Source organism: Cryptomeria japonica, chromosome 10 (assembly GCF_030272615.1).
Source record: "Cryptomeria japonica chromosome 10, Sugi_1.0, whole genome shotgun sequence".
NCBI classification, from domain to species: Eukaryota; Viridiplantae; Streptophyta; class Pinopsida; order Cupressales; family Cupressaceae; genus Cryptomeria; species Cryptomeria japonica.
This window is the reverse complement of record NC_081414.1, coordinates 449,954,289-450,026,377: the sequence shown is the minus strand read 5'-3', so window position 1 is coordinate 450,026,377 and position 72,089 is coordinate 449,954,289.

Here is a 72,089-nt window from a genome sequence, read left to right as displayed (position 1 = left end):
ATCATAAAATTTGAGGTATCTCCCCCACTTGTTCTAAAAGATCCTCCATTTATAGATGAGGATTAAATTTGAAATTGAAAGGGCATACCCTTTCATTAAAACTAAAACTAACAAAAACTCACTAAAAACTAACTTACTAAAAATTGTTTTTACAATATTAACATATTATAAAAACATAAAAAACATGACTTTGGGCTCCAACCTAGACATCAGGTCTGGTCTCCTAGCATCTTGTCGCACTTTTGGATATGCTCCAAGTACTTCTTTGACTTATATGTGTCTACATCATGGATGATATCCCTGATAATGACTTCCAGCGTGACAAATTTTTCCATCTATTTCACAGTCTCTTTCAATTCAATTCCATCAATTTGGGCAATATCCAAGGCAACATTGAGAAGACTACGACATTCTGAGATCCATACATCTTTATCCTTTATCTCACCCTTCTGATCAATTAACTCTGGGAAACCATGTTGAACAATGTGTTTGCATTCATCATATTCAAATTGTAATTATTCATCAAATTTATTGTGTTTAGCCAACAACCTCTTTATTTTTTCAATTTCTTTTGTTTCCTCTTTGGCCATTGTTTTATCATGCAACCTTGTTCCCAATCTGTTTGAATTTTTGTTGTGTGAAACTGCATTGTCCACATTCTTTTGAAATACTATCAAGAATTCTTTCAGAAAGCCTTGTAAAACCTCAAATCTTTTAGTTAGTAATACACCAGCAGTATCTGCCCTCACACTTTGCATATGTTTTAATATCCTTTTATTTTCTTGTTGCAACTCCTTGCATTTTTTCTTCCATTGAGAGCTATCCGGAGTAAGAACCATTGGCACCTGTTGCCCACTTCTCCTTAGCGTTTCTTTATACAATGCCTTGTACTAGTTCCTCTCCCTCACTACTCTGACCATCTGTGCTTTATTGAATTTTTAAATATCCACTCTGATATCAGCAAAAACAATTGGATCAATTTCACCAACTTTTAGTTTCATCATATGGCCAAAGGCCTTGTCAACATCAATGATCTTTGGTCTCTTGTTGGGAGGGTAGAAATCCCATAACAACAAAGATTCCTCATCCTAATCAAATCTTGAACAAATAAATACATCATTTACACCTTGTATATCCAATTTGAATTCCTTGTTTTCTGAATGCAATAAACTGTCAAAGATAAAAGAAGCACTGAGGTCCCATCTGGGAAACAAAATCACCCTAGCCTCTGTAAGCAGTTTCCTCCCCTTTTGAGGGGTCATTATAGTTATCTCTACATCAATTTCCTCTTTTAATTTCTTTAACAACTCAACCTCATTATCAGGCATGTTGGGAATAGAGTCCCTCAATTTCTTCCCTTTAAAATTGTACAAGAATGATTTAAATTCTTTGGAATGAATAAAAACATCATTAGCAACAAAAGCAGAAAAATCCTCTAACCGAGAGTCGGCATGAACTTCTAATGCTGTCTCTATTTGGCCCTACATGTCTGGCTCTTCTTCCTTCTTTGGCACTTGCCATCTAGAGACAACTGCATTCTCATTAGATTCACTTTGTGCTGCCTCCTCGGTTTCAATTTCCTAGAGTCTCCATCTCTTTTCTGCCAGTTCATTATTCAATTGATCAATTACATCTTTGGCCTTTGCATCCTCCATGTTCCTGAAGATATCTTCAACCTCAATACTGACATGCAGATAACCTCCCAAGTTCTGCCTCTTCTTGCAAGAGTGAATGCATCCTTCAAGATCATAGTTTTTCTTGGCATAATGCTTAAACAAATTGTATTTTTCTATCATCTTCTTATCAATTATTTCATAAGCTTTGGTTGACACTATGGTGAAATCACCAAAACTCAGTGTCCCAGGCAGGAAGGCTTGCTTATGCATATCTGCAAAATGCTTAGCATTTGACACACTCAACCGCCTCATAATCTCTAGATAATCTATTCTATCTGGTACTAGTTTTGGCAGCATGTAGGGGCTCCCCTCAAATCCATATACTCTAAAACATGTAAAATCCATATTCACAAACCAATCCCCCCAGTTATGATCAACAATATGTCTTTCATCATAATCCCTCGGTCTTAGGAGCCTCTTGATCTTGTCAAAGATAGACCCTTCACATGAAATCCCATACATTTGGTACAATGGCATCACAATAAGTTCTTCAAACTTAATATAGTTGGACCTCATATATCGATAATCCCAAAGAGATGTCCACAATTGGATGGGCTGCTCCTCACCTTCCCTGTTCTTGGTATTTAATTTTAGGCCCTCGGGCTAAAAACCTTTTACATATCATAAAATAAAACTAGATGCATCAATAATGAATAAAATTTGAAATTGGGATGAGTATCATCCCTAAGGTTTAAAAAACCTTCGTGTAACCTCTCCACCAGATATGTTGCATAGTCAAAAGGCCTAGGTTGATGCATTTGTATATTAGAGGCTAACACCAGCGACCCAGTGCTTTCTAGATCAGGCATTTCCACCCCTCCTACTTGCCCACATGACATATATGTGTACTATAAGTTGTGTCTAAATAAATCAATGTTGAATGGTGGCCCGTATTCCTATGTTAATTTTCCTACCTGCCTCTTATGAATGGAAAATTTCTAGCCGGTATATGTAGTGTCCATTTTGAGGCATTCTTCCTCCAACTCCCCAAAGGACAAGGGCTTATCAGGACTGGGGTCTAAATTGAAAACCTCATTTATGGTACCCACATAAAATCTAATAAATGCTTCCCCATTTGGGAGTTTAATGCACCTCTTCACTGAATTATAACTCCTTACCAAAACCTCTAGCAATCTTATGTTTACAAAAACATTGGGGACTATTAGCTTACCTAAATTTGTCATCCAAGGATTGCAGAGTGGAATCTCCTTGCTCCTCCTCAAATAGTGGAACATAAACAGTTCATGTCCCATTACCTCAGTCCAAACATCTCTGACCTCTTTGTACTTGTCTTCTAATTGGTCTCTCCCCGACAGGTGCTGCTTCGACCTTCTGGATTTTGGGTCGGGTGCCTGCATTTAGTCTATCATGTCTTGGTTTAACCTCCTAACTAGAGGAACCTCTTTATTTTTTCCTTTCTTCACCTTAGACTCAGGGCTCTTGGTCACCCTCTTCTTTCGTGTTGAAATCGAAGCTTCCATTTCTGCAATTACAATCCTCTGCTCTGTTTTTCAAAGGCGCAATGTGTTCTATCAGTGTATTCTTATCTCACCAATGCAATATTTAGACAAGGCAATTTCTAGTTCCACCGTATTCTTTTAAAATAATTAAATTCTCATAAATTTTGCCTCATGTGAACCATAGATGCATCTACTGCAAGTATTAAATAGAATATTTTTAAAAATTTCAGTTTTGAATTCTGATATGACAACGGCTCCTCGACATATGTCTCCCTGATGATTATTTCTCTTTTGGTGCTCTTTGAACAACCCTTTATCTGCTTTGACATCGTACTTTCTCTTATTGGGATACCCTAAGCTGATGACTCCTTTTCCTCCTCATCGATATATCTCAAACCGATATTCTCATCGAGCATAAGGTGAGCTCATTTAGCGTTATTGTGATAGGCATTGTTTCCCCGATGGGCTTCACCATCAGAATAGCTCTTCCCGATAGTGTCTTCGCTCCACTCAATCAGTCTGCTCCTTCATCGAGTATTAGGGTAATTTGAAATGAAACATACCGATAAACAAATTCTTCCCAATAGAGTATGTTCCATCCGTATATGTTTCACTGATGATTTCTTTGGGCGTCGGGTGGCTCAAAGTAACACATACTATCGCTTTGGTTATACCGATGGACTCTTCTCTTCACCACTGTTATCAATATAAGTCTTACTGATAGCCTCATCGGCTATCAGTAAGATAATTTTCCACTACTATCACTAGTGTTTACTATATCGATGGGTCATATCAGTATAGTTTTTGCCGATGCATCAATTCTCCTCAACTTTGCTCCTTGATCGGTATAACTTTTGTCGATGAGTACAACTCCGGCTTGCTACACTCTCTCATCGGTATATGGTATCCTAATGTAAAGTTGGTCTTTGTTAGTTTAAGTGCCCTCATTGATATAACTTATACCGATAATGTGAAATTTCAATCATTTTCAACTCCTTCTTTAAGATACAAAAATTGATAATGGATTTAATACAATCTGAACAAAAACTTTGTTCTGCATGGGAGCTTTACCCTTTCTAATAATTACTTGTGCACTTTGATCAATCCCAAGAACCTTTTTGTCAGGCCTCCTCACCTCAAAAGGAAACCAAAGTGCTTCATCTTGTCTCAATGCCACCCTCAATATACCCACCTGATGGTTGAATCTATGGAGATAAGTCACAAATGGATAGAGATTGTCACTACAAGATTGCACCCACACATAAAACCTAGTAGTAACTATTCTTATGGAAAAAGTGCTCAATATATAAAAGGAATTTATAAAAAAATAGCATTTTGAAGAGCATAACTAATTTGAAATATTATGTGCTAACATGTTGCACTATCTAAAAAGGATAATCTTTACAAGGATGCAATGTAGAATAGTTCTCAATCAAGAGATCGTGAACTTGCATAGGAATTGCTAGTGTATTTTGTGGAACATGTATACAATTGGTAAAATATACAGTTGGTTGTTCTCTCTCACATGATAAAGTATATTTTGAATTTTCATTTTTGATTGGAGCATTCAAATGGGGCTTGATTTTTGCATTTAGAATAGCAGGGCAAGAAAGAATGCTTTGCTTCATGCTTGTTCATATTATATGACTTGATCAGACCAAATGTGGCTTTGGAACTTGCCTGGATGAATAATATGATTGACTTTGTGTTTCCATACCTACTTCAGGTTCTTGATATACTCTAATGATTCTGTCAATATTTTAAGTTTCTCTTTAATAAACATTTTAAATCTGATGCCCAAAATTAAATAGCTAATATTCAAAAAAAATCTTTTTCAAAGTTCATTTGAGAATACATGAAAAAAGTTGATGAGCTTGTTAAGGACAAGTTAGAGGTTGTCGAAGAAGAGAAATCCAAGGAGAAAGAAGAGAAAGATCTTGTTGCTTAACAGGTATACATTTTGCTTAACTGAGCCTCAAGGAGAACTTGTTCTACTCTACTGACGGTTTTTAAAAATTATAATAAATATGTGCCTATTTTGTTTACAGAAAATGTATGCTCAACTTCTTCCCCTTGCTTTGCCAGCACCTCCAATGACTGGCATGGGAGTGGGTATGGGAGGTTTCTTTCAACCAGGTATGGGTGGAATGAGAATGCCTCCCATGCCAGCCTATGGTATGCCAACTATGGGTGGCTATTGATGGGATTGAAGAACTTAATGTGGGACACAATTCTTCAATCATACATGGTTTTTTAAGCTTGGTCTTCGAGTGGAAAGATTAGGTTGTCAAATTGTATTTATTGTCATTTGGCTAGTTGATAGAAAATAATTCTGATGCCCACCCAATTTATACAGATGCCCAAACCGTTGCACTTACAAAATCCTCATTGGTGCAGATGCCCTGGTTATCGTTGGACGTCATCAAAATTCTGAGGGACCCCCTTGAAACATCTAACAAGGATGTTGTATATCCGACGACATTCTTGCCAGATCAGCAGGCATGTTCACCGTCGAAACATTACCCGGATGTCATCAAAATTTTGATGACATATAGAGTTTTACCGATGGCTAAGCGCAGTCATGGTTGTCGTCGGAAGAGTCTTCGATGGAGTCAAAATTCCTATGTTCTTGAGCACCTTCATAATGTCTGACTACAAGTTTTCAACGGTGTTGCTTGTCGACAGTCCGACAAATTGTAGTCAAAATTTTGATGAACTGTCGTTGGAATTGAGACCCAAATGTACTATTGAAATGATGATTTGGGAGTATTATAAGTTTCATAATCATGCTCATAGCTTCAAAATCAAAACTTGCATTTTCAAGCTTGTTGTACCTTCAAACACACATTTTGATGCTTCAAAACTTGCATTTAAGAAGCACAAGCTTCAAAATGATTATTTGGGAGCATGATAAGTTTCATCATTGCGCTTACATGCTAGTGGCTTCGGAATCAAAACATGCATTTTCAAACTTGTTGTGCCTCCAAAAACTGATTTTAATGCTTCAAAACGTGCATTTAGGAAGCAAAACCTTTCAAATGTTATTTTGGTAGTACGATAAGATTCATAATCACGCTTTCATGTTCGTGGATTCGGAATCATAACTTGCATTTTCAATCTTGTTGTGCCTCAAAACACCCATTTTGATACTTCAAAAATTTCATTTAGACAATGATGATTTGGGAGTACGATAAGTTTAATAATCGTGCTTTCATGCTCTTGGCTTCAAAATCAAAACTTGCATTTTCAAGCTTGTTGTATCTCCAAACACACATTTTGATGCTTTTAAAACTTGTGTTTAGGAAGCATAAGCTTCAAAATGATTATTTGGGAGTACGATAAGTTTCACAATCGCACTTTCATGCTCGTGGCTTTAAAATCCAAATGTTGTTCTATGAAACACCCATTTTGATGCTTCTAAACTTGTATTTAGGAAACACAAGCTTCAAAATGATGATTTGCGAGTACGATAAGTTTAATAACCGCACTTTCATGCTCATGGCTTCAAAATCATAACTTACATTTTTAAGCTTATTGTGCCTCCAAACACACATTTTCATACTTCAAAACTTGCGTTTAGGAAGCACAAGCTTCAAAATGATGATTTTTGAGTACGATAAGTTTCACAATCACGTTTTCATGCTCGTGACCCCTCAATTAGAATTTACATTTTCAAGCTTATTGTGCCTCCAAACACCCATTTTGATACTTCAAAACTTGTGTTTAGGAAGCACATGTTTCAAAATGATGATTTGGGAGTACGATAAGCTTCACAACGATGCTTTCATGGTCGTGGATTCAAAATCAGAACTTGAATTTTCAAGCTTCTTGTCCCTCCAAACACCCTTTTTGATGCTTCAAAATGTGCTTTTAGCAAGCATAAATTTCAAAATGATGATTTGGGAGTATGATAAGTTTCATAATCATGCTTTCATGATCATGGCTTCAAAATCAAAACTTGCATTTTCAATCTTGATGTGCCTCCCAAAATCATTTTTTATGCTTCAAATCATGTGTTTAAGAAGCACAATCTTCAAAATGATGATTTGATGCTTCAAAAGATGTTTACGATAACTATCATAATCGTGCTTTCATGCTCGTGGCTTCGGAATAAAAACTAGCATTTTCAAGCTTGTTGCCCCTCTAAACACCCATGTTGATGCTTTCGCGTTCGTAACTTCGGAATTAGAACTTTCACATTCATAACTTCTGAAGTACAATAAGTTTCGTAATTGAGATTTCACGTTCGTGGATTCAGAATTAGAACTTGCATTTTCAAGCTTGTTGTGCTTCCAAACACATATTTTGATTTTTCAAAACTTATGTTTAGGAAGCACAAGCTTCAAATTGATGATTTGGGAGTAGGATAAGTTTCATAATTGCTCTTTCATGCTCGTGGCTCTGAAATCAGAACTTGCATTTTCAAGCTTGTTGTGCCTCCACATACCCATTTTGATGCTTCAAAACATAAGTTTAGGAAGAAAATTTTCAAAATGATGATTTGTGAGTACGATAAGTTTCATAATCATGCTTTCATGCCCATGGCTTCAGAATCATAACTTGCATTTTCAAGCTTGTTGTACCTCCAAACACACATTTTGATGCTTCAAAACTTGCGTTTAGGAAGTACAAGCTTCAAAATGATGATTTGGGAGTATGATAAGTTTCATCATCGCGCTTACATGCTAGTGGCTTCGGAATCTGAACATGCATTTTCAAGCTTCTTGTGCCTCCGAACACCCATTTTTATGCTTCAAAATGTTGATTTGGTAGTACAATAAATTTCATAATCATGCTTTCATGCTCGTGGCTTCAGAATCATAACTTGTATTTTCAAGCTTGTTGTGCCTCCAAACATCCATTTTGACAGTTCAAAACTTGCATTTAGGAAGCACAAGCTTAAAAATGATGATTTGGGAGTACGATAAGTTTCATAATCGTGCTTTCATGCTCGTGGCTTCAGAAACAGAACTTGCATTTTCAAGCTTGTTGTATCTCCAAACACACATTTTGATGCTTCAAAACTTGCGTTTAGGAAACACAAACTTCAAAATGATGATTTGCGAGTACGATAAGTTTAATAACCACGCTTTCATGCTCGTGGCCTCTCAATTAGAACTTACATTTTCAAGCATGTTGTGCCTCCAAACACCCATTTTGATACTTCAAAACTTGTGTTTAGGAAGCACATGTTTCAAAATGATGATTTGGAAGTATGATAAGTTTCACAACGGTGCTTTCATGCTCGTGGCTTCAGAATAAAAACTTGCATTTTCAAGCTACTTGTGCCTTGAAACACCCTTTGTGTAGCTTCAAAACATGCTTTTAGGATGCATAAATTTCAAAATGATGATTTTGGAGTATGATAAACATAATCGTGCTTTCATGGTTGTGGCTTCAGAATCAAAACTTGCATTTTCAATCTTGTTGTGCCTCCAAACATCCTTTTTGATGCTTCAAAACATGTGTTTAGGAAGCACAAACTTCAAAATGATGATTTGGGAGTACGATAACTTTCATAATCACGCTTTCATGCTCGTGGCTTTGGAATAAAAACTTGCATTTTCAAGCTTGTGGTCCCTCCAAACACCCATGTTGATGCTTTAAAACATACATTTAGGAAGAACAACCTTGAAAATGATGATTTGGGAGTAAGATAAGTTTCTTAATCATGCTCGTGGCTTCTTTATCAAAACTTGCATTTTCAAGCTTGTTGTACCTCCAAACACACATTTTGATGCTTCAAAACTTGCGTTCAGGAAGCACAAACTTCAAAATCATGATTTAGGAGTATGATAAGTTTCATAAATGCACTTTCATACTCATGGCTTTTGAATCAGAACTTGCATTTTCAAGTTTGTTGTGCCTCCAAAAACCCATTTTCATACTTCAAAACTTGTGTTTAGGAACCACAAGCTTCAAAATGATGATTTGGAAGTATGATAAGTTTCATAATAATGATTTCATGCTTGTGGCTTCAGATTCAGAACTTGTATTTTCAAGCTTGTTGTGCCTCCAAACAACCATTTTGATTCTTCAAAATTTTCGTTTAGGAAGCATAAGCTTCAAAATGATGATTTGGGAGTACGATAAGTTTCATAATCGCACTTTCATGCTGATGGCTTCGGAATCAGAACTTGCATTTTCAAGCTTGTTGTGCCTCCAAACACCCATTTTGATGTTTCAAAAGTTGTGTATAGTTAGCACAAGCTTCATAATGATAATTTGGGAGTATGATAAGTTTCATAGTTGTGGTTTCGAAATTAAAAGTTGCCTTTTCAATCTTGTTTTACCTCCAAACACCCATTTTGACACCTCAAAACTTTATTTTAGGAAGCACAAGCTTCAAAATAATGATTTGGGAGTACGACAAGTTTCATAATCGCATTTTCATGGTCGTGGCTTCAAAATCAGAACTTGCATTTTCAAGCTTGTTCTACCTCCAAACACCCATTTTAATGCTTCAAAACTTGTCTTTAGTTAGCACAAGCTTCAAAATGATGATTTGGGAGTACGATAAGTTTCATAATGTTGATTTCATACTCGTGGCTTCGAAATCAAAACAAGCTTCAAAATGATGATTTTGGAGTATGATTACTTTCATAATTGTGCTTACATGTTTGTGGCTTCATAATAAGAACATGCATTTTCAAGCTTTTTGTGCCTCTAAACACCCATCTAGATGCTTCAAAACTTACGTTTAGGAAGCACAAGCTTCAAAATGATGACTTGGGAGTACGATAAGTTTCATAATCGCACTTACATGCTCATGGCTTTGGAATCAGAACTTTCATTTTCAAGCTTGTTGTACCCTCCAAACACATATGTTAATGCTTAAAAACTTGCATTTAGGAAGGGCAAGCTTCAAAATCATGATTTGGGAGTACGATAAGTTTCATCGCTGAGCTTTCACGCTCGTGGCTTCGGAATTAGAACTTGCATTTTCAAGCTTGATGTGCTTCCAAACACACATTTTGATATTTCAAAACTTATGTTTAGGAAGCACAAGCTTCATATTTGATGGTTTGGGAGTAGGATAAGTTTCATAATCGTGCTTTCATGATCATGGCTTCGAAATCAAAAGTTACATTTTCAATCTTTTTGTGCCTCCAAACACCCTTTTTGGTGCTTCAAAACATGCATTTAGAAAGCACAAACTTCAAAATGATGATTTGGGATTACGTTAAATTTCATAATTGTGCTTTCATGCTCATGGCTTCGGAATAAAAACTTCAATTTTCAAGCTTCTTGTCCCTCCAAACGCCTATTTTGATGCTTCAAAACATGCGTTTAGGAAGGGCAAGCTTGAAAATAATGATTTGGGAGTACGATAAATTTTATAACTGCGCTTTCATGTGGCTTCGAAATCAAAACTTTCATTTTCAAGCTTTTTGTGCATCCAAACACATATTTTGATGCTTCAAAACTTGTGGTTAGGAAGCACCAACTTCAAAATGATCATTTGGGACTATGTTAAGTTTCATAATTGTGCTTTTATGCTTGTGGCTCTGAAATCAGAACTTGCATTTTCAAGCTTGTTGTGCCTCCACATACCCATTTTGATGCTTCAAAACATAAGTTTAGGAAGAAAAACTTCAAAATGATGATTTGCCAGTACGATAAGTTTTATAAACATGCTTTCATGCTCATGGATTCAGAATCAGAACTTGCATTCTCAAGCTTGTTGTGCCTCCACATACCCATTTTGATGCTTCAAAACATAAGTTTAGGAAGAAAAACTTCAAAATGATGATTTGTGAGTACGATAAGTTTCATAATCATCATTTCGTGCTCATGGCTTCAAAATCAGAACTTTCATTTTCAAGCTTGTTGCACCTCCAAATGCACATTTTGGTGCTTCAAAACTTGTGTTTAGGAAGCACCAATTTCAAAATGATCATTTGGGATTATGATAAGTTTCATAATCGTGCTTTCATGCTCGTGGCTCCGAAATTGCATTTTCAAGCTTGTTGTGCCTCCAAATACCCATTTTGATGCTTCAAAACATGTTTAGGAAGAAAAACTTCAAACTGATGATTTGCGAGTACGATAAGTTTCATAATCATTGTTTCGTGCTCATGGCTTATGAATCAAAACTTGCATTTTCAAGTTCGTTGTGTCTCCAAACATACATTTTGATGCTTAAAAACATATGTTTAGGAAGCACTGGGTTCAATATGATCATTTGGGATGATGATAAGTTTCATAATCACACTTTAATGCTCGTGGCTCTGAAATTGCATTTTCAAGCTTGTTGTGTATCCACATACCCATTTTGATGCTTCAAAACATAAGTTTAGGAAGAAAAAATTCAAAATGATGGTTTGCGAGTACAATAAGTTTCATAATCATGCTTTCATGCTCATGGCTTCACAATCAGAACTTGCATTTTCAAGCTTGTTGTACCTCCAAACACACATTTTGATGCTTAAAAACTTGCATTTAGGAAGCACAAGATTCCAAAGGATGATTTGGGAGTATGATAAGTTTCATCATCGGGCTTACATGCTAGTGGCTTCATAATCATAACATGCATTTTCAAGCTTGTTTTGCCTCCAAACACCCATTTTGACACTTTAAAACTTTTGTTTAGGAAGCACAAGCTTCAAAATGATGATTTGGGAGTACGATAAGTTTCATAATCATGCGTTCATGCTCGTGGCTTCAGAATCAAAACTTGCATTTTCAAGCTTGTTATATCTCCAAACACACATTTTGATTCTTTTAAAACTTGCGTTTAGGAACCACAAGCTTCAAAATGATGATTTGGGAGTACGATAAGTTTCACAATCACAATTTCATGCTGGTGGCTTCAAAATCCAAACGTGCATTTTCAAACTTCTTGTTCCATAAAACACCCATTTTGATGCTTCAAAATGATGTTTTGCGAGTATGATAAGTTTAATAACCACACTTTCATGCTCATTGGCTTCGAAATCATAACTTGCATTTTCAAGCTTCTTGTCCCTCCAAACACCCATTTTGATACTTCAAAACATGTGTTTAGGAAGGGCAAGCTTGAAAATGATGATTTGGGAGTACGATAAGTTTTATAACTGTGCTTTCATGTGGCCTCGAAATCAAATCTTGCATTTTCAAGCTTTTTGTGTGTCCAAACACACATTTTTATGTGTCAAAACTTGTGTCCAATTTCAAAATGATCATTTGGGATTATCATAAATTTCATAATCGCGCTTTCATACCTGGGCTCTGAAATCAGAACTTGTATTTTCAAGCTTATTGTGCCTCCACATACCCAATTTGATGCTTCAAAACATAAGTTTAGGAAGAAACACTTTAAAATGATGATTTGCAAGTATGATAAGTTTTATAATCATGCTTTAATGCTTATGGCTTCAGAATCAGAACTTGCATTTTCAAGCTTGTTGTGCCTCCAAACACACATTTTGATGCTTCAAAACTTGCGTTTAGGAAGCACAAGCTTCAAAATGATGATTTTGGAGTATGATAACTTTCCTCATCGTACTTACATGCTAGTGGCTTCAGAATTAGGACATTACATTCATTTTCAATCTTGTTGTGCCTCCAAACACCCATCTTTATGCTTCAAACTAGGTATTTAGGAAGCACAAGCTTCAAAATATTAATTTGGTAGTACGATAAGTTTCATAATCATGCTTTCATCTTCATGGTTTTGAAATCATAACTTGCATTTTCAAGATTGTTGTGCCTCCAAACACCCATTTTGACACTTCAAAACTTTCGTTTAGGAAGCACAAGATTCAAAATGATGATTTGGGAGTATGATAAGTTTCATAATTGTGCTTTCATGCTCGTTCATGGCATTGGAATCAAAACTTGCATTTTCAAGTTTGTTGTATCTCCAAACAGAGATTTTGATGCTTTTACAACTTGCATTTAGGAAGCATAAGCTTCAAAATAATGATTTGGGAGTACGATAAGTTTCACAATCACACTTTCATGCTCATGGCTTCAAAATCCAAACGTGCATTTTCAAACTTGTTGTTCCATGAAACACTCATTTTGATGCTTCAAAACTTGCATTTAGGAAGAGCAAGCTTCAAAATGATGATTTGCGAGTACGATAAGATTAATAACCACACTTTTATGCTCATGGCTTCGAAATCATAACTTGCATTTTCAGGCTTATTGTACCTCCAAACACACATTTTCATACTTCAAAACTTGCGTTTAGGAAGCATAAGCTTCAAAATGATGATTTGGGAGTATGGTAAGTTTCATAATCATGCTTTCATGCTCATCTCCCCTCAATTAGAACTTACCTTTTCAGGTTTGTTGTGCCACCAAACACCCATTTTGATAATTCAAAACTTTTGTTTAGGAAGCACATGTTTCAAAATGATGATTTGGGAGTACAATAAGTTTCGCAATGATGCTTTCATGCTCATGGCTTCGGAATCAGAACTTGCATTTTCAAGCTTCTTGTGCCTGCAAATACCCTTTTTGATGCTTCAAAACATGCTTTTAGGAAGCATAAATTTCAAAATGATGATTTGGGAGTATGATAAGTTTCATAATCGCACTTTCATGGTTATGGCTTCAGAATCAAAACTTGCATTTTCAATCTTGTTGTGCCTCCAAACACCCTTTGTTGCATGTGCTAGCTTGCTTCTTACTCCTGTTGCGTCCCTTGGATATGGTTCACTATATGGATCAGAGATAGTATCATACATTCATTATATTACCATTATGTTATATGTATATAAATCGTAGTAATATCAGGCATGCTCACTAGGCGGATGATGTAAACAATGATGTAATTATGATGTTATTTAAGTGAAATGATCTTGTAGGATTTACAATATATATTTGTAATGTTGATAATATGTAGTATGAATTAAGTATATGCTAATTATTTATCATTTTAAGAATCGTAGGAACATTTGGAGCTGGGTCCTAAAATGAACCTAGACTTAAAGGTTAAATGAATGCAATTAGTTTATTATCATACTGTAATAAAGTGAAAATAAATCTTTTTGTTTATGTTATCTTCTCTCATTAATGTTCATCTCTTAATGAATAGTCAAATTGATAATTATGATTAGATATAGATTCCTTAATGTTTTGTGAGTTGTTAAGTAACATCGTTAAGGAACCTTAGACGATAGTTTAGTATTATTTCTTCTGCTTGTGCATATGAGTTCATAATATTATTTTTTATAGATATTTATATTAAATTAAGAATTAAGATGTTTAAAAAATATATATTTCACCTCTTAGTTGAGTAAGTTTGGTTAGATCCTTTGGGGTTCCTTGGCAAGGCAATACAGGAACACCTCAATTTATGCATTAAAATGGACATAGATATGTAGGGTGTATATTGGGAGATTGACTTATTCATCTCTCATAGTCATATTGTATTCTCTTCCAAATGGGTCAGATTGTAAATTTATGACATCTAGGAACCCTTAGTATTCCCTTGTATTAGATTAGAGTGAGTTAGCTAGTGTTGATGGTGTTTTTGTGTTTAGTCTTCTACATGTGCATTGTTGTGCATGCCATCAAGTTGATTTGTTCTAGAGGTTTGGGTGTTAGATCGTAGTTATGTTAATATCATGGAACTTAATTACTTCTAAAAAAATTCATGTCCTCTAGGGTTCCTTGGCGGGGCATTACACAAACCATGCTATGTGGGAGGGGATGTGAGACTCATTTTAGATTAATTATTTTTTGGGTTATATTTATTATCGTTCATGTATGCTTAGACCCAAGCCTCATCAAGTGAAGAGGGTGGGGAGTTTTGAGGCAGAGGGTTTTATGGTGAAAGGTTAGCTAATTTACAAAAGATCATCTATTAGAATTTCATCAATAAAGAAAAATTATAAATGTAAGTAAATATCCATATTAAAAATATAAAAATAGATAAAATTAAACTTAAAAAATATGATCTAAATGTAAGTAAATGTCTATCCATATTTGAAACTTACAAATTACAAATTTTAGAAAACTACTACATTTTAGCAATTTGTCTTACAAAATTGCAATCAATTTTAATTATCCCCTATCCCATACAACTAGAAAATAAGTAATGCTTGATCTTACATACAAAAATGAACTCGTTAGTTATGCACATGATAGAATAAAATATCACAAATTTTCATTAAAGTTTATAGGCAATACATATATAATGTAGAAATTAAATAGATGCATCACATATATAACCAATGAAATTCAAAAATATCTCATACCTATTTAAAATTTCCTACAATAATAGACTAGATCAAAAGATATGACCAAAAGGATGTACAAGTGGGTAAAATAATTAAATCCATAGCCAAGAAGACCCTCAATGTAAAAAAAATTCATATTTTGACTTAGTTTGCACATGTGTGTTCTTTGCTTATTTGGCTTATTCTTTCTTAAATTCCACCCATATAGTTTCAATCACATTTAGTCTCTACTAGCGAGTTCATAATCATAAATAATCTAACATGTGGAAAATAATATAAACCATTGTTATATCAAGTAGGGATAGATAAAGGTTATAATTTTTTTTGAATGATTTTGATACCTATTCCAAACATGATGGTATAATTGTGCATCTTTATAGTACATGTATTTTTTGTTTTGATTGATAAATGTTTCATTATATTGATAAGAAAAAAATGTTTCCATCATATGATTTGAGTCTAAGAAACAAGTTTCACAAAGTCACCTCCTATCTATACAACTAGCCTTATACTTCTTATTTTGCACATTATGCATTACAAAATTTATAGTACTTATCAAATGGGAGCACTATTCTTGCTCCACTATGTTTTTCCCATGAATCTCGACATCCTTCAATTCCACTGGGCCACCCGCACCTACACTCTATATCTGCACCATCAAGAATGAGCTATCTAGCAAAAGATGACACAACTTCAAGCTAAATGGACCGATAGGTATGCCACGCTTCCTTTTAGGAGTGTTCTACTCTACATGCTCCTAGACTTTGGCTCTCAGCATCCACTTTGCGACTTCTTCTTTAAACATTTTTTTTCCTAGGGCTTGAGAAAGTCTTTTATTCTTTGCAACCCAATTTGGTATGAATCCCTTCTCACTTGTTTCCATTTGCACTCCATAAAAGAAAAGGATGGAGGGGATGGATAAACTCACCCACATGTAACCAATTTAACCTCGAGCATACAAAATATTCCCCCTTTTGAGCCATTCCAATTAAGCTCGCCAAACCCCAACACTAGTCCTCCACATAGTTGTGCATGAGACAAAATACTATTTCATTGGGCTCAAATTCTAAACACCTAGCCAAAAATTAGGAAGCGATATCAATATTTTTTTATATTGATACTCTTCCTTTAGGTATTCCTCCCTTAAGAAAATTTTCACCCTGCATATGAAGGTCAACTTACATATTTTGAAGACATGGGTAAGGCATTCATCAATGATCCTTCCCCAAAAAGCCACCATGGGATTGATGATTTGCAAGGAGAAGTTTGCTTTCATCATGTCACCTGCCTTTCACACCAACTTCATACAACTACTATGAAAATGCCAAATTGTGCTATGTTTGGTGCCTCTTCTCATAAACAACACTTAGTCATCCACCTCAGTAATAAATCTACACCAACCTGTCAATTGCCAAGTTATTAATGTTGTTGGAAATTCGCATACCAACACTTCATTCTATGCATATGATGTAGCCATTGTTAAATAGTAACCTGTCATTTCCCATGTAAGAAAACTCATTCCTCACAAACTTCTAGCAAGAGGATCTTGTTCATTAGTCTTGTGAATCTTAATCAACAAGATTGCCCTTTCTCACACTTCTAGCTCATCCAGTCCGTACTTGCAACAATCCATCAATCAACCTACAATTCCCTCCCAAGGTCATTTGCATGGTTCAAGTGTCATTTTGAATCCCAAGTAGTAACAATGTCACCATACTTTATGAGCAATATATGCCAATTCCAAACTCAAGCCATCAATTTTATTTAATGCCTATAAGTCCATTTGCATTAGCCTCATTAATCATAACAAATAAAATATTTGAACCAATTTGAATTATATTTTCATGGCTTTGACCTCCACCCACTTACCTGCCCCATCAGACCACTTGGTTTCACCAATTGTGTTAGAGCTAATGTTGGAAAACTTATCAGCTTCAGTATTACACTCCCAAAGAACATGTAAAATCTTAAACTTATTGAAGCCAAGTAATAGTTTCTTAATACTTTGAATGATCTTATCTAATTTCCAATTATCTACTCGCCCTTTCAAAATTGCTCTAACCATAATCTATGAATCCCCTTCAAGATGGAGGTTATTCACATTCATTTTTTTTGCCATACCAATAGCAAGGAGAGTTCCATATGAATTTGCTTTGCTATTAGAGCCCCATCCCAATCTTTGACTGCAACATGCTATGATACTTCCATTGTGGTCTTTTGCCACACAACCTGTACCTGAAGGACCTAGGTTCCCTTTTTTTGCAACATAAAAAATTCACCTTAATCCAATCACATTTAGGTGGTGTCCATTTTGACTCCCTTACTTCATTATTCCAAGGATTAACCCTTTTCTCCTACCCTAATCTACCCAACGGCTATCCTCCCGCCCTCTTGTAACCACTACCCCTACCTGCTGTAGCGAGGTTGATCCCTTCCATGACCCAATTTCACCCACCCATTTTTTACCTTGGCACGCTAGTAGGATACATGTGACTTATATAGAACACTAGTCACTCCTTGTTGTAGACATTGATAACTGGGAGAGTCAAACTGCAACATTGGTTTTACCCCCTTCTCTAACAAAACTTAAAACCAATAGTGGTGAGAAAGCCTTTGGTTGGGGGGCTTAAAATAATGTATGTCAATGTGCTCGATGGAGGGAAAGTCGAACCCACTCCTGGATGGGTTGATTGAGAGGTATCTCGTGTTCCTTCGGAGTTGAGATAGGGCAACATCACAATGTAGTAGAAATGAGCATTGTGGCCTAATACTGTATGAGCTGATATTTCTGGTACATGTTACATTTTAGCTTCTTATTTAATTTATTTTTCATTTTTCACATTGCTAGTAATCAACATCATTAAATCAAATTCCTTCTCTAAGAACAAGGGTATAACATTTCTAGCCACAAATCTCTAATTTGTGATTTGACAAGATAACAAGTTTCATAGTTCCTATTTATTATAATGCTAGAATCATTACTACTCTCAACTTGACAAATTAAGAGGAAATTAAAGTAGTTATAAGTGTAGAAGCCATCACTATTTTATCCTTTTGGGGATGATAAATTTCTTTTTTTAATGCCTACCTTTTATAAATCAGTTTAATCAAGATGATCCTTGATAAAAAGTTTATCCTAAAAATTAATATGTTTAAATCTAAGGTTTTCTTCTTAATATGTGAACTTTCTATGTTGCGAAGTTTTAAGAGATTTTTTATTGTATTCCCTTTTTTTTTGAAACAAATAAAGTAATTTTTTGAGCAATATTATTTATTAAATTCGAGCTAAGATTACATTTTGAAAGAGAAAGCAAACTTTTTTTAGAATCCAAATTTTCAAATTAGTTTTGTTTGTGACCCTAATTTATTTTCACAAATTGATACATTCCTATAATTTACATTGAATAGGGAATATAAAGTTTGCTAGCTATTTTAATTATCTTTTTATTTTTCTTGTCCATGAGAAATCTAGTACTAGGAAATAAATAAATAATGTTTTTCCTTCTCTGTGGTTGGTGTTTACACAGGCATAAAGTACTTTTTTGAGCAATATTATTTATTAAATTTGAGCTAAGATTACATTTTGAAAGAGCAAGCAAACTTGTTTTAGAATCCAAATTTTCAAATTAGTTTTGTTTGTGACCCTAATTTATTTTCACAAATTGATACATTCCTATAATTTACATTGAATAGGGAATATAAAGTTTGCTAGCTATTTTAATTATCTTTTTATTTTTCTTGTCCATGAGGAATCTAGTACTAGGCAATAAATAAATAATGTTTTTCCTTCTCTGTGGTTGGTGTTTACACAGGCATAAGTTTCTAAAGAATAAAATTAGTGTTCTTATATTTTGAATTAGCCTTCATTTAATTCAATGCATTAATCTTTAATAATGTTCGTTTTGTGCTTCTTGTGCTAAACAAGTCAAGGCTTCCTCACTACATCTCTTATTAGTTCCTACCACAAGCAGCATACTAATGCATTCATTGCATATAAGTTTTTTAATTAGTTCAACCAATCATTGTATAGAGTTTAATATTTTGAATAACAATTATATAGTCTATAATTACTTTTTTCATTTAAATATTTAAAAAATGTCATTTATCTTTTCCTCTATTGGTTCATGTTGGGAATAGTCATTGCAAAAATCAGAGTATTATTTTTTAAAATTTTGTCAATTCAATTAATGACTTGAATGACATATATAATATTTTATATATTATCATAAAAGTACATTGTGGACTCTAACATTGTATTTTCTCCTTGAATGAAATTTGTGATGTCATTCATATCCATCCAATTAAATACATAATTTTTAAAAAAAATTGGATACTATGTAATGTATAAAATACCTACCTACTTTATGTATTGTCTATGCATTAACTATCATATTTTTCTTACAATTGATCATATTTAATGTTTTGATTGTTTTTAAATACTTTGTTATTTTTTAGGTATCTATTATTTGTATAATATACATACATTATTATTGTATAAAAAATAAATAAATACAAATATTTTAAATCTATGTATAATAACTCTAATTAGTAACAACTTTTTACTAATTATACTTAATTTACTTTGATAATTATTTTACGTCGAAGATATTTCATATAAGTAATCAACAAGCTATTTATTGAAATACATGGTTGTGAATTGTAAAGAAGAGTCCAAGATGCTACAAATAATCTTGGCCATCTTTTTTTATTAATTTTAACATACTATGTAATGTGAATACTTACATGCAATTCTGAACCTAATAAGATATGTGGCTAATATAGAGCATCGAAAAAGAGCAATTATCTAGATGACTAATGATGTACATGAATGTTCTATGTTTCCACTAATCTAACTACAATAATAAACTACTCTAACTAACAATAACTACTATAACACTTATAGGTAGGAACTTGAAGCAATGTGTCTCTTGTTGTTTGATTTTAAAATTTATTATACTTTGTTTCCTCTTGTCACAAACTAAATAACTGAAGAGTTTTGTTTGTCATGGATGGAAATACTTTTAAATCACAAAGAAAAAAAAAAAAGTCATGAAATCAACCATTAATGGTCTAAACAAAATACACAATAAGTTTTTCTATTGTCTTCATGCTCATAAACTTCTACAAAAACACAAAAATAGAACAAAGATGCAATTCAGCCTTTGGCTATGTATTTCTACCCTTCTCTTCTCTATTGTATCATAGAAACTAAAAAATTCCCTAAAATTAACTCCCTAATTACATATCACTCCTACCTCAAAGTTTTTCACTCTTTTTATTATCAATTTTGAAAATAGAAAGATATAACAACTGTTAGTAAAATATTTTCGGGTTGGTATATGTATGATGTAAGATCTCTTTGTTGATCATGGAGATTAATGGGATTAAGGTTATGGGATGGTAATGACATTATTGAGCTTAACCGGAATTGTACTCAGGCATAGGAGATGATATCTTTGTAGTTCACTCTTCTTTTCAGATTGTAGTCTGGATTTATTTTGTACTCAGTGAGGTACCTTTTGTGATGAGTAGTGCGCTCTAGGTTGTTGGTCTTCCTGCATGTGCAAACCCCTCATTTTGTAATCACATACTTACTGCAGAAGTCTTATCTGATTGTGGGTAGGCTTCCCACCATATTTTTTCCCTTTGTCGGGTAGATGATAACTATTATGTGATTTATGTTTATGTTTAATTGCTATATTAGTTATTCTGGTATTTGGTTTATGTTTTTTGGTATTGATTTAATGTGTTCCAGTATTAAGGATTTGAATGCTTACAGTTCTATAATCTATTGACAACTGATTCACCCCCCCCCCCCCCCCTCTCAGTTGTCCTCTATGTGAACAAGTGAATTCATATTTCAGTGAGAAGTGTTGAGCAGAGAGTGTTGCAAAGTAGACAAATGTGCTTAACTGGAACTATCATTAGGCATTAGGAGATGTTATTATTTCAGTTCATGTAATCCAGATTGTTGTCCCATCTTTGTAAGGCAGTGAGCCTTCCTCAGGGTTGTAGCCCTCCATTTTTTTGAGCAGTAAGCTATAGGCAGTGTTCCTAAATGCGTGTGCATTCCCCATTATAATATTTTCACATACTGTAGGGTGTCATTTTAATGTGGGTAGGTTCCCACCGTAGTTTTTCCTGTAACTAGGTTTTACATGTCAAAATCTTGGTGTTATGTGTGTTGTTGTTATTGATTTTATCTTTGTTCTTGTTGTAATTGATCAGATATGAAGTTGTGATTAAATTGTTATATCCAATGAAAACTGATTCACCCCCCTCTCATTTTTCCTTCATTATTGTTGCCAACTCAATTTTGATGCTTTGAAACTAGGGTTTTTGAGGCACAAGCTCCAAAATGAGGTTCTAAGAGAACAATGAGTGTCAAAATCATGTTTTGATGCTACTGGCTCTGGAATCAAGATTTGCATCTTGAAACCTTGTTTTGCCTCCAAACACTGATTTTGATGCTCTGAAACTCGGGCTTTCGAGTGACAAGCTCCAAAGAAAGGTTCTAAGAGTAGGATGTGTGTCAAAATCAAATTTTGAAACTACCAACTCCGGAATTAGGACTTGCATCTTGAAACCTTGTTGTGCCTCCAAACATCGATTTTGATGCTCCAAAACTGGGGCTTTTGAGACATTTTCTAAAACAAGGTTCTAAGAGCACAATGTGCATCAAAATTGAATTTTGACAATACTCTCTCTAGAATCGGGAATTGCATCTTGAAACCTTCTTGTGCCTCAAAACATTAATTTTGATGCTTTGAAACTAGGGCTTTTGAGGCACAAGATTCAAAATGAGGTTCTAAGAACACGATGTGCGCCAAAATCACATTTTGACGCTATTGACTCTAGAATGGGGACTTGAATCTTGAAACCTTTTTGTGCCTCCAAACACTGATTTTGAGGTTCCAAAATTGGGTCTTTTGAGGCACAAGCTCCCAAATGAGATTCTAAGAGAATGATGTGTGTCAAAATCAAATTTTGATGCTACAGGCTCTGGAATAGGGACTTGCTTCTTGAAACCTTATTGTGCCACTAATTTTGATGTTTCAAAATCAGGGCTTTTGAGGCACAAGCTCCGCAAACAAGGTTTTAAGAGTACGATGTGCATCAAAATCATGTTTTGACGCTACCAGCTCCGAAATCGCGACTTGCATCTTGAAAACTTGTGCCTCCAAACACCAATTTTGATGCTCTGAAACTAGGTCTTTTGAGACACAAGCTCCTAAACAAGGTTTTAAAAGCATAATGTGCTTCAAAATTGCATTTTGATACTACCAGCTCTAGAATCAGGACTTACGTCTTGAAACCTTATTGTGCCTCCAAACACCAATTTTGATGCTCTGAAATCGGGGCTTTCAAGGTGCAAGCTCCAAAACAAGGTTCTAAGAGAACAATGTGCATCAAAATTGAATTTTGATGCTATCGGCATGAGAATCGGGACTTGCATCTTGAAACCTTATTGTGCCTCCAAATATTGATTTTGATGTTCCCAAATCAGGGCTTTCAAGACACAAGCTCTGAAATAAGGTTCTAAGAGCATGATGTACATCAAAATTGCGTTTTGATGCTACTGACTCTGGAATCAAGACTTGCACCTTGAAGCCTTATTGTGCCTCCAAACACTTAATTTGATGCTCCAAAAATGAGGCTTTTGAGGCACAACCTCTAAAATGAGGTTCTAAGAACACCATGTTTGTTAAAATCGTGTTTTGATGCTATCAGCTCGATAATTGGGATTTGTGTCTTGAAACCATGTTGTTCCTTTAAACATCAATTTTGATGTTTTGAAATTGGAGCTTTCAAGGCACACGCTCCAAAACTAGGTTCTAAGAACATGATGTGCATCAAAATCATGTTTTGACACTACAGGCTCCAGAACTGGGACTTGCGTCTTGAAAGCTTGTTGTGCCTCCAAATACCAATTTTGATTCTTCAAAACCAAAGCTTTTGATGCATAAGCTCCAAAAAAAGGTTCTAAGAGCACGATGTGCATCAAAATCAAATTTTGACTCTACTAGCTCCAGAATCAGGACTTGTGTCTTGAAACCTTGTTGTGCCTCCAAACATCAATGTTGATGCTCTGAAACCGCATATTTTGAGGCACAAGCTCCAAAAATAGGTTCTAAGAGCACGATGTGTTTCAAAACCACATTTTAATGCTCCCCACTCTAGAATCAACACTTGCATCCTGAAAGCTTGTTGTGCATCCAAACACCAATTTTGATGCTCCAAAGGCTTTTGATGCACGGGCTCCGAAATGAGGTTCTAAGAGAATGATATTCGTCTGAATCAAATTTTGACACTACTGACTCCAAAATTGGGACTTGCATCTTGAAAGCTTGTTGTGCCTCCAAACACCAATTTTTATGCTCTGAAACCAATGCTTTCAATGCACAATCTCTAAAAGGAGGTTCTAAGAGCACAATGTGCGTTAAAATTGAATTTTGATGCTATCGGCTTTGAAATTAGGACTTGCACCTTGAAACCTTGTTGTACCTCCAAACATCGATTTTCATTCTCTAAAATAGGGGTTTCAAGGCACAAGCTCCAAAACAAGGTTCTAAGAGCACAATGTGCATCAAAATCGTGTTTTGATGCTAGCTACTCTGGAATTGAGACTTGTGTCTTGAAACCTTCTTGTGCCTCCAAACATTGATTTTGATGCTCTGAAATCAGGGCTTTTAAAGTAGAAGCTTCTAGATGAGGTTCTAAGAGCACAATGTGTGTCAAAATCATGTTTTAATGCTATCGACTCGAGAATATGGACTTGTGTCTTGAAACTATGTTGTGCCTCCAAACACTGATTTTGATGCTCTAAAATTGGGGCTTTCGAGGCATAAGCTCCAAAATGAGGTTCTAAGAGAATGATGTGCATCAAAATAAAATTTTGATGCTATCAGCTCCAAAATTAGGACTTACATCTTGAAACCTTGTTGTGCCTCCAAATATCGATTTTGATGCTTCGAAACCAAGGCTTTTGAGACACAATTTCCAAAACGATGTTCTAAAAGAATGATGTGCACCAAAATTGTGTTTTGATGCTACCAGCTCCGAAATCGAGACTTACGTCTTGAAACCTTGTTATGCCACCAAACATCAATTTTAATACTTTGAAACTGGGGCTTTCGAGGAACAAGCTCCAAAAAAAGGTTCTAAGAGCACAATGTGCATCAAAGTCGAATTTTAACTCTACGTGCTCTAGAATCGGGGCTTACGTCTTGAAACCTTGTTGTACCTCAAAATACCAATTTTGATGCTCTGAAACTAGGGTTTTCAATGCACAAGCTTCGAAACAAGGTTCTCAGGGCATGATGTGCGCCAAAATCACATTTTGTTGCTATCGGCTCTGAAATCAGGACTTGTAGCTTGAAACCTTGTTGTGCCTCCAAACACTGATTTTGATTCTCAGAAAGTAGGGCTTTCAAGGTACAAGCCCCAAAATGAGCTTCTAAGAGAATGATGTGCGTCAAAATTGAATTTTGATGCTACCAGCTCTAGAATCGATACTTGCGTCTTGAAACCTAGGTGTGCCTCCAAACACCAATTTTGATGTTTCAAAATTGGGGCTTTCAAGGCACAAGCTCCACAAACGAGGTTCTAAGAGCATGATGTGTATCAAAATCATGTTTTGACGCTACCAGCTTTGAAATCAGGACTTGCATCTTGCAACCTTATGCCTCCAAACACCGATTTTCATGCTCCAAAATGAGGTTCTGAGAGCATGATGTGTGCCTAAATCATGTTTTAACGCAACCAACTCTAGAATCAAGGCTTGTGTCTTGAAACCTTATTGTGCCTCCAAACATCGATTTTGATGCTCCCAAATCGAGGCTTTCGAGGAACAAGCTCTGAAATGAGGTTCTAAGAGCACGATGGGCTTCAAAATCACGTTTTGACACTACCAACTCCAGAATTAGGACTTGCATCTTAAAACCTTGTTCTGCCTCCAAACACCGATTTTGATGCTCTGAAACTTGGGCATTCATCCTCGTGGCTTTGGAATCAGAAATTGCATTTTCAAGCTTGTTGTACCTCCAAACACACATTTTGATTCTTCAAACCTTGCGTTTAGTAAGCAAAAGCTTCAAAATGATGATTTGGGAGTACAATAAGTTTCATAACCATGTTTCCATGCTCGTGGCTTTCAAATTAGAACTTGCATTTTCCAGCTTGTTCTACCTCCAAACACACATGTTAATGCATAAAAACTTGTGTTTAGGAAGCGCAATTTTCAAAATGATGATTTAGGAGTACGATAAGTTACATAACTGAGCTTTCATGCTCATCGCTTCGAAATTGGAACTTGCATTTTCAAGCTTGTTGTGCTTCCAAACACACATTTTGATGTTTCAAAACTTATGTTTAGAAAGCACAAGCTTCAAAATGAAGATTTGGGAGTAGGATAAGTTTCATCATTACGCTTACATGCTAGTGGCTTCGGTTTCAGAACATGCATTTTCAAGCTTGTTGTGCCCCAAAACACCCATTTTTATGCTTCAAAACGTGCATTTAGGAAGCACAAGATTCAAAATGTTTATTTGGTAGTACGATAAGTTTCATAATCACGCTTTCATGCTCATGGCTTCACAAAAATAACTTACATTTTCAAGCTTGTTGTGCCTCCAAACACCCATTTTGACACTTCAAAACTTTCGTTTAGGAAGGACAAGCTTCAAAATGATGATTTGGGAGTACGATAAGTTTCATAATCGTGCTTTCATGCTCGTGGCTTCGAAATCAAAACTTGCATTTCCAAGCTTGTTGTATCTCCAAACACACATTTTGATGCTTTTACAACTTGCATTTAGGAAGCACAAGCTTCAAAATGATAATTTAGGAGTACGATAAGTTTCACAATCGCACTTTCATGCTCGTGGCTTCAAAATCCAAATGTGGATTTTTAAACTTGTTATTCAATGAGACACCCATTTTGATGCTTCAAAATTTGCATTTAGGAAGTACAAGCTTCAAAATGATGATTTGCGAGTACGATAAGTGTAATAACCGCACTTTCATGCTCGTGGGCCCCCAATTAGAACTTACATTTTCAAGCTTGTTGTGCCTCCAAACACCCATTTTGATACTTCAAAACTTGTGTTTAGGAAGCACATGTTTTGAAATGATGATTTGGGAGTACAATAAGTTTCACAATGACGCTTTCATGCTCATAGGTTTGGAATTAGATCTTGCATTTTCAAGCTTCTTGTGCCTCCAAACACCCTTTTTGATCCTTCAAAACATGCTTTTAGGAAGCATAAATTTCAAAATGATGATTTGGGAATATGATATGTTTCATAATTGCACTTTCATGCTCGTTGCTTCAGAATCAAAACTTGCATTTTCAATCTTGTTGTGCCTCCAAACACTCTTTTTGATGCTTCAAAACATGTGTTTAGGAAGCACAAACTTCAAAATGATGATTTGGGAGTATGATAACTTTCATAATTGCGCTTTCATGCACATCGTGTCTTCAAAATAAAAACTTGCATTTTCAAGCTCGTTGTCCCTCCAAACACCCATGTTGATGCGTCAAAACATACATTTAGGAAGCACAACCTTGAAAATGATGATTTGGGCTTATGGATTCAAAATCAAAACTTGCATTTCCAAGCTTGTTGTACCTCCAAGCACACATTTTGATGCTTATTGTTTCCTCTGGCTTCACCTTGCTCAAGCATAGTTCACCATCTTTTGGGTCCCAACAGTTGTGCTCGTACTTGAACCCTTTTAAGAAGATCAGGGTCGGTCAACGGTGCACCCCCCAGGAGGGGACCCAGTCAGCTTCCTTGCACCTCGTGGGTTTCCCAACCCTTCAACTTGCACACATGTTAGCCTCCTTGGTCCATGTTTCAATACGGGTCAGATGGAAAGCCCGTTGGCTAGCACCAGGAGCGCACAGGTGCCTGAGGGTCCACCTTGGTAGGCGTGCACTTCACCCCTCGACCGTCATGACAGAGGTACAACATAAACTTTAAAATCATGATTTTGAAGCTTGTGCTTCCTAAAAGCATGTTTTGAATCATCAAAATGTGTGTTTGGAGGTAGAACAAGCTTATAAATGCAAGTTTTGGTTCTGAAGCCACGATCATGAAAGCGCATTTATTGAAATTATCGTACTCCCAAATCATCATTTTGAATATTTTGCTTCCTAAACAGAAGTTTTGAAGCATCAAAATAGGTCTTTGGAGGCACAACAAGTTTGAAAATAAAAGTTTTGATTTTGAAGCCACAAGCATGAAAGCGTGATTATGAAACATATCGTACACTCAAATCATCATTTTGAAGTTTGTGCTTCCTAATTGCAAGTTTTGAAGCATCAAAATGTGTGTTTGGAGGTACAAAAAGCTCTATAAGACAAGTTCTGATTTTAAATCCATGAGCATGAAAGTGCAATTATGAAACGTATCGTACTCCCAAATAAACATTTTGAAGCTTTTGCTTCCTAAGGACAAGTTTTGAAGCATCATAATTGGGTTTTTAAGGCACAACAAGATTGAAAATGCAACTTCTGATATTGAAACAATGAGCATGAAAGTGAAATTATGAAACTTATCATACTCCAAATTCAATCATTTGGAAGCTTGTGCTTCCTAAACACATTTTTAAAGCATCAAAATGTGTGTTTCGAGGTACAACAATCTTGAAAATGCAAGTTTAGATTCCGAAGCCATGAGCATGAAAGTGTGATTATGAAACTTATCGTACTCCCAAATCAACATTTTGAAGCTTGTGCTTCCTAAACAAAAGTTTTGAAACATCAAAATGTGTGTTTGGAGGCACAACAAGCTTGAAAATGCAAGCTCTCATTCCGAAGCCACGAGCTTGAAAACTTGGTTATGAAACTTATTGTACTACCAAATCATCATTTTGAAGCCTATCCTTCCTAAATGCAAGTTTTTAAGCATTAAAATGTGTCTTTGGAGGTACCTAAAGCTTGAAAATGCAAGTTCTGATTTCGAAGCTATGAGCATGGAAGCACGGTTATGAAACTTATTGTACTCCCAAATCATCATTTTGAAGCTTGTGCTTCCTAAACTAAAGTTTTGGAGTATCAACAATGGTGTTTGGAGGTACAACAAGATTGAAAATGCAATTTTTGATTTCAAAGCCACGAGCATGAAAGTGCAATTATGAAAATTATCCTACTCACAAATCATCATTTTGAAGCTTGTTTTGACGCATCAAAATGGGTGTTTGGAGGTACAACGAGCTTGAAAATGCAAGTTCCGATTTTGAAGCCACAAGCATGAAAGTGCAATTACAAAACTTATCATACTCTAAAATCATCATTTTGAAGCATCAAAATGGTTGTTTGGAGGAACAACAAGCTTGATAATGCAATTTCTAATTCCAAAGCCACAAGCATGAAAGCGCGATTATGAAACTAATCGTACTTCCAAATTCTCATTTTCAAGCTTGTGCCTCCTAAATGCAAGTTTTCAAGTATGAAAATGGGTCTTTGGAGGCACAACAAACTTGAAAATGCAAGTTTTGATATAGAAGCCATTAGCATGCAAGCACGATTATGAAACTTATCATACTTCCAAACCATCATTTTGAAGTTTGTGCTCCCTAAATGCAAGCTTTGAAGCATCAAAATGTGTGTTTGGAGGTACAACAAGCTTTAAAATCCAAGTTTTGATTCTGAATCCACGAGCAATAAAGTGTGATTATAAAACTTATTGTACTCCCAAATCATCATTTTGAAGCTTGTGCTTCCTAAATACAAGTTTTGAAGCATCAAAATGGGTGTTTGGAAGCACAACAAGCTTGAAAATGGAAATTTTTCTTCTGAAGCAACGAGCATGATTATGAAACTTATCGTATTCCCAAATCATAATTTTGAAGCGTGTGCTACCTAAACGCAAGTTTTGAAGCATCAAAATGTGTTTGGAGGTACAACAAGCTTGAAAATGCAATTTTTGATTTTGAAGCCACGAGCATCAAAGCGCGGTTATGAAACTTATCGTACTCCCAAATCAGTATTTTGAAGCTTGTGCTTCCTAAATGCAAGATCTAAAGCATCAAAATGTGTGTTTGGAGGCACAACAAGCTTGAAAATGCAAGTTCTAATTCCAAAGCCACGAGCATGAAGGCCTGATTATGAAACTTATCACACTCCCAAATCATCATTTTCAAGCTTGTGCTTCCTAAACGCATGTTTTGAACCATCAAAATGGGTGTTTAGAGAGCCAACAAGCTTGAAGATGCAAGTTTTTATACCGAAGCCATGAATATGAAAGTTATCATACTCCCAAATCATCATTTTGAAGTTTATACTTCCTAAACACATGTTTTGAAGCATCAAAAAGGGTGTTTGGAGGCACAACAGGATTAAAAATGCAAGTTTTGATTCTGAAGCCACGAGCATGAAAGCACGATTAAGAAACTTATCATAGTCCCAAATCATCATTTTAAATTTTGTGCTTCCTAAACGCATGTTTTGAAGCATCAAAAAGGGTGTTTGGAGTCACAACAAGCTTGAAAATGCAAGTTTTGATTCCAAAGCCACGAGCATGAAAGCATTGTTGTGAAACTTAACATACTCCCAAATCATCATTTTTAAACTTGTGCTTCCTAAACACAAGTTTTGAAATATCTTTTGTCTCGAAGGATTGCGCCTGTGATGCTAAGTACGAAACCTAGAAATCCTGTGAAACATGGAAACGCCTTCAAGCATTTGGTTTGGTCAAAGTGAAGGTGAATCTTCAGATTATAGGTCGGGTTCCTGTAATGATGAATCTCCTGTAATTATTTTTTGCTGAGAAAAGGGATAGAAGGAATATTGAAATTAAACCTATCCTACGAGGTGATGCACCAAATATTCTTTGTAAGACCTGCAACTGCTTAACTCACAAAATACTTCAACTAGTAGACTTCAATTACTCACAACTCAACTAAACATGTAGATGCATCAATATTTCATAGAAAAGATTGAATTTAGAATCTAGTTGAAGGATAATAGATTATTTTCACAACTACAAATCACTGAAATCAGCTTGCACAATCTACAGCCTACACCTATCATGCAGCTACTCACACCAATCATATTTGAATAAGACATAATTAAAGGATTTAAAACAAATCACAATAATAACATAAAATCACTCATCCATAACACAGTATAATAAGTGTTAAGAAAGAAAATACTACTATTTTATTGAAAAATGGAGTTGTTGATACTACAAACTTAGAAAATGAGCTACAATGCCTTCCTTGACCATGAAAGGGTCTGAAATAGTCCACAATCATGCTAAGGAAAGAAAGAACTCTCCCAATAATAGAAGAGAAGATAATCTAAAAAAAATGCATCCTGAAACCCTAGGCAAATTTTCCTAAAAAAGTGTGCAAAGCACATGCAGAAATCTGTTAAAATCACTCCTTAATGATGAAAATAGCTCCCTATTTCAAGCTGCATGGAAGTAGAACTCAAACTGCTGCAATATGCTAAAATAGTTCCCCTAAAAGCACTATTACCTTTGAAAAACCCGAATGTTGTTCATATTGAATATAGTTAGAAAAGAACACTCCTTCCTCTAAAAATTGCATGCTTGCATACTGCTAAATATAGCTCCAAAAAAGAAAACAACTCCCCTTTCTGATATTGCATGACTACAATATATTTTTTCCTTTTATCTTTTAAATAATCTTATTTCAACTTTTATTAAAACAAATAATTATATTGTTTTAATAAAAGTTAGAATAAAAATTATTTTTTCTATTTGCTTTTTTATAATTTAATATAACTTTATTAAGATTTTTAATAAAAGAAATCTTAATAAAGCTATATTAATTAAATCATAAATATCATGAAAGGAACAAATATAGAAAGTTTTTTAGCATGAATGATTTGTTTTATAAAAAACAATTATAAAATAATAACAAGACTTAAGCCGTGAATTAGGGCATGCGAAAATAAATTTAAACCCTAAAAAGCATTCACATTTTTCTCATTCTTCTCAGAAAAACACTCCTCTAGCCGACATGCATTTTTCTGTTATGTGAGCTTGAACTAGATCTTGAACAGGAGCTTTCTTTGCATACACTTTGGATTCTTTTGCATGCTACGTGCCATATTTTCTTCTCTTGTATCTTTGTTATTTCTTTGGAAGAGGTTTATCATAGAGTATGTGCTTTGATTCATGCACGTATTAAGTTTTTACATTACCTAGCAAGACTATGACGCCTATTCTTTGTTAGGTTTGTGGGTCCGAGACTACAATCTTTGTTCGTCTGCACCAAGCATCATTTACTGCCCTAATATGCTTATGAGTTGCACATCACTGTTAAGATAGTGATCTCCTTGTCTACAAATAGTCTTGAAAGGGTCTTTATTGTTTTTGTTGAGTCTGAGAATAACATGTAAAGGGCTAAGATATTGATGCATGGTGATCATGCGCTGCTTCTTATAGATTTATTAATTCCACAACTCGTTGTTTTCTGGTATTCATGCTCAATTATACTATAAGGGATTCAATCACATAACCCACTATCGTTTGTCAAAAACCCTTGATCTTCTCTTTTGGTGGTTGATTCTTCTTTTAGGCTTTGACAATTATAACTATAATAGCAAGGCCCTTGAATGACCATGGATTTGTCAATCTTTCTTTCATTGTGTAACTGCTTTTTTGAAGTAACTGCTTTTTTTGGATATTTGAGCCTTCTTTAAATCTATGGTTCTTTATAGTATCATTGACCCACCCTGTCACAAATAATGAGTACCTCCAACCACACATTTTGATGATTCAAAACTTACGTTTAGGAAGCTCAAGCTTCAAAATGATTATTTGGAAATATGATTAGTTTCATAATCGTGCTTACATATTTGTGGCTTCATAATCAGAACATGCATTTTCAAGCTTTTTGTGCCTCTAAACACCCATTTTGATGCTTCAAAACTTACTGTTAGGAAGCACAAGCTTAAAAATGATGACTTGGGAGTACGATAAGTTTCATAATCGTGCTTTCATGCTCATGGCTTTGGAATCACAACTTGCATTTTCAAGCTTGTTGTACCTCCAAACACACAGTTTGATTCTTCAAACCTTGCGTTTAGTAAGCAAAAGCTTCAAAATGATGATTTGAGAGTACAATAAGTTTCATAACCATGTTTCCATGCTCATGGCTTTCAAATTAGAACCTACATTTTTAAGCTTTTTCTACCTCCAACCACACATGTTAATGCTTAAAAACTTGTGTTTAGGAAGCGCAAGCTTCAAAATGATGATTTGGGAGTATGATAAGTTGCATAACTAAGCTTTCAGGCTCGTGGTTTCGAAATTAGAACTTGCATTTTCAAGCTTGTTGTGCTTCCAAACACACATTTTGATGTTTCAAAACTTATGTTTAGGAAGCACAAGCTTCAAAATGATTATTTGGGAGTATGATAAGTTTCAAAATCGCGCTTTCATGCTCATGGCTTTGGAATCAAAAGTTACATTTTCAATCTTTGTGTGCCTCCAAACACCCTTTATGATGCTTCAAAACATACGTTTAGAAAGCACAAACTTCAAAATGATGATTTGGGAGTACGATAAGTTTTATAACTGCACTTTCATGTGGCTTCAAAATCACAACTTGCATTTTCAAGATTTTTGTGCATCCAAACACACATTTTGATGCTTCAAAACCTGTGTTTAGGAAGAACCAGCTTCAAAATCATCATTTGTGATTTTTGGTAACCACACTTTCATGCTCGTGGCTTCGGAATCATAACTTGCATTTTCAAGTTTGTTGGCCTCCAAACACCCATTTTGACACTGCAAAACTTTTGTTTAGGAAGCACAAGCTTCAAAATGATGCTTTTAGAGTACGGTAAGTTTCTTAATCGTGCTTTTATGCTCATGGCTTCAGAATCAGAACTTGCATTTTCAAGCTTGTTGTATCTCCAAACACACATTTTGATGCTTTTACAACTTGCATTTAGGAAGCACAAGCTTCAAAATGTTGATTTGGGAGTATGACAGGTTTCACAATCACACTTTTATGCTCGTGGCCCCTCAATTAGAACTTACATTTTCAAGCTTGTTGTGCCTCCAAACACCCATTTTGATACTTTAAAACTTGTGTTTAGGAAGCATATGTTTCGAAATGATGATTTGGGAGTACAATAAGTTTCACAATGATGCTTTCATGGTTGTGGCTTCGGAATCAGAACTTACATTTTCAAGCTTTGTTTGCCTCCAACCACTCTTTTTGATGCTTCAAAACATGCTTTTAGGAAGCATAAATTTCAAAATGATGATTTGGGAGTATGATAAGTTCAATAATCGTGCTTTCATGGTCGTGGCTTCAGAATCAAATCTTCCATTTTCAATCTTGTTGTGCCTCCAAACACACTTTTTGATTCTTCTAAACATGTGTTTAGGAAGCACAAACTTCAAAATGATGATTTGGGAGTAAGTAACTTTCATAATGGCGCTTTCATGCTCGTGGCTTCGGAATAAAAACACACATTTTCAAGCTTATAGTCCCTCCAAACACCTATGTTGATGCTTCAAAACATACATTTAGGAAGCACAACCTTGAAAATAATGATTTGGGAGTATGATAAGTTTCTTAATCATGCTCATGGATTCTAAATCAAAACTTCCATTTTCAAGCTTGTTCTACCTTCAAATGCACATTTTGATGCTTCAAAACTTGTGTTTAGGAAGCACAAGCTTCAAAATGATGATTTGGGAGTATGATAAGTTTCATCATCACGCTTACATGCTAGTGACCCCTGAATTAGAACATACATTTTCAAGCATGTTGTGCCTCCAAACACCCATTTTGATACTTCAAAACTTGTGTTTAGGAAGCACATGTTTCGAAATGATGATTTGGGAGTACGATAAGTTTCACCCTTTTTGGTGTTTCAAAACATGCTTTTAGGAAGCATAAATTTCAAAATGATGATTTGGGAGTATGATAAGTTTCATAATTGCACTTTCATGGTCAAGGCTTGAAAATCAAAACTTGCATTTTCAATCTTTTTGTTCCTCCAAACACCCTTTTTGATGCTTCAAAACATGTGTTTAGGAAGCACAATTTCAAAGTGATGATTTGGGAGTAGAATAACTTTCATAATCATGCTTTCATGGTCGTGGCTGTGGAATAAAAACTTGCATTTTCAAGCTTATTGTCCGTCCAAACACCCATGTTTATGCTTCAAAACATACATTTAAGAAGAACAACCTTGAAAATGATGATTTGGGCTCATGGCTTCTAAATCAAAACTTGCATTTTCAAGCTTGTTGTACCTCCAAACACACATTTTGATGCTTCAAAACATACGTTAAGAAAGCATAAACTTCAAAATCATTATTTGGAAGTACGATAAGTTTCATAATCACGCTTTCGTACTCGTGGCTTCTGAATTAGAACTTGCATTTTTTGAGTTTGTTGTGCCTCCAAAGACACATTTTCATACTTCAAAATGATGATTTGGAAGTATGATAAGTTTCATAATCATTATTTCATGCTTGTGGCTTTGGAATCAGAACTTGCATTTTCAAGCTTGTTGTGCCTCCAAACGACCATTTTGATGCTTCAAAATTTGCGTTTATGAAGCATAAACTTCAAAATGATGATTTAGGAGTACGATAAGTTTCATAATCACATTTTCATGCTCGTGACTTCAGAATCAGGCCTTGCATTTTTGAGCTTGTTGTGCCTCAAAACACCCATTTTGATGCTTCAAAATTTGTGTTTAGTTATTAGCACAAGCTTCAAAATGATGATTTGGGAGTATGATAAGTTTCATGATTGTGCTTTCATACTTGTGGCTTCGAAATCAAAACTTGCCTTTTCAATCTTGTTGTACCTCTAAACACCCATTTTGATACTTCAAAACTTGAGTTTAGGAAGCACAAGCTTCAAAATGATGATTTGGGAGTATGATTAGCTTCATAATTGCACTAACATGTTTGTGGCTTCGTAATCAGAACATACATTTCCAAGCTTTTCGTGCCTCTAAACACCCATTTTGATGCTCCAAAACTTACGTTTAGGAAGAACAAGCTTCAAAATGATGACTTGGGAGTATGATAAGTTTCATAATCACGTTTTCATGCTCGCGTCTTTGGAATCAGAACTTGCATTTTCAAGCTTGTATCTCCAAACACACATTTTCATTCTTCAAACCTTGCGTTTAGTAAGCAAAATCTTGAAAATGATGATTTGGGAGTATGATAAGTTTCATAACCGCATTTCCATGCTCGTGGCTTTGAAATTAGTACTTGCATTTTCAAGCTTGTTGTACCTCCAAGCACAAATTTTAATGCTTTAAAACTTGTGTCTAGGAAGCACAAGCTTCAAAATGATGATTTGGGAGTACAGTAAGTTCCATAATTGATCTTTCACGCTCGTGGCTTCAGAACTTGCATTTTCAAGCTTGTTGTGCTTCCAAACACACATTTTGATGTTTTAAAACTTATGTTTAGGAAGCACAAGCTACAAAAAAATGGTTTGGGAGAAGGATAAGTTTCATAATCATACTTTCATGCTCATGGCTTCGGAATCAAAAGTTACATTTTCAATCTTTTTGTGCCCCCAAACACCCTTTTTGATGCTTCAAAATATGCATTTACAAAGCACAAACTTCAAAATGATGATTTGGGAGTACAATAAGTTTCATAATTGTTCTTTCATGCTCGTGGCTTCGGAATAAAAACTTGCATTTTCTAGCTTCTTATCGCTCCAAACACCCATTTTGATGCTTCAAAACATGCGTTTAGGAAGGGAAAGCTTGAAAATGATGATTTGGGAGTACGATAAGTTTTATAACTGTGCTTTCATGTGGCTTTGTAAGCACAGTTATAAAACTTATCGTACTCCCAAATCATCATTTGGGAGTACATTTTCAAGCTTGTTGTGCCTCCAAACACCCATTTTGATGCTTCAAAACTTGTGTTTAGGTAGCACAAGCTTCAAAATGATGATTTGGGAGTACGATAAGTTTGATAATCACGCTTTCATGCTCGTGGATTCAAAATCTGGACTTGCATTTTCAAGCTTGTTGTGCCAACGAACACCCATTTTGTTGCTTCAAAACTTCCATTTAAGAATTACAAGCTTCAAAATGATTTTGGAGTTCGATAAGTTTCACAATCACACTTTCATGCACGTTTTGGTACCAGAAATTGCATTTTCAAACTTGTTGTGCCTACAACACCCAATTTTATGCTTCAAAACTTATGTTTAGGAAGAATAAGCTTCAAAATGATGATTTGGGAGTATGATAGGTTCCATAATTCTGCTTTCATGATCATGGCTTTGGAATCAAAACTTGCATTTTAGAGCTTGTTGTACTTGCAAACACACATTTTGATACTTCAAAACTTGCAGTTAGGAAGCACATGCTTAAAAATAATGATTTGAGAGTACGATAAGTTTCATAATCATGCTTTCATGCTGGTGGCTTCGCAATGAGAACTTGCATTTTCAAGCTTGTTGTGCCTCCAAACACCCATTTCAATGCTTCAAAACTTGATAATGATTTGGGAGTACGATAAGTTTCAGAATCATTCTTTCATGCTTCTTGGCCTTAAAATGATAACTTCCATTTTCAAGCTTGTTGTACCTCCAAAAACACATTTTGATGCTTCAAAACTTGCATTTAGGAAGTGCAAGCTTCAAAATTATGATTTGGGAGTACGATAAGTTTCATAATCGATCTTTCACGCTCGTGGTTGCAGAATCAAAACTTGCATTTTCAAACTTGTTTTGCCTCCAAACACTCATTTTGATGCTTCAAAACTTGCGTTTAGGAAGCATGAGCGTCAAAATGATGATTTGGGAGTACAATAAGTTTCATCATTGTGCTTTCATGGTCATGGCTTCAAAATCAAAACTTGCATTTTCAAGCTTGTTGTGCCTCCAAACACCCATTTTGATGCTTCAAAACTTGCGTTTAGGAAGCACAAGCTTCAAAATGATGATTTGGGAGTATGATAAGTTTCATAATCGTGCTTTCATGATCATGGCTTCAGAATCAAAACCTGCATTTTCAAGCTTGTTATGCCTCCAAAAACCCATTTTGATGCTTCAAAAATTGCCTTTAGGAAGCATAAGCATCAAATGTTGATTTGGGAGTATGATAAGTTTTATAATCGCGCTTCCATGCTTTTGGCTTGGGAACCAAAACTTCCATTTTCAAGCTAGTTGTGCCTCCAAACACCCATTTTGGTGCTTCAAAACTTGCGTTTAGGAAGCACAAGCTTCAAAATTATGATTTGGGACTCATAATCAAGCTTTGAAGCTCATGGCTTCAAAATTAGAACATGCATTTTGATGTGCAAGCTTCAAAATGATGTTTTCGGGGCACGATAAGTTTAGAAATTGTGCTTTAATGCTAATGGCTTTGGAATCAAAACTTGCATTTTGAGACTTGTTGTCCCTCTAAACACCAATTATGATGCTTCAAAACTTGGGTTTTGGAAAAACAAGCCTCATATTGATATTTTGGAAGAACGATAAGTTTCAAAATCGTACTTTGAAGCTTAGGGCTTCAGAATCGAAACCTGGATGTTGAAGCTCATTGTGCCTCCAAACGCCCATTTTGATGCTTGAAAACTTGGGTTTTTGGAGATAAAGCTTCAAAGTGATTTTTGCGAGCACGATAAGTCTCAAAATCACACTTTGAAACTTGTGACCTTGGAATCATTTGAAGCTTTTTGTGCCTCGAGACACCAATTTTTATGCTTCAAAACTTGGGTTTTCTAAGCACAACATTCAAAATGATGGTTTGTGAGCACAATAAGTTTCAAAATGGTGCTTTCATGCTCATGGCTTCAGAATCAAAACTTGCATTTTGAAGCTTGTTGTGCCTCTAAACTTATTGTACTCCCAAATCATCATTTTGAAGCTTGTGCTTCCTAAACGCAAGTTGTAAAAGCATCAAAATGTTCATTTGGAGATACAACAAGCTTGAAAATGCAAGTTTTGATTCCGAAGCCACAAGCATGAAAGCATGATTATGAAACTTATCATACTCCCAAATCATTATTTTGAAGCTTGTGCTTCCTAAATGAAAGTTTTGAAGTGTTAAAATGGGTGTTTAGAGGCACAACAAGCTTGTAAATGCAAGTTATGATTTCGAAGCCACCAGCATGAAAGCGTGATTATGAAACTTATCGTACTACCAAATCAACATTTTGAAGCTTGTGCTTCCTAAATGTATGTTTTGAAGCATAAAAATGGGTGTATGGAGGCACAACAAGCTTGAAAATGCATGTTCTGATTTTGAAGCCACTAGCATGTAAGCGCGATGAGTTTCGAAGCATCAAAATTGGTATGTGGAGGCACAACAAGCTTGAAAATGCAAGTTTTCATTTCAGAGCCACGAGCATCAAAGCAAAGTTATAAAACTTATCATACTCCCAAATCATCATTTTCAAGCTTTCCCTTCCAAAATGCATGTTTTCATGCATAAAAATGGGTGTTTGGGACAAGAAGCTTGAAATGCAAGTTTTTATTCTGAAGCCATGAGCATGAAAGCGCAATTATGAAACTTATCATACTCCCAAATCATTGTTTTGAAGTTTGTGCTTTCTAAACGCATGTTTGGAAGCATCAAAAAGGGTGTTTAGAGGCACAAAAAGATTGAAAATGTAACTTTTGATTCTGAAGCCATGAGCATGAAAGCACGATTATGAAACTTATCCTACTCCCAAATCATCATTTTGAATTTAGCTTGTTCTTCCTATACATAAGTTTTGAAACATCCAAATGTGTGTTTGGAAGCACAACAATCTTGAAAATGCAAGTTCCAATTCCAAAGCATGCAAGCTCAATTATGAAGCTTATCATACTCGCAAATCATCATTTTGAAGCTTGCGCTTCCTAAATGCAAGCTTTTAAGCATTAACATGTGTGTTTGGAGGTACAACAAGCTTCAAAATGCAAGTTTGTAATTTCAAAGCCACGAACATGGAAACGTGGTTATGAAAGTTATCGTACTCCCAAATCATCATTTTGAAGCTTTTGCTTACTAAACGCAAGGTTTGAAGAATCAAAATGTGTGGTTGGAGGTACAACAAGCTTGAAAATGCAAGTTTTAATTCAAAAGTCGTGAGCATGGAAGCGCGATTATGAAACTTATCGTACTCCCAAGTCATCATTTTGAAGCTTGTGCTTCCTAAACGTAAGTTTTGGAGCATCAAAATGGGTGTTTACAGGCATGAAAATCTTGAAAATGCATGTTCTAAATGCATGTTGAAAATGGGTGTTTGGATGCACAAAAAGCTTGAAAATGCAAGTTTTGATTTCGAAGCCACATGAAAGTGCAGTTATAAAACTTATCATACTCCCAAATCATCATTTTCAAGCTTGCCCTTCCTAAACGCATGTTTTGAAGTATTAAAATGGGTGTTTTGAGGGACAAGAAGATTGAATATGCATGTTTTTTAATCTTGTTGTGCCTCCAAATGCCCTTTTTGATGCTTCAAAACATGTGTTTGGGAACCACAAACTTCAAAATGTTGATTTAGGATTATGATAACTTTCATACTCATGGCTTCGGTATAAAAAAATTGCATTTTCAATCTTGTTGACCCTCGAAACATCCATTTTGATGCTTCAAAACATGCGTTTAGGAAACACAAGCTTGAAAATGATAATTTGGGAGTACGATAAGTTTCATAATCACGCATTCATGCTCATTGCTCCAGAAGCAAAATTTCCATTTTCAAGCTTGTTGTGCCTCCAAACACCCATTTTGATAGTTCAAAACTTGCATTTATGAAGAACAAGCTTCAAAATGATGATTTGGGAGTACAATAAGTTTCATAATCGTGCTTTATTGCTCGTGGCTTCAGAATCAAAACTTGGATTTTTAAGCTTGTTGTTCCTCCAAAGACCCATTTTCATACTTGAAAACTTACATTTCAGAAGCACAAGATTCAAAATGATAAATTGGAAGTACGATAAATTTCATAATCGTGCTTTCATGCTTGTGGCTTTGGAATCAGAATTTGCATTATCAAGCTTGTTGTGCCTCCAAACAACCATTTTGATGCTTCAAAATGATGATTTGGGAGTATGATAAGTTTCATAATCGCACTTTCTTGCTTGTGGCTTCAGAATCAGAACTTGCATTTTCAAGCTTGTTGTACCTCCAAACACCCATTTTGATGCTTCAAAACAAGCTTCAAAATGATGACTTAGGAGTAGGATAATTTTCATAATCGCGCTTTCATGCTCGTTGCTTGGAAATCAAAAATTGCATTTTCAAGCTTGTTGTACCTCCAAACACCGATTTTGATACTCCAAAACTTGAGTTTAGGAAGCTTCAAAATGATGATATGGGAGTACGATAAGTTTCATAACCGCGCTTCCATGCTCATAGCTTAAAAATAAAAACGTGCATTTTCAAGCTTATGGTACCTCCAAACACACATTTTAATGCTTAAAAACTTGCATTTAGGAAGGACAAGATTCAAAATGATGATTTGGCAGTACGATAAGTTTCATAACCGAGTTTTCAAGCTCGTGGATTCGGAATTAGAACTTGCATTTTCAAGCTTGTTGTGCCTCCAAACACACATTTTGATGTTTCAAACCTTGCATTTAGGAAGACAAGCTTCAAAATGATGATTTGGGAGTACGATAAGTTTCTTAATTGTGCTTTCATGCTCATGTCTTCAGAATCAAAACTTGCATTTTCAAGCTTGTTGTACCTCCAAACACACATTTTGATGCTTCAAAACTTGTGTTTAGAAAGAACAAGCTTCAAAATAATGATTTGGGAGTACAATAAGTTTCATAATCATGTTTACATGTCGTCAAAATCAAAACTTGCATTTTCAAGCTTGTTGTACCTCCAAACACCCATTTTGATGCTTCGAAACTTGCATCTAGGAAGCACAAGCTTCAAAATGATGATTTTGTATTACAATAAGCTTCATAATTATGCTTTCATTGTTCAAGATCCAGTTCAAGCTCACATAATAGAAAAATGAACAAGATTCAAAATGATTTTGTAGTACGATCGGCTTCACAATCACGATTTCATGGTTGTGGCTAAGAAATCATAACTTGTGTTTTCAAGCTTGTTGTGCCTCCAAACATCCATTTTGATTCTTCAAAACTTACATTTAGGAAGCACAACCTTCAAAATGATGATTTGGGAGTACGATAAATTTCATAATTGTGCTTTAATGCTCCTGGCATTAGAGTTAGAACTTGCATTTTCAAGCTTGTTGTGCCTCCAAACACCTAGTTTGATGCTTCAAAACTTGTGTTTAGGAAGCACAAGCTTTAAAATGATGATTTGGGGCTACAATAAGTTTCATACTCGCACTTTCATGCTCGTGACTTCAGAATGAGGACTTGCACTTTCAGGCTTGTTGTGCCTCGAAACAACCATTTTGTTGCTTCAAAACTTTTGTTTAGGAATTACAAGCTTCAAAATGATGATTTGGGAGTACGATAAGTTTCATAATCACGCTTTCATGCTCATGGCTTTGGAATCAAAACTTGCATTTTCAATATTGTTGCACCTCGAAACACACATTTTGATGCTCTAAACACAACATCAAAATGTGTTTACGAAGCATAATCTTCAAAATGATTGAATTTGGAGTACGATAAGTTTCATAATCATATTTTCATGCTCATTGTTTTGGTATCAAAACTTGCATTTTCAAGCTTGTTGTGCCTCCAAACACCCATTTTGATGCTTCAAAACTTGTGTTTAGGAAGCAGAATATTCAAAATGATTATTTGGGAGTATGATAGGTTTCATAATTACACGTTCATGCTCATGGCCTTAAAATCACAAATTGCATTTTACAGCTTGTTGTACCTCCAAACACACATTTTGATGCTTCAAAACTTGCAATTTGAGCGTACGATAAGTTTCATAATTGTGCTTTCATGCTTGTGGCTTTAAAATCAGAACTTCCATTTTCAAACTTGTTGTGCCTCCAAACACCTATTTTGATGCTTCAAAATGATGATTTGGGAGTACGATAAGTTCAATAATTACGCTTTCATGGTTGTGGCTTTAGAACCAAAAGTTGCATTTATAAGCTTGTTCTACCTCCAAACACACATTTTGATGATTCAAAACATGCTTTTAGGAAGCACAAGCTTCAAAATCATGCTTTTCGAAAGCACAAGATTCAAAATCACGCTTTTAGGAAGCACAAGCTTGTTGTGCCTCCAAACACCTATTTTGTTGCTTCAAAACTTCCGTTTAGGAATTACAAGCTTCAAAATGATTTTGGAGTTCGATAAGTTTCACAATCATGCTTTCATGCTCATGGCTTCAGAATCAAAACTTTTATTTTCAAGATTGTTGTACCTTGAAACACAGATTTGTGTTTAGGAAGCACAAGCTTCAAAATGATTGATTTTGGAGTATGATAACATACGTTTTGGTATCATAACTTGCATTTTCAAGCTTTTTGTGCCTACAAACACCCAATTTGATGCTTCAAAACTTGTGTTTACGAAGGACAAGCTTCAAAATGATGATTTGGGAGTATGATAGGTTCCATAATTGTGCTTTCATGCACATGGCTTCAGAATCAGAACTTGCATTTTATTGCTTGTTGTACTTGAAAACACACATTTTGATACTTCAAAACTTGCGGTTAGGAAGTGCTTTAAAATGATGATTTGAGAGTACAATAAGTTTCATAATCATGCTTTCATGCACCAAGCTTCAGAATGAGAACTTGTATTTTCAAACTCGTTGTGCCTCCAAACACCCATTTCGATGCTTCAAAACTTGCATTTAGGAAGCACAAGCTTCAAAATAATGATTTAGGAATACAATAAGTTTCATAATCGTGCTTTCATGCTTCTTGGCATCAGAATGAGAACTTCTATTTTCAAGCTTGTTGTACCTCCAAAAACACATTTTGATGCTTCAAAACTTGCATTTAGGAAGTGAAACCTTCAAAGTGATGATTTGGGAGAATGATAAGTTTTATAATCGAGCTTTCACGCTCATGGTTGCTGAATCAGAACTTGCATTTTCAAACTTGTTGCACCCTCGAACACTCATTTTGATGCTTCAAAAGTTGCGTTTAGGAAGCACGAGCGTCAAAATGATGATTTGGGAGTACAAGAAGTTTCATCATCGCGCTTTCATGGACAATCTTCGGAATTAGAACTTGCATTTTCAAGCTTGATGTTCCTCCAAACACCCATTTTGATGCTTGAAAACTTGTGTTTAGGATGCCACAAGCTTCAAAATGATGATTTGGGAGTACAATAAGTTTCATAACCGTGCTTTCATGCTCATGGCTTCGGAATCAGGAGCTTGTTTTACCTCTAGACACCCATTTTGATGCTTCAAAACTTGTGTTTAAAAAACACAAGTTTCAAAATGATGATTTGGATGTACGATAATTTTCATAATCGTGGTTTCATGCTCATGGCATCGGAATCAAAACTTGCATTTTCAAGCTTGTTATGCCTCCAAACACCCATTTTGATGCTTCAAAACTTGCCTTTAGGAAGCATAAGCATCAAAATGTTGATTTGGGAGTACGATAAGTTTCATAATCGCACTTCCATGCCTTTGTCTTCAGAATCAGAACTTCCATTTTCAAGCTAGTTGTACCTCCAAACACCCATTTTGGTGCTTCAAAACTTGCGTTTAGGAAACCCAATCTTCAAAATTATGATTTGGGAGTATGATAAATTTCATAATCAAGCTTTGAAGTGAGGCTTCAAAATTAGAACATGCATTTTTAAACTTGTTGTGCCTCCAAACACCCATTTTGCTGCTTCAAAACTTAGGTTTTTGTGCAAGCTTCAAAATGATGTTTTTGGAGGACAATAAGTTTCAAAATCGTTCTTTAATGCTCATGGCTTCAGAATCAAAACTTGCATTTTGAAACTTGTTGTCCCTCCAAACACCAATTATGATGCTTCAAAACTTGTGTTTTGGAAGAACACGCTTCAAATTGATATTTTGGAAGTACGATAAGTTTCAAAATCGCACTTTGAAGCTCAAGGTTTTTGAAGTGCAAGCTTTAAAATGATGTTTTCGGAGCACAATAAGTTTCAAAGTCGTGCTTTAATGCTCATGGCTTCGGAATCAAAACTTGCATTTTGAAACTTGTTGTCCTTCCAAACACCAATTATGATGCTTCAAAAGTTGGGTTTTGGGAGATCACGCTTCAAAGTGATGTTTTGGGACAATGATAAGTCTCAAAATCGCACTTTGAAGCTCGTGCCCTCAGAATCGGAACTAGCATTATGAAGCTTTTTGTGCCTCAAGACACCAATTTTGATGCTTCAAAACTTGGGTTTTCTAAGCACAATTTTCAAAATGATGTTTTGTGAGCACGATAAGGTTCAAAATTGCGCTTTCATGCTCATGGCTTCAGAATCAAAACTTGCATTTTGAAGCTTGTTGTGCCTCTAAACACCCATTTTGATGCCTCAAAACATGGGCTTTTGTAAGCACAAGATTTAAAATGATGTTTTGCGAGCACGATAAGTTCCAAAATTGTGCTTTTATCCTCATGGATTCAGAATCAGAACTTGCATTTTCAAGCATCATTATGCATGTTTGGAGGTAGAAGAAGCTTGAAAATGCAAGTTTTGATTCCGAAAACATGAGCATGAAAGCATGATTATGAAACTTATTGTACTCCCAAATCATCATTTTCAAGCTTGTGCTTCCTAAATGCAAGTTTTGAAGCATCAAAATGGGTGTTTGGAGGCACAACCAGCTTGAAAATGCAAGTTTTTCTTCTAAAGCCATGAGAATGAAAGTGTGATTATGAAACTTATCATACTGCCAAATCATAATTTTGAAGTTTGTGCTTCCTAAACGCAAGTTTTGAATCATCAAAATATGTGTTTGGAAGTACAACAAGCTTGAAAATGCAAGTTGTGATTCTAAAGCCATGAGCATGAAAGCACGATTATGAAAATTATCGTACTCCCAAATCATCATTCTGAAGCTTGTCATTCCTAACCATAAGTTTTGAAGCATCAAAATATGTGTTTGGAGGTACAACAAGCTTTGAAATGCAAGTTCTGATTTTGGAGCCATGAGCATGAAAGCACAATTATGAAATACTCGCAAATCATCATTTTAAATCTTGTTCTTCCTAATTACAAGTTTTGAAGTATCAAAATGGGTGTTTGGAGGCACAACAAGCTTGAAAATCCATGTTTCGATTCTAAAGCCATGAGCATGGAAGCACGATTATGAAAATTATTGTACTCCCAAATCATCATTTTGAACCTTGTGCTTCCTAAACACAAGTTTTGAAGCATCAAAATGGGTGTTTGAAGGTACAACACGCTCTAAAATTCAAGTTCTCACTTTGAAGCCATGAGTATGAAAGCACAATTATGAAAATGATCATACTCCCAAGTCATGATTTTGAATCTTGTGCTTCCTAAACACATGTTTTGAGGCATCAAAATGGGTGTTAGAAGGCACAACAAGCTTGAAAATGAAATTTTTTGATTCCAAAGCCATGAGCATGAAAGTGAAATTATGAAACTTATTGTACTCCCAAATCATCATTTTGAATCTTGTGCTTCTTAAACGCAAGTTTTGAATCATGAAAATGGGTGTTTGGAGACACAACAAGGTTGAAAATGCAAGTTTTGATTCCAAAGCCACAAGCATGAAAGCGCGATTATGAAACTTATCATACTCCCAAACCATCATTTTGAAGCTTGTGCTTCCTAAACGCAAATTTTGAAGTATAAAAATGGTTGTTTGGAGGCACAACAAGCTTGAAAATACAAGTGTTGATTCCGAAGCCAGAAGCATGAAAGCATGATTATGAAACTTATCATACTTCCAAATCATCATTTTGAAGCTTGTGGTTTCTAAATGCAAGTTTTGAAGTATGAAAATGGGTCTTTGGAGGCCCAAAAAATTTGAAAATGCAAGTTCTAATAAACAAGCCTCATGTATAAAAGCGCGAATATGAAACTTATTGTACTCCCAAATCATGATTTTGAAGATTCTGCTTCCTAAACACAAGTTTTGAAGCATCAAAATGTGTGTTTGGAGGTACAACAAGCTTGAAAATGCAAGTTTTGATTCAGAAGCCGTGAGCATGAAAGCATGATTAAGAAAACTTATCGTACTCCCAAATCATCATTTTCAAGGTTGTTCTTACTAAATATATGTTTTGAAGCATCAACATGGGTGTTTGGAGGGACAAGAAGCTTGAAAATGCAAGTTTTTATTCTGAACCCACAAGCATGAAAGCGCGATTATGAAAGTTATCGTACTCTCAAATCATCATTTTGAAGTTTGTTCTTTCTAAACACATGTTTTCAAGCATCAAAAAGGGTGTTTGGAGGAACAATAAGATTGAGAATGCAAGTTTTGATTCAGAAGTCACGACCATGAAAGCACGATTATGAAACTTATCATACTCCCAAATCATTATTTTGAAATTTATGCTTCCTAAAAGCATGTTTTGAAGCATCAAAAAAGGTGTTTGGAGGCACAAGAAGCTTCAAAATGCAAGTTCTGATTCCGAAGCCATGAGCATGAAAGCGTCATTGTGAAACTTATGGTACTCCCAAATCATTATTTCGAAACATGTGCTTCCTAAACACAAGTTTTGAAGTATCAAAATGGGTGTTTGGAGGCACAACAAGCTTGAAAATGTAAGTTCTAATTGAGGGGCCATGAGCATGGAAACACAGTTGTGAAACTTATCATACTCCCTTATGATCATTTTGAAGCTTTTACTTACTAAACGCAAAGTTTTAAGAATAAAAAATGTGTGTTTGGAGGTACAACAAGGTTTATAATGCAACTCCTGATTCCAAAGCCATGAGCATGAAAGCATGATTATGAAACTTATCGTACTCCCAAGTCATCATTTTGAAGCTTGTGCTTCCTAAACGTAAGTTTTGGAGCATCAAAATGGGTGTTTAAAGGCACAAAAAGCTTGAAAATGCATGTTCTGATCACGAAGCCACAAACATGTAAGCGCAATTATGAAACTAATCGTACTCCCAAATCATCATTTTGAAGTTTGTGCTTCCTAAACTCAATTTTTGAAGTATCAAAATGGGTGTTTGGAGGTACAACAAGATTGAAAAGGGAAGTTTTGATTTCGAAGCTACAATTACAAAAGCATAATTATGAAAATTATCGTACTCCCAAATCATCATTTTGAAGCTTGTGCTAAAAAGATTGAAAATGCAAGTTTTGATTCTAAATCCATGACCATGAAAGCGTGATTATGAAACTTATCGTACTCCCAAATCATCATTTTGAAATTTATGCTTCCTAAAAGCATGTTCTAAAGCATCAAAAAGGGTGTTTGGAGGCACAAGAAGCTTGAAAATGCAATTTCAATTTTTGAAGCCATGAGCATGAAAGCCTCGTTGCAAAACTTATCGTACTCCCAAATCATCATTTGGAAACATGTGCTTCATAAAAGCAAGTTTTGAAGTATCAAAATGGGTGTTTGGAGGCACAACAAGCTTGAAAATGTAAGTTCTAATTGAGGGGCCACAAGCATGAAAGCGTGATTATGAAACTTATCGTACTCCCAAATCATCATTTTGAGGATTGTGCTTCCTTAAATGCAAGTTTTGAAGTACGAAAATGTGTGTTTGGAGGTACAATAAGCTTGAAAATGCAAGTTATGATTTTGAAGCCATGAGCATGAAAGTGCGGTTATTAAACTTATCATACTCACAAAACATCATTTTGAACTTTTCCTTCCTAAACTTATATTTTGAAGCATCAAAATTAGTATGTGGAGGCACAACAAGCTTGAAAATGCAAGTTTTGATTTCGGAGCCACGACATGAAAGCACAATTATGAAACTTATCATACTCCCAAATCATCATTTTGAAGCTGGTGCTTCTTAAAGACATGTTTTGAAGCATCAAAATGTGTGTTTGGACGCACAAAAAGCTTGAAAATGCAATTTTTGATTCCGAAGCCACATGAAAGCACAGTTATAAAACTTATCATACTGCCAAATCATCATTTTCGAGCTTTCCCTTCCTAAATGCATGTTTTGAAGCATCAAAATGGGTGTTTGGAGGGACAAGAAGCTTGAAAATGCAAGTTTTTATTTCGAAGCCACGAGCATGAAAGCACAATTATAAAACTTATCGTACTCCCAAATCATCGTTTTGAAGTTTGTGCTTTCTAAACTCACATTTTGAAGCATCAAAAAGGGTGTTTGGAGGCACAAAAAGATTAAAAATGTATTTTGATTCTGAAGCCATGAGCATGAAAGCGCGATTATGAAACTTATCCTACTCCCAAATCATCATTTTGAAGCTTGCGCTTCTGAAACAAAAGTTTTGAAATATCAAAATGTGTGTTTCGAAGCACAACAAGCTTGAAAGTGCAAGTTCTAATTGTGAAGCCATGATTATGAAAGCTCAGTTATGAAACTTATCGTACTCCCAAATCATCATTTTGAAGCTTGTGCTTCCTAAACGCAAGTTTTTAAGAATTAACATGTGTGTTTGGAGGTACAACAAGCTTTGAAATGCAAGTTCTAATTTCAAAGCCACGAGTATGGAAACACAGTTAAGAAACTTATCATACTCCCTAATCATCATTTTGAAGCTTTTGCTTACTACAAACAAGGTTTGAAGAATCAAAATGTGTGTTTGGAGGTACAACAAGCTTGAAAATGCAAGTTCTGATTCCAAAGTTGTGAGCATGTAAGCGCGATTATGAAACTTATCGTACTCCCAAGTCATCATTCCAAAGCTTGTGCTTCCTAAACATAAGTTTTGAAGCATCAAAATGGGTGTTTAGAGGCTCAAAAAGCTTGAAAATGCATAATATGATTACGAAACCACAAACATGTAAGCATGATTATGAAACTAATCGTACTCCCAAATCATCATTTTGAAGCTTGTGCTTCCTAAACTCAAATTTTGAAGTATCAAAATGGGTATTTGGAGGTACAACAAGATTGAAAAGGCCAGTTTTGATTTTGAAGCAACAAGTATGAAAGCAAAATTATGAAACTTATCGTACTCCTAAATCATCATTTTGAAGCTTATGCTTCCTAAACGCAAATTTTGAAGCATCAAAATGGTTGTTTTGAGGCACCACAAGCTTGCAAATGCAAGTTCTGATTTCAAAGTCACAAGCATGAAAGCATGATTATGAAACTTATCATACTCCCAAATCATCATTTTCAAGGTTGTTCTTCCTAAATGTATGTTTTGAAGCATCAACATGGGTGTTTGGAGGGACAACAAGCTTGAAAATGCAAGTTTTTATTCTGAAGCCATGAGCATGAAAGCGCGATTATGAAAGTTATCGTACTCCCAAATCATGATTTTGAAGTTTGTTCTTCTTAAACGTAAATTTTGAAGCATCAAAATGTGTGTTTGGAGGTACAACAAGCTTGAAAATGCAAGTTTTGAATCAAAAGCCTCATGCATAAAAGCATGATTAAGAAACTTATCGAACTCTAAAATCATCATTTTCAAGGTTGTGCTTCCTAAATGTATATTTTGAAGCATCAACATGGGTGTTTGGAGGGACAAGGAGCTTGAAAATGCAAGTTTTTATTCTGAATCCACAAGCATGAAAGCACGATTATGAAAGTTATCGTACTCCCAACTCATCATTTTGAAGTTTGTGCTTCCTAAACACACATGTTTTGAAGCATCAAAAAGGGTGTTTGGAGGCACAACAAGATTAAAAATGCAAGTTTTGATTCTGAAGCCATGATCATGAAGGCACAGTTATGAAACTTATCATACTCCCAAATCATCATTTTGAAATTTATGCTTCCTAAAAGCATGTTTTGTAGCATCAAAAAGAGTGTTTGGAGGTACAAGAAGCTTGAAAATGCAAGTTCTGATTCCGAAGCCACTTGCATCAAAGCGTCGTTGTGAAACTTATCGTACTCCGAAACCATCATTTTAAAACATGTTCTTCCTAAACACAAGTTTTGAAGTATCAAAATGGGTGTTTGGAGGCACAAGAAGCTTGAAAATGTAACTTATAATTCAAGGGCCATGAGCATGAAACAACGATTATGAAACTTATCGTACTCTCATATCATCATATCGAATCTTGTGCTTCGTAAATGGAAGTTTTGAAGTACGAAACTTATCGTAGTCGCAAATCATCATTTTGAAGCTTGTGCTTCCTAAACGCAAGTTTTGAAGCATCAAAATGGGTGTTTCATGGAACAACAAGTTTGAAAATGCACATTTGGATTTTGAAGCCACGAGCATGAAAGTGCGATTTTGAAACTTATCATACTCCCAAATCATCATTTTGAAGCTTGTGCTTCCTAAATGCAAGTTGTAAAAGAATTAAAATGTGTGTTTGGAGATACAACAAACTTGAAAATGCAATTTTTTATTCTGAAGCCATGAGCATGAAAGCATGATTACGAAACTTATCGTACTGCCAAATCATCATTTTGAAGCTTGTGCTTCATAAGCGAAAGTTATGAATCATCAAAATGTGTGTTTCGAAGCACAACAAGCTTGAAAATGCAAGTTTTGATTTGGAAGCCATGAGCATGAAATCATGATTATGAAACTTATTGTACTCGCAAATCATCATTTTGAATTTTTTCTTCCTAAACTTATGTTTTGAAGCATCAAAATGGGTATGTCGAGGCACGACAAGCTTGAAAATGCAAAGTTTGATTTCGGAGACACGAGCATGAAAGTGCGATTATGAAACTTATCATACTCCGAAATGATGATTTTGAAGCTTTTGGTTCCTAAACACAAGTTTTGAAGCATCAAAATGTGTTTTTGGACGCACAAAATGCTTGAAAATGCAAGTTGTGATTCCGAAGCCACATGAAAGCGTAGTTATAAAACTTATCGTACTCCCAAACCATCATTTTTAATATCGCCCTTCGTAAACGCATCTTTTGAACCATCAAAATGGGTGTTTGGAGGGACAAGAAGCTTGAAAATGCAAGTTTTTATTCCGAAGCCACGCGCATGAAAGCAGTATTATGAAACTTGTCGTACTTCCAAATCATCATTTTGAAGTTTGTGCTTTCTAAACACATGTTTTGAAGCATCAAAAAGGGTGTTTGGAGGAAGAAAAAGATTGAAAATGTAACTTTTGATTCCAAAGCCATGAGAATGAAAGTGTGATAATGAAACCTATCCTACTCCCAAATCATCATTTTGAAGCTTGTGCTTCCTAAACATGAGTTTTGAAACATCAAAATGTGTGTTTGGAAGCACAACGAGCTTTAAAATGCAAGTTCTAATTCTGATGCCATGAGCATGAAAGCTCAGTTAAGAAACTTATCGCACTCCCAAATCATCATTTTGAAGCTTGTGCTTCTTAAACGCAAGTTTTTAAGCATTAACATGTGTGTTTAAAGTTACAACAAGCTTGAAAATGCAAATTCTAATTTCAAAGCCACAAACATGGAAACATGGTTATGAAACTTATCGTACTCCCAAGTAATCATTTTGAACCTTGTGCTTCCTAAACGTAAGTTTTGAAGCATCAAAATGGGTCTTTAGAGCCACAAAAAGCTTGAAAATGCATGTTCTGATTATGAAGCCACAAACATCTAAGCACAATTATGAACTAATCATACTCCCAAATGATCATTTTGAAGCTTGTGCTTCCTAAATTTAAGTTTTGAATTATCAAAATGGGTGTTTGGAGGTACAACAAGATTGAAAAGGCAAATTTTGATTTCGAAGCGACAAGTATGAAAGCACGATTATGAAACTAATTGTACTCCCAAATCATCATTTTGAAGCTTGTGCTAAGTAAACACATTTTTTGAAGCATCAAAATGGAAGTTTGGAGATACAACAAGCTGGAAAATGCAAGCTTTGATTTTGAAGCCATGAGAATGTAATTGCGATTATGAAACTTATCGTATTCCCAAATCATCATTTTGAAGCTTATACTTCCTGAACGCAAATTTTGAAGCATCAAAATGGTTGTTTGGAGGCACAACAAGCTTGAAAATGCAAGTTTTGATTTTGAAGCCACAAGCATGAAAGCATGATTATGAAACTTATCATACTTCCAAATCATCAATTTGAAGCTTGTGGTTCCTAAATGCAAGTTTTGAAGTGTGAAAATGGGTCTTTGGAGGCACAAAGAACTCGAAAATGCAAAATCTGATTCAAGAGCCACGAGTTTGAAAGTGCAATTATGAAACTTATCTTACTCCCAAATCATGATTTTGATGTTTGTGCTTCCTAAATGCAAGTTTTGAAGCATCGAAATGTGTGTTTGGAGGTACAACAAGCTTGAAAATGCAAGTTTTCATTCAAAAGCCATGAGCATGATTAAGAAACTTATTGTACTCCCAAATCATCTTTTTCAAGGTTGTGCTTCCTAAATGTATGTTTTGAAGCATCAACATGGGTGTTTGGAGGGACAAGAAGCTTCAAAATGTAAGTTTTATTTCGAAGCCACGAGCATGAAAGCGTGATTATAAAAGTTATCGTAGTCCTAAATCATCATTTTAAAGTTTGTTCTTCCTAAACACATGTTTTGAAGCATCAAAAAGGGTGTTTGGAGGCACAACAAGATTGAAAATGCAAGATTTGATTCTGAAGCCATGACCATGAAAGAGTGATTATGAAACTTATCATACTCCCAAAGCATCATTTTGAAATTTATGCTTCCTAAAAGCATGTTTTCAAGCATAAAAATGGGTGTTTGGAGATACAAAAATCTTGAAAATGCAAGTTCTAATTCTGAAGCCATGAGCATGAAAGCATAATTATGAAACTTATCATACTCCCAAATCATCATTTTAAATTTTTTCTTCCTAAACTTATGTTTTGAAGCATCAAAATCGGTATGTGGAGGCAAAACAAACTTGAAAATTCAAGTTTTGATTTTGGAGCCACAAGCATGAAAGCGCAATTATGAAACTTATCATATTCGCAAATGATGATTTTGAAGCTGGTGCTTCTAAAACACAAGTTTTGAAGCATCAAAATTTGTGTTTGGACGCACAAAAAGATTGAAAATGCAAGTTTTGATTCTGAAGCCACATGAAAGCGCAGTTCTAAAACTTATCGTACTCCCTAATCATCATTTTCAAGCTTGCCCTTCCTAAACGCATGTTTTGAAGGATCAAAATGGGTGTTTTGAGGGACAAGAAGCTTGAAAATGCAAGTTTTTATTCCGAAGCCACGAGCATGAAAGAGCAATTATGAAACTTATTGTACTCGCAAATCATCATTTTGAAGTTTGTGCTTTCTAAATGCATGTTTTGAAGTATCAAAAAGGGTGTTTGGAGGCACAAAAAGATTGAAAATATAACTTTTGATTCTGAAGCCATGAGCATGAAAGTGTGATTATGAAACTTATCCTACTCCCAAATCATCAATTTGAAGCTTGTTCTTCCTAAACATAAGTTTTGAAACATCAAAATGTGTGTTTCGAAGCACAACAAGCTTGAAAATGCTAGTTCTAATTCCATAGCCACGAGTGTGAAAGCTCAGTTATGAAACTTATCATACTCCCAAATCATCATTTTGAAGCTTGTGCTCTTAAACGCAATTTTTTAGGCATTAAAATGTGTGTTTGGAGGTAAAACAAGCTTAAAAGTGCAAGGTCTAATTTGAAAGCCACGAGCATGGAAACACAGTTATGAAACTTATTGTATTCCCAAATCATCATTTTGAATCTTTTGCTTACTAAATGCAAGGTTTGAAGAATCAAAATGTGTGTTTGGAGCTACAACAAGCTTGATAATGCAAGTTTTGATTCCAAAGCCACGAGCATGAAAGCACGATTATGAAACTTATCATACTCCCAACTCATCATTTTGAAGCTTGTGCTTCCTAAATGTAAGTTTTGAAGTATCAAAATGGGTGTTTAGAGGCACGAAAAACATGAAAATGCATGTTCTGATTACGAAGCCACAAACATGTAAGCACGATTATGAAACTAATCGTACTCCCAAATCATCATTTTGAAGCTTGTGTGCCTCCTAAACACAAGTTTTGAAGCATCAAAATGTGTGTTTGGAGGTACTCATTATTCATGACAAGGTAGGTCAATGATACAATAAAGAACAATAGATTTAAGAAGAAGGCTCAGATTTCCAAAAAAAGCAGTTACTCTAAAAAAGCAGTTACACAATGAAAGAAACATTGACAAATCCATGGGCATTCAAGGGCCTTGCTATTATCGTTATAACTATCAAACCTAAAAAGAGCAATCAACCACCAAAAGAGTAGATCAAGGGTTTTTGACAAAAGATAATGGGTTATGTGATTGTATCCCTTATAGTAAAGTATGAGCATGAATACCAAAAAAACAATGAGTTGTAGAATTGATAAAGCTATAAGAAGCAGCGCATGATCACCATGCATTAAGATCTTAGCCCTTTACATGTTGTTCTCAGACTTAACATAAACAGTAAAAACCCTTTGAAGACTATTTACAGACAAGGAGATCATTGTCTTAATAGTGATGTGCAACTCATAAGCATATTAGGCCAGTAAATGATGCTTGGTGCAGACGAATAGAGATTGTAGTCTCGGACCCACAACCCTAACAACGAATAGGCATCATAGTCTTGCTAGGTAATGAAAACCCTAATATGTGTATGAATCAAAGCACATACTCTACGATAAACCTCTCCAAATAAATAACAATGATACCATAGAAGAAAATATGGCATGTATCATGCAAAAGAATCCAAAGTGTATGCCAAGAAAGCTCTTGTTCAAGATCTAGTTCAAGCTCACATAATAGAAAAATGCACAAGATTCAAAATGATGATTTTGTAGTACGATCAAATTCGTAATCGTGATTTCATGGTTGTGGCTACGAAATCAAAACTTGTGTTTTTAAGCTTGTTGTGCCTCTAAACACCCATTATGATGCTTCAAAACTTGTGTTTAGGAAGCACAAGCTTCAAAATGATGATTTGAGAGTATGATAAGTTTCATAATTGTGCTTTAATGCTCCTGGCTTCAGAGTCAGAACTTGCATTTTCAAGTTTGTTGTGTCTCTAAACACCTAGTTTGATGCTTCAAAACTTGCATTTAGGAAGTACAAGCTTGAAAATGATGATTTGGGACTACGATAAGTTTCATAATCACGCTTTAATGCTCATGGCTTTGGAATCAGGACTTGTATTTTCAAGCTTGTTGTGCCTCGAAACACCCATTTTGTTGCTTCAAAACTTTTGTTTAAGCATTACAAGCTTCAAAATGATGATTTGGTAGTACGATAAGTTTCATAATCACACTTTCATGCTCATGGTTGCGTAATCAAAAATTGCATTTTCAAGATTGTTGTACCTCAAAACACACATTTTGATGCTTTAAAAATGTGTTTAGGAAGCACAAGATTCAAAATGATTGAATTTGGAGTATGATAAGTTTCATATTCACACTTTCATGCTCATTGTTTCGGTATCAAAACTTGTATTTTCAAGCTTGTTGTGCCTCCAAACAGCCATTTTGATGCTTCAAAACTTGTGTTTAGGAAGCAGAAGATTCAAAATTATTATTTGGGAGTACGATAGGCTTCATAATTGCACTTTCATGCTCATGGCCTTAAAATCACAAATTGTATTTTAGAGCTTGTTGTACCTCCAAACACACATTTTGATGCTTCAAAACTTGTGATTAGGAAGCACAAGCTTCAAAATGATCATTTGAGTGTACCTTTAAATACCCAATTTGATGCTTTAAAACTTGTGTTTAAGAAGGATAAGCTTCAAAATGATGATTTGGGAGTACAATAGGTTCCATAATTGTGCTTCATGCTCATGGCTTCAGAATCAGAACTTGCATTTTAGAGCTTGTTGTACTTGCAAACACACCTTTTGATACTTCAAAACTTGCAGTTAGGAAGCACATGCTTCAAAATGATGATTTGAGAGTACGATCAAATTCATAATTGTGCTTTCATGCACCAGGCTTCATAATGAGAACTTGCATTTTCAAACTACTTGTGCCTCCCAACACCCATTTCCATGCTTCAAAACTTGCATTTAGGAAGCACAAGCTTCAAAATAATGATTTGGCAGTATGATTAGTTTTATAATCGTGCTTTCAAGCTTCTTGGCCTCAGAATGAGAACTTCCATTTTCAAGCTTGTTGTACCTCCAAAAACTCATTTTGATGCTTCAAAACTTGCATTTAGGAAGTGCAAGCTTCAAAATGATGATTTGGGAGTATGATAAGTTTCATAATCGAGCTTTCACGCTCGTGGTTGTAGAATCGGAACTTGCATTTTCAAACTTGGTGTGCCTCCGAACACTCATTTTGATGCTTTAAAACTTGCGTTTAGGAAGAACAAGCGTCAAAATGATGATTTGGGAGTACAATAAGTTTCATCATCGCACTTTCATGCTCGTGGCTTCAGAATCAAAACTTGCATTTTCAAGCTTGATGTGCCTCCAAACACCCGTTTTGATGCTTCAAAACTTGCGTTGAGGAAGCACAAGCTTCAGAATGATGATTTGGGAGTACGATAAGTTTCATAATTGTGCTTTCATGCTCATTGCTTCAGAATCAGAACTTGGATTTTGAAGCTTGTTTTACCTCTAGACACCCATTTTGATGCTTCAAAACTTGTGTTTAGAAAACACAAGTTTCAAAATGATGATTTGGGTGTATGATAATTTTCATAATCGTGGTTTCATGCTCATGGCTTCAGAATCATAACTTGCATTTTCAAGATTTTTATGCTTCCAAACACCCATTTTGATGCTTCAAAACTTGCTTTAGGAAGCATAAGCATAAAAATATTGATTTGGGAGTACAATAAGCTTCACAATCATACTTCCATGTTTGGCTTTGGAATCAAAATTTCCATTTTCAAGCTAGTTGTGCCTCCAAACACCCATTTTGGTGCTTCAAAACTTGCGTTTAGGAAGCACAAGCTTCAAAATTATGATTGGGGAGTAGGATAAGTTTCATAATGAAGCTTTGAAGCTCATGGCTTCAAAATTAGAACATGCATTTTTAAACTTGTTGTGCCTCCAAACACCCATTTTGATGCTTCAAAACTTGGGTTTTTGAAGTGCAAGCTTCAAAATGATGTTTTCGAAGCACGATAAGTTTCAAACTTGTGCTTTAATGCTAATGGATTTGGAATCAAAACTTGCATTTTGAATCTTGTTGTCCGTCCATACAACAATTATGATGCTTCAAAACTTGGGTTTTGGAAGAACAAGGTTCAAATATATATTTTGGAAGCACGATAAGTTTCAAAATCGCACTTTGAAGCTCAAGGCTTCGGAATTAAAACCTGCATGTTGAAACTTGTTGTGCCTCCAAACACCCATTTTGATGCATGAAAACTTGGGTTTTGGGAGATCATGCTTCAAAGTGATATTTTGGGAGAACGATAAGTCTCAAAATCACACTTTGAAGCTCGTGGCCTTGGAATCAGAACTAGCATTTTGAAGCTTGTTGTGCCTCGAGACACCAATTTTGATGCTTCAAAACTTGGGTTTTTAAGCACAAGATTCAAAATGCTTCAAAACATGGGTTTTATAAGCACAAGAATTAAAACTTGCATTTTGAAGCTTGTTGCGCCTCTAAACACCCATTTTGATGCCTCAAAACTTGGGTTTTTGTAAGCACGAGATTTAAAATGATGTTTTGCGAGCACAATAAGTTTCAAAATCGTGCTTTTATCCTTGTGGATTCAGAATCAGAACTTGCATTTTGAAGCATCATTATGTGTGTTTGGAGGTACAACAAGCTTGAAAATGCAAGTTTTGATTCCGAAGCCATGAGTGTGAAAGCATGATTATGAAACTTATCGTACTTCCAAATCATCATTTTGAATCTTGTGCTTCCTAAACACAAGTTTTGAAGCATCAAAATGGGTATTCGGAGGCACAACTAGCTTGAAAATGCAAGTTTTGCTTCTAAAGCCATGAGCATGAAAGTACAATTATGAAACTTATCATACTCCCAGATCATCATTTTGAAGTTTGTGCTTCCGAAAGGCAAGTTTTGAATCATCAAAATGTGCGTTTGGAAGTATAACAAGCTTGAAAATGCAAGTTTTGATTATGAAGCCATGAGCATGAAATCATGATTATGAAACTTATTGTACTCCCAAATCATCATTCTAAAGCTTGTGCTTCCTAATCGTAAGTTTTGAATCATCAAAATGTGTGTTTGGAGGTACACAAGCTCTAAAATGCAAGTTCTAATTTTGAACCCATGACCATGTAAGCACAATTATGAAATACTCCCAAATCATCATTTTAAATCTTTTGCTTCCTAATTACAAGTTTTGAAGTATCAAAATGGGTGTTTGGAGGCACAACAATCTTGAAAATCCATGTTTAGATTCTAAAGCCACGAGCATGAAAGCGCAATTATGAAAATTATCGTACTTCTAAATAATTATTTTGAAGCTTGTGCTTCCTAAACACAAGTTTTGAAGCATCAAAATGGGTGTTTGAAGGTACAACACACTCTAAAATTCAAGTTCTGATTTCGAAGCTCCGAGTATGAAAGCACAATTTTTAAACCTATCGTACTCTCAAATCATCATTTTGAAGCTTGTGCTTCCTAAACACAAGTTCTTCTTTCGAAGCCACGAGCATTAAAGTGCGATTATGAATCTTTTCGTACTCCAAAATCATCATTTTGAAGCTTGTGGTTCTTAAATGCAATTTTTGAAGCATCAAAATGGGTGTTTGGAGGCACAACAAGCTTGAAAATGCAAGTTTTGATTCCAAAGCCATGAGAATGAAAGTGCAATTATGAAACTTATCGTACTCCAAAATCATCATTTTGAAGCTTGTGCTTCCTAAACTCAAATTTTGAAGCATCAAAATGTATGTTTGGAGGCACAACAAAATTGAAAATGCAAATTTTGATTCCAAAAACACAAGCATGATTATGAAACTTATCATATTTCCAAATCATCATTTTGAAGCTTGTGGTTCGTAAATGAAAGTTTTGAAGTATGAAAATGGGTCTTCGAAGGCCCAACAAACTTGAAAATGCAAGTTCTAATTCAAAAGCCACGAGTATGAAAGCGTGAATATGAAACTTATCATACGGCCAAATCATAATTTTGAAGATTATGCTTCCTAAAAGCAAGTTTTGAAGCATCAAATTGTGCGTTTGGAGGTACAACAAGCTTGAAAATGCAAGTTTTGATTTAGAAGCCATGAGCATGAAAGCATGATTATGAAAACTTATCGTACTCCCAAATCATCATTTTCAAGGTTGTGCTTCCTAAATGTATGTTTTGAAGCATCAGCATAGGTGTTTGGAGGGACAACAAGCTTGAAAATGCAAGTTTTTTTCTGAAGCCACAAGCATGAAAGCGCGATTATGAAAGTTATCGTACTCTCAAATCATAATTTTGAAGTTTGTGCTTCCTAAACACATGTTTTGAAGGATCAAAAAGGGTGTTTAGAGGCACAACAAGATTGATAATGCAAGTTTTGATTCTAAAACCACGAGCATGAAAACGTGATTATGAAACTTATCATACTCTGAAATCATCATTTCGAAATTTATGCTTCCTAAAAGCATGTTTTGAGAATCAAAAAAGGTGTTTGGAGGCACAAGAAGCTTGAAAATGAAAGTTTTGATTCTGAAGCCTCGCATGAAAGCATCATTGTGAAACGTATCGTACTCCCAAATCATCATTTCAAAACATGTGCTTCCTTAACACAAGTTTTGAAGTATCAAAATGGGTGTTTGGAGGCACAACAAGCTTGAAAATGTAACTTATTATTGAGGGGCCATGAGAACAAAAGGGTGATTATGAAACTTATCGTACTCCGAAATCATCATTTTGAAGCTTATGCATCCTAAACGTGAGTTTTGAAGTATGAAAATGTTTGTTTGGAGGTACAATTAGCTTGAAAATGCAAGTTATGATCTCAAATGCAATGAGCATGAAAGTGCAGTTATTAAACTTATCGTACTTGCAAATCATCATTTTGAAGCTTGTGCTTCCTAAACACAAATTTTGAAGTGTCAAAATGGGTGTTTGGAGGCACAATAAGGTTGAAAATGCATGTTTTGATTCCGAAGCCACTAGCATGTAAGAGCGATAATGAAACTTATCATACTCCCAAATCATCATTTTGGAGCTTGTGCTAAAGCTTTCGAAGAATCCAGTCTTTAGTGGAAAGTCGTATTAAATTTAATGGCCTCTATATGAATTGGTTTTTATCTCAATGGTTAGTTAGGGATGGTTATAAGGCAACTTTGACTTTTATTTTTATTTTTTATTATTTAAATATTGTATATATTCAAGTAGGATATGAGTAGGCACAACGAGCTTGAAAATGGAAGTTCTGATTCTGAAGCCATCAACATGAAAGCATGATTATGAAACTTATTGTACTCGCAAATCATTATTTTGAAGTTTTTCTTCCTAAACTTATGTTTTGAAGCATCAAAATGGGTATGTGGAGGCACAACAAGCTTGACAATGCAATTTCTGATTTCGGAGCCACGAGCATGAAAGCACGATTATGAAACTTATCATACTCCCAAATGATCATTTTAAAGCTGGTGCTTCCTAAACACAACTTTTGAAGCATCAAAATGTGTGTTTGGATGCACAAAAATCTTGAAAACGCAAGTTTTGATTCTGAAGCCACATGAAAGCATAGTTATAAAACTTATCATACTCCCAAATCATCATTTTCAAGCTTGCCCTTCTTAAATGCATGTTGTGAAGCATCAAAATGGGTGCTTGGAGGGACAAAAAGCTTGAAAATGCAAGTTTTTATTATAATGCCACGAGAATTAAAGTGCAATTATGACACTTATCGTACTCCCAAATCATCATTTTGAAGTTTGTGCTTTTCTAAACACATGCTTTGAAGCATAAAAAATAGTGTTTGGAGGGACAAAAAGATACAAAATGTAACTTTTGATACCGAAGCCATGAGCATGAAAGCGCGATTATGAAACTTATCGTACTCCCAAATCATCATTTTGAAGCTGGTGCTTCCTAAACATAAGTTTTGACACATCAAAATGTGTGCTTGGAAGCACAACAAGCTTAAAAATGCAAGTTCTAATTATGAAGCAATGAGCGTGAAAGCTCAGTTATGAAACTTATCGTACTCCTAAATGATAATTTTGAAGCTTGCGCTTCCTAAACGCAAGTTTTTAAGTATTAACATGTGTGTTTGGAGGTACAATAAGCTTGATAATGGAAGTTCTAATTTCAAAGCCACGAGCATGGAAACATGGTTATGAAACTTATCGTACTCCCAAATCATCATTTTGAAGCTTTTGCTTACTAAACACAAGGTTTGAAGAATAAAAAATGTGTGTTTGGAGGTACAACAAGTTTTAAAATGCAAGTTTTGATTCCAAAGCGACAAGCATGAAAGTGCAATTATGAAACTTATCGTACTCCTAAGTCATCATTTTGAAGTTTGTGCTTCATAAATGTAAGTTTTGCAACATCAAAATGGGTGTTTAGAGACATGAAAATCTTGAAAATGCATGTTCTGATTACAAAGCCACAAAAATGTAAGCGCGATTATGAAACTAACCGTACTCCCAAATCATCATTTTGATGCTTGTGCTTCCTAAACTCAAGTTTTGAAGTATCAAAATGGGTGTTTGGAGGTACAACAAGATTGAAAAGGTAAGTTTTGATTTCGAAGCCACAAGTATGAAAGCACAATTATGAAACTTATCGTACTCCCAAATCATCATTTTGAAGCTTGTGCTAACTAAACACAAGTTTTGAAGCATCAAAATAGGTGTTTGGAGGTACAACAACCTTGAAAATGCAAGTTCTAATTTTGAAGCCACGAGCATGAAAGTGTGATTATGATACTTATCATACTCCCAAATCATCATTTTGAAGCTTATGTTTCCTAAACACAAATTTTGAAACATTAAACTGGTTGTTTTGAGGCACAACAACTTTGAAAATGCAAGTTCTAATTTCGAAGCCACAAGCATGATTATGAAACTTATCATACTTCCAAATCATCATTTGGAAGCTTGTGGTTCCTAAACACAAGTTTTGAACTATGAAAATGGGTCTTTGGAAGCACAACAAACATGAAAATGCAAGTTTTGAAAGCGCGATTATGAAACTTAAGGTACTCCCAAATCATGATTTTGAAGTTTGTGCTTCCTAAATGCAAGTTTTGAAGCATGAAAATGTGTGTTTGGAGGTACAACAAGCTTGAAAATGCAAGTTTTAATTCAGAAGCCATGAGGCCAAATCATCATTTTCAAGGTTGTGATTCCTAAATGTATGTTTTGAAGCATCAACATGGGTGTTTGGAGGGGCAACAAGCTTGGAAATGCAAGTTTTTATTCCGAAGCCACGAGCGTGAAAGCACGATTATAAAAGTTATCATACTCCCAAATAATCAATTTGAAGTTTGTGCTTCCTAAACACATGTTTTGAAGCATAAAAAAGGGTGTTTGGAGGCGCAACAAGATTGAAAATGCAAGTTTTGATTCTGAAGCCACGACCATGTAAGCGCGATTATGAAACTTATCATACTCCCAAATAATCAATTTGAAATTTATGCTTCCTAAAAGCATGTTTTGAAGCATCAAATAGGGTGTTTGGAGGCACAAGAAACTTTAAAATGCAAGCTCTGATTCCGAAGCCACGAGCATGAAAGTGTCATTGTAAAACTTATCATACTCCAAATCATCATTTCGAAACATGTGCTTCCTAGACACAAGTTTTGAAGTATCAAAATGGGTGTTAGGAGGCACAACAAGCTTGAAAATGTAATTTCTAATTGATGGGCCACAAGCATGAAAGTGTGATTAGGAAACTTATCGTACTCTCAAATCATCATTTTGAAGCTTGTGCTTCCTTAAATGCAAGTTATGATTTTGAAGCCATGAGCATAAATGTGCAGTTACTAAACTTATCATACTCGCAAATCATCATTTTGAAGCTTGTGCTTCCTAAACGGAAGTTCATGGAACAAGAAGTTTAAAAATGCACATTTGGATTTTGAAGCCACGAGCATGAAAGCGCGATTGTGATACTTATCATATTTCTAAACCGTCATTTTGAAGCTTGTGCTTCCTAAACACAAGTTGTAAAAGCATGAAAATGAGTGTTTGGAGATGCAACAAGCTTGAAAATGCAAGTTTTGATTCCGAAGATATGAGCATAAAAGCACTATTATGAAACTTATAGTAGTCCCAAATCATCATTTTGAAGCTTGTGCTTCCTAAATGAAAATTTTGAAGTGTCAAAATGGGTGTTTGGAGGCACAACAAGCTTGAAAATGCAAGTTATGATTCTGAAGCCACGAGCACGAAAGATTGATTATGAAATTTATCGTACTACCAAATCAATATTTTGAAGCTTGTGCTTCCTAAATGCACGTTTTGAAGCATAAAAATGGGTGTTTGGAGGCACAACAAGCTTCAAAATGCATGTTCTAAGTCCGAAGCCATTAGCATGTAAGCACGATGATGAAACTTATGATACTTCGAAATCATCATTATGAAGCTTGTGTTTCCTAAACACAAGTTTTGAAGCATCAAAATGTGTGTTTGGAGGCACAACAAGCTTGAAAATGCAAGTTCAGATTTTGAACCCATGAGCATGAAAGGATGATTATGAAACTTATTGTACTCGCAAATCATTGTTTTGAAGTTTTTCTTTCTAAACTTATGTTTTGAAGCATCAAAATGGGTATGTGGAGGAACAACAAGCTTGAAAATGCAAGTTTTGATTTTGGAGCCACTTGCATGAAAGTGCGATTATGTAACTTATCATACTCCCAAACGATCATTTTGAAGCTGGTGCTTCCTAAACAGAAGTTTTGAAGCATCAAAATGTATGTTTGGACGCACAAAAAAATTGAAAATGCAAGTTTTGATTTCATAGCCACATGAAAGCGTAGTTATAAAACTTATCATACTCCAAAATCATCATTTTGAAGTTTGTGCTTCTTAAGCGCAAGTTTTGAAGCATCAAAATGGGTGTTTGGAGGCACAACAAACTTGAAAATGCAAGTTTTTATTCTGTAGCCACGAGCATAAAAGCGAATTATGAAACTTATCGTACTCCCAAATCATCATTTTGAAGTTTGTACTTTCTAAACACATGTTTTGAAGCATCAAAAAGGGTGTTTGGAGGCACAAAAAGATAGAAAATGTAACTTTTGATTTCAAAGCCATGAGCATAAAAGCATGATTATGAAATTTATCCTAATCCCAAATCATCATTTTGGAGCTTGGGCTTCCTAAACATAAGTTTTGAAACATCAAAATGTGTGTTCGGAAGCACAACAAGCTTTAAAATGGGTATGTGGAGGCACAAGCAGCTTGAAATTGCAAGTTCTGATTTTGGAGCCACAAGCATAAAAACGCGATAATGAAACTTATCATTCTCCCAAAAGATCATTTTGAAGTTGGATCTTCCTAAACACAAGTTTTGAAGCATCAAAATTTGTGTTTGGACACACAAAAAGCTTGAAAATACAAGTTTTGATTCCGAAGCCACATGAAGGCGCAGTTATAAAACTTATCGTACTCCCAAATCATCATTTTCAAGCTTTCCCTTCCTAAATGCATGTTTTGAAGCATCAAAATGGGTGTTTGGAGGGACAAGAATCTTGAAAATGCAAGTTTTTATTCCAAAGCCATGAGCGTGAAAGCACAATTATGAAATTTATCGTACTTCCAAATCATCGTTTTGAAGTTTGCGCTTTCTAAACACATGTTTTGAAGCATCAAAAAGGGTGTTTGGAGGAAGAAAAAGATTGAAAATGTAACTTTTGATTCCGAAGCCATGAGCATGAAAACGCGATTATGAAACTTATCCTATTCCCAAATCATCATTTTGTAGCTTGCGCTTCCTAAACATAAGTTTTGAAACATCAAAATGTATGTTTAGAAGCACAACAAGCTTGAAAATGAAAGTTCTAATTCTGATGCCACGAGCGTGAAAGCTCTGTTATGAAACTTATCATACTCCCAAATCATCATTTTGAAGCTTGCACTTCCTAAACACAAGTTTTTAAGCATTAACATGTGTGTTTAGAGTTACAACAAGCTTGAAAATGCAAGTTCTAATTTCAAAGCCACGAACATGGAAACACGGTTATGAAACTTATCATACTCCCAAGTCATCATTTTGAAGCTTGTGCTTCCTAAACGCAAATTTTGAACCATCAAAACGGGTGTTTGGAGGCACAACAAGCTTGAAAATGCAAGTTTTCATTCCGAAGCCACAAGCATGAAAGCATGATTATGAAACTTATCATACATCCAAATCATCATTTTGAAGCTTGTGGTTCCTAAATGCAAGTTTTGAAGTATGACAATGGGTGTTTGGAGGTACAACAAGCTTGAAAATGCAAGTTTTTATTCAGAAGCCATGAGAATGATTAAGAAACTTATCGTACTCCCAAATCATCATTTTCAAGGTTGTGCTTCCTATACATTTTGAAGCATCAACATGGGTGTTTGGAGGGACAAGAAGCTTGAAAATGCAAGTTGTGATTCTGAAGCGATGACCATGAAAGAGTGATTATGAAACTTATCATACTCCCAAATCATTATTTTGAAATTTATGCTTCCTAAAAGCATGTTTTGAAGCATCAAAAAGAGTGTTTGGAGGCATAAGAAGCTTGAAAATGCAAGTTCTGATTCCAAAGCCATGAGCATGAAAGTGTCATTGTGAAACTCATCGTACTCCCAAATCATCATTTCTAAACATGTGCTTCCTAAACACAAGTTTTGAAGTATCAAAATCGGTGTTTGGAGGCACAACAAGATTGAAAATGTAAGTTGAAATTAAGGGGCCACGAGCATGAAAGCATTATTGTGAAAGTTATCGTACTCCCAAATCAACATTTTGAAGCTTGTGCTTCCTAAACACAAGTTTTGAAGTATGAAAATGTGTGTTTAGAGGTACAATAAGCTTGAAAATGCAAGTTACGATTTCGAAGCCATGAGCATGAAAGTGCGGTTATTAAACTTATCGTACTCGCAAATCATCATTTTAAAGCTTGTGCTTCCTAAACACAACTTTTGAAGTATCAAAATGGGTGGTTCATGGAACAACAAGTTTGAAAATGCACGTTTGGATTTTGAAGCCACAAGCATGAAAGTGCAATTGTGAAACTTATTGTACTCACAAATCATCATCTTGAAGCTTGTGCTTCCTAAACATAAGTTTTAAAAGCATCAAAATGTGTGTTTAGAGATACAACAAGCTTGAAAATGCAAGTTCTGATTTCAAAGCCATGAGCATGAAAGAACGATTATGAAACTTATCATATGCCCAAATCATTATTTTCTAAACAAAAGTTTTGAAGTTTCAAAATGGGTGTTTGGAGGCACAACAAGCTTGAAAATGCATGTTATGATTCCGAAACCAGGAGCATGAAAGCATGATTATGAAACTTATCATACTACCAAATCAACATTTGGAAGCTTGTGCTTCGTAAATGCATGTTTTGAAGCATAAAATGGGTGTTTGGAGGTACAACAAGCTTGAAAATGCAAGTTCTGATTTTGAAGCCACATGAAAGCGTAGTTCTAAAACTTATCATACCCCCTAACCATCATTTTCAAGCTTTCCCTTCCTAAACACATGTTTTGAAGCAACAAAATGGGTGTTTTGAGGGACAAGAATCTTGAAAATGCAAGTTTTTAATCCATAGCCACGAGCATGAAAGAGCAATTATTAAACTTATGGTACTCCCAAATCATCATTTTGAAGTTTGTGCTTCCTAAATGCATGTTTTGAAGCATCAAAAAGGGTGTTTGGAGGCACAAAAAGATTGAAAATGTAACTTTTGGTTCCGAAGCCATGAGCATGAAAGCGCGATTATGAAATTTATCCTACTCCCAAATTATCATTTTGAAGCTTGTGCTTCCTAAACATAAGTTTTGAAACATCAAAATGTGTGTTTGGAAGCACAACAAGCTTGAAAATGCAAGTTCTAATTTCATAGCCACGAGTGTGAAAGCTCAGCTATGAAACTTATCGTACTCCCAAATCATCATTTTGAAGCTTGTGCTTCCTAAACGCAAGTTTTTAAGCATTAACATGTGTGTTTGGAGGTACAAAAATCTTGAAAATGCAAGATCTAATTTGAAATCCTCGAGCATGGAAACATGGTTATGAAACTTATCATACTCCCAAATCATCATTTTGAATCTTTTGCTTACACAAGCTTTTCCAAGGTTTAAGTATCAAAATGTGTGTTTGGAGGTACAACAAGCTTGAAAATGCAATGTTTGATTCCAAAGCCATGAGCATGAAATCATGATTATGAAACTTATCATACTCCCAAGTCATCATTTTGAAGCTTGTGCTTCCTCAATGTAAGTTTTGAAGCATCAAAATGGGTGTTTAGAGGCACGAAAAGCTTGAAAATGCATGTTTTGATTATGAAGCCACAAACATGTAAGCACGATTATGAAACTAATTGTACTCCCAAATCATCATTTTGAAGCTTGTGTGCTTCCTAAATGTAAGTTTTGAATCATGAAAATGTGTGTTTGGAGGTACTCATTATTCGTGACAAGGTGGGTCAATGATACAATAAAGAACCATAGATTTAAGAAGAAGGCTCAAATTTCCAAAAGAAGTAGTTACACAATGAAAGAAACATTGACAAATCCATTGGCATTCAAGGTCCTTTCTATTATAGTTATAACTGTCAAACCCTAAAAGAGCAATCAACCACCAAAAGAGCAGATCAAGGGTATTTTACAAAAGACAATGGGTTATGTGATTGTAGTCCTTATAGTAAAGTCTGAGCATGAATACCAAAAAACAACGAGTTGTGGAATTGATAAAGCTATAACAAACAACGCATGATCCCCATGTATCAAGATCTTAGCCCTTTACATGTTATTCTTAGACTTAACAGAAACAATCTTGCTAGGTAATATGCATCATAGTCTTGCTAGGTAATTCAAAACCCTAATATGTGTATGAATCAAAGCACATACTCTGCAATAAACCTCTTCCAAATAAATAGCAAAGATATCATAGAAGAAAATATGGCACGTACCATGCAAAAAAATCCAAAGTGTATGCAAAGAAAGCTCATGTTCAAGATCCAAATCAAGCTCACATAACAGAAAAATGCAGAAGATTCAAAATGATGATTTTGTAGTACGATCAGCTTCATAATTGCGCTTTCATGGTTGTGGCTACGAAATTAGCACTTGTGTTTTCAAGCTTGTTGTGCCTCTAAACACCCATTTGAAGCTTCAAAATGATGATTTGGGAGTACAATAAGTTTTATAATTGTGCTTTAATGCTCCTGGCTTTAGAGTCAGAACTTGCATTTTCAAGCTTGTTGTGCCTCCAAACACCTAGTTTGATGCTTCAAAATGATGATTTGGGACTATGATAAGTTTCATAATCATGCTTTCACGCTTGTGGCTTCGGAATAAGTGTAGACGTCTAAAACTAGTCAACGCTTGTGGAGTCGTACTTTAACATTGGCGCATTGCCTTATTTTAGGGTTTTTGCGTCGCATTTAACATTTCTCCTATGTTATGCATTTGGTCTTTATCATTTGCAAGCATCGAGTCCTTCTTCTGCATTCTTCATTTGTCTCGCTTTCGAATTTGGTCTTGTCGATAACAATCTTCAGTCATGATTTTGATTGATCTTATCCTGTCGCATCAATGTGCGTGTTAATTTGTCATCATTTTGGACATTGTCAATCCTAATTAGGGTTTTGTCCTCTTTTCAATCTTGTCATCTTGCGATCGATTCGTCATTGATCCTTGTCCTTTGATCAAATTGTCATCAATCTTGTCGTCTTGTGTTCGATTTGTCATCGATCGTTGACATTTTCAATCTTGTCATTTTGCGATCGATTTGTCATCGATCGTTGTCATTTTCAATCTTGCAATCGATTTGTTATCGATCGTCGTCCTTCTCAATCATGTCAATTTGGATCAATTTGTCATTGTTCCTCGTTAATTGGCGCATTTATCAATCAAATCGTTTGTCAGCATTGGTCCTTTGTTAATCAAAATCATGATCGAATCGACATCAAATTGATCTTACATCAAGACCTAATTGTCGTCCTTGCATTTCTAATTCATCTTCCAAGGTTTTATGATTTATTCATTTAATCTTGTTTGTCATTTTCCCTCTAGGATTAATAATTTATTTATTTATCCTAAGTCTTCTTGTCACTTTTCCAATTTACTAATTTCTCCTAATTCCTAATTTTCTAATTTTCATCAATTTTCTAATTTCCTAATTTCTAATTCATCTAATTTTCAATTTTCTCCTATATTTCCCCTAATTTCATGGGAATGACATAGCAATTTGTCATAATTTGTCATAATTGATAATCAATCAATTTTGACATAGCAATTTGTCATAATTATCAATCACTCAATCTTGCATAGAAAGTGTCAATTTGTCATAATTTGTCATAATTGTCATTCTTGATTTGAAATTTCCTTTCAAATCTCTTCATGCTAATCTTGTCTCTTCTCCAATTTGTCTATAAATTGGATGAATTTCTTCAATCAAAGCCCTTGGTCGAATCAATCACGCTTCTAGTACCCTTATGTTGTCATCTTGTCTTGACAATCTTGCTTTCACATTAGGCTTATACACTTGAAGGTGAGATCCACAAAACAAAGCAATTTGAAGGAGAAAGAAGGACAATGGAGCCACATGAAGGAGACATCTGCATTTCGTTTGCTTAGATTTCATATTGAATGTCTTGTTTTCATGTTTTCATTGAATGTTTTTAGGATTTGTCACTGCATTTTAGTTTTGTGATTGAGCTAGTCTAGTTTCTATTGCTTTGATGATTTCCAGATTCCAATGAATGGGAGTGGAGTTCTTTTTCTTCTAGCTCCTATGCCCTTGACAATGTTTTCCTTGACCCTGATGATTTTCCCATGGAAGACAAACATGAAATAATTCCCCCTCCTACAACATGTCCTAATACTTGGATAGAGTCATTCTGGGACCCAAGCTCCAAATCAGATGCAAGCAGTTTAGACAGTGATACCACGGACGTTTACATCTTTACCATCTCAGCCCTCTCTCTCCTTAAAACTGATGATGACATGCCCCTCGTTTATCCCCAGCTTATCCAACATGACCAACAAGAACCACTCACATTGGACTGTTTTCAAAATGACGAAGCAATTGCAGAATTCTTGGGACTAGGAGAAGGCATACCACAAGGAGATCATAAGGCAGGATTTTCTATTGATCTAGATTCCACAGCATATTTTGGGGAGTCAACTCCATCTTCCAGTTATCAAAATGAAAAAAGAAAAGAAAAAGTACAAAATCAAAAAGATAGGTCTTTGAGTGAAAACCATAAGGCACTCTCTGATCATACAAAAGTAAAAATAAAAGACGTACCTGCGGGTGAAAACCTCTCTGAGGCGCCCAAAGGTGGAAGAGTGGACATACCCCTATCAAGTCAGGATAAATCAACATTGCTTGTGGAAATGACCAAAGAAATCAATTTGGGTACACCTGACAACCCTAAGGTCATTCATTTCACTGCTTCTTTATCAAAACAGGAAAAGATAGATTTTGTCAATTTCTTTCTTGAGAAGAAGATCAGCTTTGCATGGTCCTATGCAGATATGCCTGGCCTTGATCCAAAATTAGTCCTTCATCACTTGCCATAAAAAGCAGATGCCAAGCCTATCAAACAGAAGCTCAGAAAGATGCATCCCTAGGTGGCTCTCTTGGTCAAGGTAGAACTAAAAAAATTATTAGATGTGGGCTTTATTAGACACATCGATTATGCAGACTGGATTTCCAATTTGGTACCAGTTAGCAAGGTAACTGGGGGCATCAGAATCTGTATGGATTTTAGGGATCTCAATAAAGCATGCCCTAAAGATGATTTTCCACTGCCAAATATAGACATCATAGTTGACATGACTGTTGGATATGAGATGCTCTCATTGATGGATGGTTTCTCCGGCTATAACCAAATTCACATTGCTCCTGAAGATCAACATAAGACTGCATTCACCTGTGCTTGGGGTACCTATTGTTGGAATGTGATGCCCTTTGGTCTTAAAAATGCTAGCGCAACATATCAAAGAGCGATGACGACAATTTTCCATGATTTCATGCATACTTTGATGGAAGACTATGTTGATGACTTATTATGCAAATCTGTCACAAGAGATAGTCATCTAGCCATCTTGGGCCCAATCTTTGACCGAATGGAGACCTACAAGCTCAAACTCAATCCAAAGAACTGTGTCTTTGGTGTCACAGCCGGAAAATTACTAGGGTACATTGTTTCTCATAGAGGCATTGAAGTCGACCCTACCAAGGTTAAAGCAATAATGGATATGCCTCCTCCTTCCTATCTCCGGCAACTAAGAAGTCTGCAAGGAAAGCTACAGTCAATCCACCGCTTTATAGCTCAATTGGTAGACAAATGTCATCCATTCCAGCATTTATTGCATAAAGGAGTCGCTTTTAAATGGACTGAGAAATGTCAATCAGCATTTCAAGCTCTCAAGGATTATCTGCTGTCGCCGCCTATTCTAATGCCTCCTATAGAAGGAAAGCCATTTATATTGTATATTTCTGCAACTGAAATGACACTAGGAGTTCTCTTGGCCCAACAGGATGAGAACGGAAAAGAGTGAGCTATTTATTATATCAGTTGGACATTAGTGGGCTATGAGTTGAATTATTCAACTATTGAATGGGCATGTTTAGCAGTAGTCTTTGCAACACAGAAGCTTCGACACTATATGTTAAGTCATCAGACATTGCTAGTGGCAAAAATTGATCCCTTGAAATACTTGCTTAGTAGGGCAGCTTTGACAAGTCGCCTAGCAAAGTGGGTGATGATCCTCAGTGAGTTTGATATTGAGTACATGGAGCGAAAGGCAATAAAAGGACAAGTCATAGCAGATCAAC